Raw genomic sequence first — 60,948 nt, 5'->3', positions numbered from 1 at the left:
TATAACATGTTAGTATGGATGATCGATGCAAACATGTTTAATTGGGAACACTAGATTACTTTGTATATAATTCAGATCAGTTGATTGTTGTTCCCTTTTAGCTTTTCACTACTTTATGAGGGCCGAGGACCTTGTTTAGTAAGTTGAAACCTTATACCCATATAGAGGGGTTAATCAGTATTAAAGGAAAGGTTGGATTTAATTGGAATGAGTCTTGTTTGATCCCTTTATGATACTTACTTAATTCCAAGATAAAAACAGTTGTGAATACATGTGGTTTGTATGCCTTATGTGATTGTTGAGTCATAACAGGGTTTCAATTTGTAAATCATGTAAAGTGAAACTGAGTAGCAATAGCTTTAGACTGTGCACGTCTAAAGTGACGGACAAACAGGAGTTGGGGTTCATGGTGGTAGCCCATGGCCTTTAATTCGGACCGGATTGATCAACGTGTCCTATTTTTATTCAAACGTTCCTCGATATCGCAGGTCACTGAGGTTACGGATTCGCGCCCGTACCTCGTCTTCCTTAGTGAAGCCTCTAGCTAGAAAACTCGGTCCATTGTCTATTTCAACTAAAATAATATTATTGTTATAAGTCTAGCCTAGCCTAGTCAAGTATGGTCGTCAAATTATCATGTTTGTCTGCCCTTATTTATGTTCATTAGTATCATGTTAGGATGGTTCGTTTAATAGTATCATGTTAGGATTATTATTGTTTTAGTATGTAGTACTCAGCTTTGCTGATTACGTGCTTTGTTTGTGTGTGTTGATCATGGCTATGCCTTATTGATCCTGTGATGACCCAACTTTGGTGAGCAGTCTCTAAGGATCAATAAGCGTTGCCCATCTACAGGTTTGAAGATGATGCATCATTGGGATCGGGATTGGAGAGTTTGTAGTTCATTTGATTTTATAAGTTGGATTTGGTTTGTTTAAGTGGACTTTAAAACTTATTGAATTAGTAACATTAACTTTGTTTTTCGTTGATTGGTTTTTGGGATTTATTCTGTAATTGATTATTTATAAACCTAAAGTTAGTTTTATGTTTTCCGCTGCAAAATTCTGAATAAGCTGTTACGTTTTCACACGGGCGATAATGCCTTGATAATTCTCTACGTTTTATATTTAAAAGTTATTTTAGAAAAGGGAGAATTGTCGGGGTGTTACAAAGTGGTATCTAGAAGCTAAGGTTTTACTTTAATAAATTTTTAGGCGCCTAACTATCTAGTTATTTAAAATAAATTTCTTAAAAATCGAGCTTCTACGTATTATAGTGTTCAAAAAAATTGGTACTTTTTTTGGGGGGGTCGATTTCCTTTTATCTTGTTTGAAAGTATATAATATTTCTATTTAAGTTCGAAATCAAGTTATTTTTTTCAAGTTAAAGTGATACTTTCGACATTTTTATTTTCTTATTATTTATTATTCAAAAAAAATATATAATAATAATAATACGAATACATTTTTTAAAGGAGTTCAAAATTTTTTAAGTTGTTTCAAGAGTTAGAATTCGTTATTTAGGAAATATAAATCTTTTTCGAATTAATAACTTTATTTTCGAATTTATTCGCTACGCATTTCCTTAATTTATTTTACTTTATTTATTTTATATTTATATTTATGTTATTATTTTATGTTATAATTTTCTTATATTATCGTTCTTTTACTTTGTCATTTAAATTATTTCAATGCTTTAGTCTATGAGAGATGGGTAGTATAAGAAGGGCATATAAGATAGAATTATATGTGCATTAGTAGTTAGTCAATGCTAGCATAAGAAATGGATTGTTATGTACGTGCGTGTGCTAATTGTTTAACGTTACATTTAAATGTGCATAAAGAATTGTTTGATTCCACCAAACTTATTGCATTATTGAACTTTGTTTATGATTTGGTTGGAAAATCGTTAGTGAGACATGGAATTGTTTATTTCAGGAATAAAATGTTTCTTTCCAAGTATACCAACATAGGATCCTTCGAGAAACTTGATATAGAAACCCCTGACATTTACGTGAAGAAAATTATGTTTGGATGTGAATATCATGCTAAAGTTCAAGGGCAACCTATCTTAATGAGAAAGGATACCATAGCAGCCACTATCATAAATTGCTTACCTAACAAATTTCCATACCTAGAACTCAAGGAAAAGTTTAAAGACATGCATTCTGATAATGGAACTCCAAACTTGGCTAAGTATGGGACTTGGGATGGTAGATGGAAATATGACTCAGAAATTCTGACCACCATTATTGAGGCGGCAGAAAGTGGGTTTAGAGACGGTAAAATCGTAGGGAGTCATGTTGGAGATGTAGTTACAGAAGAACCTGTGGGAGTAAGTGTAAATAATGACCTAGAGGAAAATGATGTAGCTGTGGAGAATGAGAATGTAGGTGTTGAGGCAGAGAATCCTAACCCAGCGGCCCATGAGCCAACCATTGAGATTTCTAGTGATTCAGATGCAGAGCTCGAAAGTGAACAGGAGATTGCAAGTGAGCCTAATCAAGATGAAGACACGGAAGAAGATAAAGACCCTGAGGAAGAGTTTGATGATCTTGAGATCTAAATTTTACTCCGCAAGTCTCAGGAGCAATGGATAGGCAAGAGGCCACAAATACTTTGAAGTCATAATAGTTAATTAGCTCTTTTATGTTTTAAAGAATAAGTAGCAAAGCTACAACAGTTTAAGGTCAAAGTTTGTTGAAGTTTGAAATGTTCTTTATTATTTTGAAGGATGTAATAAACCTTTATGGAGTTAGCAATAAAATTTAAAGTTTTCAAGGAATTGTTCTTTATTCTATTTTGAGGATTCCATAATACCCCAACCTTTAGGTAACACGTCATGGATTAATTTTTCTATTGGTTGCATACTCAGTGTGAATTGTGGATCAATTTAATTGCCACAATAATATTAAATGATTTGAGTACATAAAGGAAGTGAGGGCCAATCTAAACCCTCATGACCAATATGATTCAAAATGTTATGCCTTATGTGCAGTGTGTGAATGTCTTTCGTGAATTATTGAGGGTGATTATTTTTCAATGATTATTGCATCTTGTAGACGTTCGTTGCACCTTCGTAAACGATTGTCGTGCCTTCATAAATGATGTGTATTAATGTGAACATTGTTGGTTGAGGCGATCTTTATGGTCAATTCAAGTATTAAATTGTATGGGATAACGTATAGGTGATGTTTCAAACCTAAAGTAGAGTATACTAATTGCAGGTCGCGTTCTAGAATGGCCAACAACAATGATCTAGCCGTTGCTATTCGCCTCTTGGCGGAAAAGCTGACTCAGGAAATAACTGAGCGCCCCAATTCTGCAGGGGAAATGTTTGAAAGACTTGCTAGGGTTAAACCACCATACTTCGAGGGGCGATCAGACCCTACCTTCTTAGAAAATTGGATTAGGGAGTTTGAGAAACTGTTTGAGGCTGTGAGTTGCCCTATGAGTATGAGAGTAGATCAAGCTATCCTTTACCTAAAAGATGAAGTCGATTTGTGGTGGAGAGAGAATGAAACTAGGCTAAGTACTGCCAAGGGATTTAATTGGGACTCATTTGTTGTTGCATTGAGGGAAAAGTTTTATCCTCCTTTTATAACAAAACGAAAAGCGCAGGAATTCATAAACCTTGGGATGGGGAGTATGACCATCGCTGAATATTATAGCAAATTTATAGCGCTGTCGAAGTTTGCACCTGAGGTTGTAGCCACAGAAGAGATAAAGGCTCAGAGTTTTGAGCAAGGGTTGACCGATGAAATCCAGTTAGGATTAGGTGGAGAAACCTTTACACCTTTAGATAATGTGTATGAGAGGACCGCTCATATTTATGGTTTGCAGTCCATAAGGGACGAGAAAAATGTTGTTGGGGAGAAAAGAAAAGAGTTTAATGCCCGGGAAAACCAAGGAAATTTCAAGAGGAATATGAATGAGAATAGGAATGGGAATGGAAATTTTCGAGGAGGAAATAGTCAGGGGCACAACAATAAGAGTAAATCCGAGAGAGTGTATCACTGCAAGAGGTGCAACAATAACCACCCTGGGAAGGACTGTAAAGGAAAATTGGTGAAATGCCACTATTGTCAGAAAAGGGGGCATAGAGAGTTTGAGTGCTTCACTAAGCACAGAAAGGAACAAAATAGTAATGGAGGTGGGAACCAAGTAAGGTTTAACCAGTCTGGAGGTCAAAATTCAAAGCCTGGAGGGGCACAAAACAATCAAGAGAACTATAATAAGCCTGCAAATGATAACAAGTTAAGCCAAAAGTTATACATCTATTAAAGGCGTAATGAGGTTCGGTAAAAAGGAAAAGTTGAGCAGAAGGAGTTTCTGTAGATCCTGCTAAGATTCAAGCTGTGAGTGAGTGACCTACTCCAAAGAATGTGTCTGATAACTGAAAGTTTCCTAAGTCTAGTTTGACTATAATAGGAGGTTTGTGAAAGACTTTTTGAAGAAAGAAAAACCAGTGACCAACTGTTTGAAAAAGGAATCGAAATTAAAGTGGAGTGAGAAATGGGAGTAAACTTTCCAAGTTTAAAAAGAGCATTTGAGCTCTGCACCTGTTGTCGCGTTAGTTGAAACCCTAAGAGACTAATTAACCTACTCATGACCTAAAGCTAGCTGCTATTGTGTGATCTGCGAATATTTGGAGACATTACCTTTATAGGCCACATGTAAGATCCTTACCGAGCACAAAAGTCTGAAATTTTGGCAATAAGGTCCAGTTGAATCTTTGGGACAACATTGAAAAAGAGTACTGCTTTCCACCCTGCAATTGATGGTCAGCCTGAGAGGACTAACTAAACCAGGGAAATATGTTGAGAGCCTGTACTATTGCCTTTAAAATAAAGTTGGGGACACCATCTAGATTTGATTGAATTTTCGTGCGACAATAGTTACCATGTGGGCATTAAGATGTCACCTGTTGAGGCATTGTATGAAAAGAAGTGCAGAAACCCCACTTTCTCGACGATTTAAGCAAAAATATAGTACTGAGACATAATTTGTTAAAGGAAAATATCCAAAGTTATTCCTTGAGATGAGTTACGAGGGCGTAACTCGTTTTCTTTAAGGGGGGTAGAATGCGATAGAAATTTGCGCTTTTTACCTATTTTATGGTGTTTTTATGCATTTTTATGCTCATTTTTAGCAACTTGTACATGTTGATACAAGTAAATAGATTTTCCGCATAAGAAAATGTGCTCTTGAGTATTACAAGTAACTTTTAGTTGGCAAAAGAGTGCACAAGAGTGGCACAAAGTATTTCTACAATAAGAATAAGTTGAAAAGTTTGGAAAGATATGTGAATTTTCGTGTCAAGTTTCGGGACGAAACTTCTTTTAAGAGGGGTAGATTGTAATCCCCGTAATTTTATACATTTTATTTATACATTTTAACGTATATTTAATATATTTAATATATATTTAAATAAAAATTTACGGATTTTAGAAATAAATATATAATTAACGTATATTTATTTATTACATTTTGAATATTTTAATGAATTATGAAATCAAAATCAGTTTTGAATTTTAGGTTAAAACGAATTCGAATTACGAAATCACGTTCGATTGAAATTAGAAAACAATCTTAACCATTTTGGATTCAACAACCCAAATTCTACTCCTAGCCCAATTGGGTAAAGCCCAAACCAATAAAACCCAAAACAATTACTCCCTCCCCTTTTCCAAATCACGTGAAACTAAAGAAAAAAAAGAGAGAAACCTAAGCTTTCCTGTTTCACGTAACTCAAGCCTCATCCCTCTCAGTCGTTTCCCTCTCTCCTTCCTTCACGTCCACTTCGTCCTGCCCAGCCGCCGGACCACCGTTGCTGCAGCCCTCGCCACCACCCATCGTCGCCGGTAACCTCTTCTCTCCCCTCGTATTTCTTTCTTCCTCTCTCTCTTGCGTTTTTCTCTCCTTACTTGCTTTTTCTTTTTCTTACGTGCGACAGCCACCAACAGCACCACCGCCACGTCGCAGCCCAACCTGCATCGCTACGTCGCCGCGTTCCTTGCCCACACCAACCAACGTCCTCCCTTGTTCTCCCTCTTGCTCGACGGAACTCCTTTTCGTTCTTCATATCCCGCAAACACGAGTCAGTCGCAGCCACCACCACTGCGCCACCATCTTGCCTTGCCTGTCAGCCGCCGATGGTTCTGCTGCCGCCGTCTCAGACCACCGGCCAGCCACCCTTTTGTCTCTCTTTTTGGTTAATTCTTAAACCCTAAACTAATTAATGAATTGAATTACGTTTTAATGATTTTAATTATGTTTCTTGAATTTAAATTATAAGTTTTATGATTTGACTATGAATTTCAAGAATTATATGTTTGCATAATTAAATTATTAATTTCAGATTATATAAATGCATTGAAATATTGATTTTTAATTATTTAAAGTATGAATTTTAAGGTTTTTAATGATTTAAATCATGGTAGGATGTTTAGGAATTATTACAGTTATTGTTATTATGATTTCAAACATGTTAATTATGTTTTGGAGTAGTTTGAAAGTAGTTATATTGCTGGAAATTTAAAGTATGATGCTTTGAAGAGTTTTCAACGAATTTCAATAATTAATATAATAATTATGATGCTAGGAAATCAAATATTCAAGTTTCGATATTGGGAAATGTTCTAATTATGTTTAGGAAGAGTTTGAAGCTCCCTAATGTTGCTGAAAATTCAATATGAATTGATATGAGTCTATATTGGTTGTTGTTAGGTGGAGAATTCTCCGTAGGCAACTTTTGAATTGTTAAAGTGGTCTTGCAGTTTGTTTACACAAGGTACGTACATACCTGTGTGCTTGGATTGTGTGCTAATTGTTGAAACCATGTGGAATTGTTAATGAACTTGGTTATGTTGATATTGTTGATGAACTTAGTCAGGTTGAAATTGCATGTTTAATACTGTTGGTAGACATATTGAACCTATATTGGATTTCGAGGATTATAACATGTTAGTATGGATGATCGATGCAAACATGTTTGATTGGGAACACTAGATTACTTTGTATATAATTCAGATCAGTTGATTGTTGTTCCCTTTTAGCTTTTCACTACTTTATGAGGGCCGAGGACCTTGTTTAGTAAGTTGAAACCTTATACCCATATAGAGGGGTTAATCAGTATTAAAGGAAAGGTTGGATTTAATTGGAATGAGTCTTGTTTGATCCCTTTATGATACTTACTTAATTCCAAGATAAAAACAGTTGTGAATACATGTGGTTTGTATGCCTTATGTGATTGTTGAGTCATAACAGGGTTTCAATTTGTAAATCATGTAAAGTGAAACTGAGTAGCAATAGCTTTAGACTGTGCACGTCTAAAGTGACGGACAAACAGGAGTTGGGGTTCATGGTGGTAGCCCATGGCCTTTAATTCGGACCGGATTGATCACCGTGTCCTATTTTTATTCAAACGTTCCTCGATATCGCAGGTCACTGAGGTTACGGATTCGCGCCCGTACCTCGTCTTCCTTAGTGAAGCCTCTAGCTAGAAAACTCGGTCCATTGTCTATTTCAACTAAAATAATATTATTGTTATAAGTCTAGCCTAGCCTAGTCAATTATGGTCGTCAAATTATCATGTTTGTCTGCCCTTATTTATGTTCATTAGTATCATGTTAGGATGGTTCGTTTAATAGTATCTTGTTAGGATTATTATTGTTTTAGTATGTAGTACTCAGCTTTGCTGATTACGTGCTTTGTTTCTGTGTGTTGATCATGGCTATGCCTTATTGATCCTGTGATGACCCAACTTTGGTGAGCAGTCTCTAAGGATCAATAAGCGTTGCCCATCTACAGGTTTGAAGATGATGCATCATTGGGATCGGGATTGGAGAGTTTGTAGTTCATTTGATTTTCTAAGTTGGATTTAGTTTGTTTAAGTGGACTTTAAAACTTATTGAATTAGTAACATTAACTTTGTTTTTCGTTGATTGGTTTTTGGGATTTATTCTATAATTGATTATTTATAAACCTAAAGTTAGTTTTATGTTTTCCGCTGCAAAATTCTGAATAAGCCGTTACGTTTTCACACGGGAGATAATGCCTTGATAATTCTCTACGTTTTATATTTAAAAGTTATTTTAGAAAAGAGAGAATTGTCGGGGTGTTACAATAAGGGTCAGTTAGTCAATACCAGACTTCTCCTTCATCTCGTGGAAGTTGGAACTACTCTCTCTTAAGTTAAAACACTGAAAATTAATCAACAATGGCAGGAGCATTATTCCATCAATATTTTGAGTTGAAATCGAGTCGTAAATCTGGATGTGAGCACATTCTTCCATCAACACATGCCATTGTTCCAGCAGCGAAATACACGAGGAACTAAAAAACATGATCGATCGACGGAATCCGGCGACATCGCTACCGATGCCGATTTGTTGAAGCTCTTAATAGACTGCCATTATCAACCGATTTAGATGAAAGGGAAAGAATCGGGAGGAAGGAATGATGGAATTGGGTTTGAGGATGAAATTGATTTTGGGGGAAAATGAGGAGTAAGAAATTAAGGTGAGAGATTTTAGATCGGTGGGAGGTGATAAAATGTTGGTGTTCATCATGGATTGTTAATTAGTTATTAGTGTCTCTCTTTCTTCTTAGAGTTTGCATTTTTTTTCTTTTGTTTGTGCAGGAGGTTTTTCATTACAGGAAGCCATGCAGCATTTTCATCAATATTACATCTTCGACTTCAACGTATTTACTTAAAATAAAATCCCGTTAATTACCCTATTTAATTTGGTCTTGACCATGACCCGACCCTGACCCTCTCAGCCTTGGCCCTGACCCTATCCATTAACACATTTAAGTGACCCGCTATTGACCCGCCCCGCTATTGACCCGCCCCGACCCACCCAATAACCAGGCCTACTTAATTGTAGCGTGCATCGTACTCTGCAAGTGAAATACTCTATTTATTTCAACGCACAGTACCCTATGGAAGTTGCAAATATAGGTTAGTTACAACGTTTTGTTTTGTACGCGCGTCGTAATTAGTTGTCGTTTTTCAGCGCCTAATCAACGTGCGCGTTGCCAATAGTTTTTTTTTTTTCTTTTTTAAAGTATATAAAAAATATAGCTCATATGCATATTATATAGTAGCATCTATGCAGAATCCTATACAACCAACAAATTATTATTAAAACATTATACAAATAGTTTATATGGTTATTGCAGAAATTTTGCCATAGTTTCCCTTGTAATTTGTGAAACCCGGACAAAACGGGAATTTATATAAAAACTTGTATATAAGACATAACATACATATATGTTCCAACATCCATATATATGCTCAAACTAGCATCCAACGTCATACCCAACACATAATACCAATGCACAATAGACAACATCAATTAAATACTGGAAACATAACATTACTAGACAATGAACTCATTCGACAACATCCATCAAATACTTGTCCTTAAAATACTTTGCGCACATTGTTCTCGAGTTTCTTCTAACTCCTCATTAGAGTATGGCATTTCTCTTTGTACATAACCCTTCAAAAACCAAAAACTTGGTATTAGTTACTCGAAAATTAATTTAAAAGTGGCTAGAAAAATTAAATCTTATAACTAATTAAATAAGCGTATAAGATTGAACTATTAGTAAACCTGTCAATGTGTCTCCAATTCAATTTCAGGTTGGGTGATCTCGGATTCATACAAATCAGTATTCGGGATTTCAGGTCATTTTTTGTTCTATTTTTGGATTATACTAGGGTTCAGCCCTTGATAATATGTTCAAGAATCAAGACCATGTTGTTTTGGATGCGTTATAATTAATCAAAACAGCATTTTTAGGTGCACCTGGGAGCACCATTTACTAATAGTATTCTGGTAGTGCCTACTTAATATTATCATTGCTTACTGTCTATGCATATGATATGCATAGATCACCAAAATCAATTCATCATTTTCTAATTTTTTTAGTAACTATTTTCCCCTGAAAACATAAATAAAGTCTAAAGATAGTAGATTCAAGCAAATAGTAGAAAAAGAAATAAGGGAGACAATTATACTCCAACAACTTAGCAAGTATATTAAAAATGTTATTAGCATGGTTCGGAGTTTGTTGTCGTGTTACTAGATTAAATTACATGGAAGATTAAAAATGACATTGTCATGCCTAAAACCAAAATAAAGATTGCCTTTACCGGCATACTTAAGAAATGACATTGTTTCACACTTTTACCAGACAAAAGAACTGAACAGGACAGCATAGGATATATGGATAAGTAGAAGAATGTTTGGTATCAATCTAAATACTCTGATCCAGTCCAATAAAACCATTACTATTGGGTTGTTTCATAGTATCACCAATTCACCATTTTGGTTTTCTCTCCAGCTTATATCATGTCAAGTCGCACGTGTCCTTTTTCGCCTAAATAAACCTTATCAGAACTTATTAGGATTAGTTAGGAAATCTCCAAACTTATTTTACTAATCTGCAAGACTGCAACTTACTAGCCCTTAAGCAGAAAAACACTACGAAGTATTCAACAAATATGAAAGGCAAGAATATCAATAATATCTGGATCCATAGGACTATCACAATTCACAAAATATTGATCATGTTTTCCAATATTTATCAGATAATTCACCAAACTAATAAAGATTCAGATCATGGCCTGCATAACAATTGGCAACTGCAACTTACCAAGATGAAATGTACTTCAGTTTTTTAGTATCAAATCAAAGACAAACCACATTATTAGCCTAATAATCATCATCAGTAGGAACAATGAGATGTACCTAAACAAATACAATGACATTGTACAGCCGAACAACAGTTTAGCAGAGATCTAGAAGCAGTTTATTTTCTCTTTATGACAATAGCTTCCCTAAAATAAAAGTCGCAGAATTTTAGTTTTAGTCATAAGAAGATCCAGAAAAAGTAGCAGAAGATTTAGTTTAAGTTTGTGAATGGTTTGGTCATTAAAACTTCAAACAACAAAATTAATCTAGAGCAATAATGTAGCACAAGCACTAAAAATATAGTGATACAAAAGAAAAAGGCTTACCCTTCCTTTTGTACAATGAGCATATGAGCGCAAGTAAGGTGAAGCTACATTATCAACATAAAGGACCTTATTTCCCATTAACCGATTCCACAAAAGAGAACTGAATGAATTAAATATTCAACAAGGATGAGCATAAGGCCATAAGCAAATTAAAGAGGATTATAGGAGTATGGAGAATCTCTTGCCTGTAGTTTTCTAGGTTAGGAAAATAGGTGGTTTTATCGAGGAGGCCATAATTTCCACCAATCAATGCGTGTTGGCAATACACTTTGGTGTTGTAAGTGGCAGCTAGTCCAAGTTGATCTAAGTACCAAAATTATCAAAAGTGAAACAGAACAAGTTAGTATTCCTTTGTTTCTCGTCATATGAGTGAAACTAATGGGGGTGAGAAAAATTAGCAAAAGTCATCAATAAAGGCATCAGAAGTAAGACGCTCTCCACTGTTAAAAGCACCACCAGCTTCACCAACTCAAACACGAGCCCAAGGACCGTGAACATGGATTGTTTTATTGAGAACACTGAGATGAAACTAGTTATTGAGAACCGTCGTTTATTTCTAACTTCACGAAACTACATATTTAGATCTTGCAGCATCCCAGATAATGGGTCCATTTCCAAAATGGTTTGCAAATCTAACCCAATTAAGGCAATTATATCTCGAGAATAATCAGTTAGAGGGTCCAATACCACATTGGTTTTCTCAGTTTACTAATCTTCAATCTCTATACTTGTCTTACAACAACTTGTTTGGCAAGTTTGACACCTTTTTCAGTTAAAAGATTTTCGTAATCTAGTTTTATCTTATGTGAACCTAACATTTTCGATTTCTGGGATCAATTCATCTCTTCCAAAGCTCAAACTCTTAGAACTTGCATTTTGCAACCTGACTTAGTTTCCACAGTTCCTGCAGTATCAAGATGAGCTACAATCGCTATCACTCAGTGGAAATAACCTAGCTTCCCTAAAACATGTGACTAAAGGACTTTCATAAATAACTTCCATTTTGGGATTTGAGAAAACTGGGCTATAGTGCAATGCAGCTTGCCTTTTTTGAGGATTCATCATCCTCTGAAGCAGTAACCTTTCTTTAATGTGCAAAATATTGCTATTAACATTTTCTAGTTTATAGGCCCGAAGGGACCGTCCTGGTGCTCCGGTGGTATTTTCTCACAATGACCAGCTTTCAGGGAACTTAATGCCGAATGAAAAGGAAGGTACAGTTTGTAATGTTTCAAATAAGATCACCCATATGGTGTTCCCTTTTTACTTGTCTTACTAGTTTTCTGAATGGTAAGGAAGCTTTACGTAATAGATTTTAAGTATGGATCGATCGTATAACTACAGAGGTTTTGATATTGGTAATAATTTCAATGAATATGATGGCTATGACTGCGATTACAGCATGTACGTAACATTTTCTTGTGAAGTACCTTTTGAGATATGTAGTAGACTAGTAGTTTAGTACCTAGAAGTGCGGACAAGTAATGTTGAATTTTGTGTTCCAGTTGATATCCTAGCAAGGCTGAACAGTACCACTTCTTCATGCACTACTTGTGCCATGTGGCTCCGCAAGAGGTATGTAAAAAGAAAGGGCTCTATAGCCTCTATTTTGAAACCAAATGTTCAATTGTGATATCCTGTGGACACTTCTCCCGTTCGGTTGTATGTCCTAGTGCAATAATGGTCCATTACCCTCATTTTCGGCCTCCTTTCTGGAACCCCGACTTCTCTCTTATTGTAACTTGCACACATACCCCCTTCTCAATTATCCTTGAAAACTTATCTTTTTGATGTTCATGGAAGACTATTTTTATGATTTAAAGGGTTTTGACTTTTGGGATTTTAGTGAAATTTCTTTTATGCATACTGCACTTCTAGACATGAAAATGTTGAAGCTAAATTTTTCATACACCATGTAGAAAAGGAAAATTTATGATGTTTTCTCTTAACTTTTGGGTTAAAATTACCAAAGGCGATATCAGCAAAATTCGGCCTTTCTTCTAAGAGTCCTGAAAATAAGATTTCCTGCTACAAGTAGTATGCGGGAGCAAACTAAAACCAATAGTGCAAATAATCATTATTTAGTCATTCCTTACCCGAATCTTTCTTTCAATCCAGTGTCTTATGTGGTGTGCTTTAGCAGCCCCGGAATTTTCACTGTAATAGTTTTTTCAAAAGTAAACTTTTTGATGATGGTTGTGGGAAATTCTTAGGGTCTTAAATGTTAAGAAATAAAAGGAAATTTTTTGAGGACCTAGAGCAACACTCTGCAGAAGGGAATATTTCGGAGATAGATGGGGGAGTAAAGAAGTTACTTAATGGCTGTGAAAATATTTTTCTCGATTGTAAGTCACATTATTTGGTGCTTGGTGTATCATGACAAGCTTGGGTTTGTTGATGAGTTTGTTGCGTAAAGTGTAGGTTGGTCATTATTTTCCAGAGTGCTCGTGTGCTCTTTGTTGTCAGGGATGTAGGTTCTCTTCATAAAATTGCTGAAAAGGTAGGAGAAATATATTTTATCCAGCTTAAAACAAGATAATGCAGTAAATATAATAGCCATTGAAGGCACATGATAGTTAAATTCCTATGATGAAGCTTCAGACCAAATGAGGAGCGATGGTCCAAAAGCCTTAGCTATAGGAGTGATGGCTCTAGTCGTTCATTAAAAGTTAAAGCTTCACTTCTTAAGTAATTGTTGTAATTGAGGTTACATTTGTGAAAATTAATAATTTTGGACCCTGCTTTTTCTTGCCTATCTTACCTTGAAAATTCCTGATGGTTTAGACTATTGATTGAGCTTCCATAATTTGCAAGGATTGTATTTTCAAATCCCCCCCCCCCCCCCCCCAACTTCCACCAAAAGTTGCTTTCTTTTATCACCCTTTTTTTTTCCAGACATACAAGAGAGTCTGAGATTAAAGAATAAATCATCCTCAGGTTAACAAACAAATATCAACAGAATAAGTATCAGCTCACACCAAACATATACATAGACACATCAAACAGCACAAATTACTAGTGTTAGCTTTAATCTATAGAATTAACCATATCCCAAAATTATGAACATCAATACTACTGATATTTCTAGTATGCGGGAAGCACTGTCATCATGTTTTGTTTTGTTGGAAACTTGAGTCATATGTAGATCTGAGTAAACAAACCTAAGCAAGTTCAAATGCTTAAGACACAAAAAATACTGAATTTATAACTTAATTTGAGTAAAATTCAGAACTTAATTTGAGAAAAAGTCAGTTTTTAATAAAATTCAGAACTTAAAACACAAAAAATAGCCCAAATTAAATTTAGGAAAGGGGAAATTTGAGTAAACAAACCTAAGCAAGTTCAAATGCTTCCCCTTTCTGCTTTATTTTTGAACCATTGCTGAATTAAAAAATACTAACTTTCAATTTGAGGGATTCACTGGGTACCGCAAATCCCTCCTTCTATCTCCACTTATCTGCAATGTGAGGAATTGAATTGGAAGCGTATGGTGTTGCCAGCGGTGGATGCTGAGAAGGAACAAGAAAACTCAACTGGTGGCTTGGAAATTCAAGGGCTATAGAGGAAGAGGAAATAGTGGCGAGTGATCGTTGCGCAAGAACTCCTCAAGGGTGAAGAGGGAGAAAAAATGGCGGTGATACCTTTGTGGTGGCCAGCAAAAGAGAAAATCAAAGATGAAGAGGGAGAGGGAGACTACCAGCGGTGAGATTTGCGAAGGACCGAGAAGAAATTTGCGATAGATATTGCGTTTGTTTACTGGAAGTGTGTAGATCTGATGGAGATTTATCGAAGACGATAGCAAACTACCTGGGAATTGAAGTGATGAAAATTAGGATGACCTAGCTAGCTGGTTGCAGCGATCAAATACGGGAGCAAGTTGCAAATTAGGAACCAATGTATTCTTGCAACAAACAGATTAAGGTGGAAGTTGCAATTAACCTAGCTAATTGCAACAAACATCACGGGCGCGCGCTGCAATTTTTTTTTACTGCACTTTTTGCAACGCTCGATGGACTAATACGTTGCGACAAGGTCATTTAAAGCTTGGCCCGCGTTGACCAGACCATTGTTACAACGCTTAGAACTAGCGTGAGTTGCCATTGATGAGTTGCAAATGATAATTTCTCTACTAGTTCTTATAGGACCTTATTTAACTTATAGAAACTTAGAGGACCTTATATGACCTTATAAGACCTTATAATACCTTATACGACCTTATTAAATCTTATAAGACCTTATAATACCTTATACGACCTTATTAAATCTTATAAGACCTTATACGAACTTATTAAATCTTATTAGACTTTATTTTAAATTTTATTAGATTATTACTAAATTTTTAACTATTAGGATTATTTTTATTTTGACAATTGTCATTAGAATATTGATAATAGTTGATTGTAAATATTAATAAATATAAATTAATAAAGAAATTATTATTTAGTTCTTATATTAATAATAATCTTTTTATGTTATTAACAATACAAGTTATCACTCTATAATATTATCAAAAATTTATAAAATCCAAGTACGAATTCGACCAATTTGTAAAAAATACTTGTAACTAGATCTTTAATAAACATTTTTATACTCTATAATGTAACTTTATCATGAATGAAATAACTCTTTGTACGAGAATTTCACTTGATGCATTGATGTAAAGAAGTAATATTATGATTAGGCGTCTCACCAAAAAAAATAGTCCATTGATTTTTGATGTACACATAATTTTAAAAGTGTTTATTAAGTTTTCTTTTTATAATATATTATATTGATAGTAATTAATAATAACATATTATTTCATATTTACGTGTCATTGATAATTAGTATCGTCAATTAGTAACCACAAATTATTATTTAATTTTTTTTGACATTAGCTTAATTTGCATAAACAAAAACACTGTACATATTACAACTTACAATGACTAAAACAACCTAATATAAATATTATTTATTTAATATAATAACGCAAATAATCATAATATTACACATTTTACTTAAGATCTTATTGGAACTCAAAGAACCTTATTAGAACTTATACCACCTTATTGGAACTTATAAGACCTTATTGGAACTTATAGGACCTTATAGGAGCTTATTGGAACTTATAGGACCTTATTGGAACTTATAGAAATTTATAGGACCTTATTAGAACTTATAAAAATTTATAGGGATTTATCTGAACTTATAGGAACTTATCTGAACTTATAGGAACTTATCTGAACTTAGGGTGTGTTCTCTTCAACTTATAGGACCTGGACTTATATGAACTTATTAGAACTTATCTGAACTTATAAGACCTTATTTGACTTATAGGACCTTATTTAACTTATAAGACCTTGTTTAACTTATAGAAATTTATAGGACCTTATATGACCTTATAAGACCTTATATGGCCTTATTAAATCTTATTAGACTTTATTTCAACTTTATTATATTAATACTAAATTTGTAACCATTAGAATATTGATAATAGTTAATTGTAAGTATTAATAAAACATAAATTAATAAAGCAATTATTATTTAGTTCTTATATTAATAATTATGTTTTTAAGTTATTTAATAATATACTACCTCCGTTTTAAAATGATCTTTACACTTTCCGTTTTAGTCTGTTTCATAATGTTCTTAACACTTTGGTTTATTCTATTTTTTGACATGAAAATTTAATACCTTACCCTTCTTACCCCACAATATTTACAATTTTCCGCTCACTTTCTCTTACTTTATTCATTTTTTTCTTACACCCACCCACTTTTTTACACATTTCTTTTACTTTATCCATATTTTATTATGTTTAACCAATTTTTCTACTTTTGTCTTAACATTTGTGCAAATAATAACTGATTTTTATGAAACAAAGGTAGTAAATCATTACTCTGTAATAATTATCCAAAATTTATAAAATTCAAGTACGAATTTGACCAATTTGTAAAAATGTAATTTTAACCAACTCTTTAATACACATCTTGATATTATGTAATGCAACTTTACCACGGACGAAAAAAAACTCTTTGATACTTCGTACGAGAATTTCACTTGATGCATTGATGTAAAGAAATAATATTGTGATTATTTGCATCTCACCAAAAAAATCAACCATTGATTTGTGATGTACACACAATTTTAAAAGTGTTTATTAAGTTTTTCCTTTATAATTATATTGATCGTAATTAATAATAACATATTAATTCATATTTACGTATCATTGATAATTATTATCGTCAATTAGTAACCATAAATTATTTTAATATAATAATATAAACATGATTTATTTAATATTACACATTTTTAAGACATTATTGGAATTTATACGATTTTATTAGAACTTATGAGAACTTATTGGAACTTATAAGGCCTTGTTCTCTTTAACTTATATGGCCTTATTTTCAGGTCTATAAGTTCAGATAAGTTCATATAAGTTTAGATAAGTTCCTATATGTTGAATAAGGTTCTATAAGTTCCAATAAGGCCATATAAGTTCCAATGAGGTCGTATAAGTTCCAATAAAGTCTTAAATAAAATGTGTAATATTATGATTATTTGCGTTGTTATATTAAATAAATCATATTTATATTATTATATTAAAATTATTTGTTGTTACTAATTGACGATAACAATTATCAATGATACGTAAATATGTTATTATTAATTACTATCAATTTAATTATAAGGGGAAAACTTAATAAACCCTTTAAAATTACGAGTAAATCACAAACTAATGGACGATTTTTTTTGGTGAGACGCAAATAATCATAATATTACTTCTTTTCATCAATGCATCAAGTGAAATTCTCTTACGGAGTATCAGAAAATTATTTTTCGTCCGTGATAAAGTTACATTACGGAGTATAAAGATGTTTGTTAAAGAGTTAGTTGCAACTATTTTTTTTTTACAAATTGGTCGAATTCGTACTTGGATGTTATAAATTTAATTTGGATAATTGTTACAGAGTAATATTTTATATTATTAAATAACATAAAAACATAATTATTAATATAAGAACTAAATAATAATTTCTCTATTAATTTACATTTATTAGTATTTACAATTTACTGTTATCAATATTGTAATGGTTAAAAATTTAGTAATAATCTAATAAAATTTAAATAAAGTCTAATAAGATTTAATAAGGTCTTATAAGGTCATATAAATTCCTATAAGTTAAATAAGGCATATAAGGTCCTATAATTCAAATAAGATCCAATAAGGTCTATATATAAGTTCAGATAAGTTCAGGTCCTATAAGTTGAAAAAAAACACACCCTAAGACCTTATTGGAACTTATATGGGACCTTATTGGAACTTATAAGACCTTATTCAATTTATAGAAACGTATAGGAACTTATCTGAACTTATAGGACCTGAAAATGATGTCCTATAAGTTGAAAAGAACAAGGCCTGTAGGGCCTGTAAATAAGGTTCTATAAGTTGAAGAGAACAAGGCCTTATAGGACCTGAAAATAAGATCCTATAATTGAAGAGGACAAGGCCTCATTTGATTTGAATGGTAAGAACCCACATGGTAAAATAGTTGTTAGGTAACGGCTAGTGATAGAGATAGCGTCTGTCAAACGTTAAATTAATTAATTTAGCGTTTATAAAAAGACATCGAGTTTTTTTTTTTTGTCAAATTGTATGTCGAACTTAATTTAAAGCAATATATTGTTTTTGTTGTATTTTTTCATTCTAACAGCTATTTTGCCAAACACTAATCTATGAACATCTACTTTAACCACATTCAAAAAAAAAAACATCTACTTTAACAATTCCCCTTTATTAGGTAGTAATTCACAAGTATACGTTGCTCAACGTTTTTTTTCGTATTTTGTACTTAAATTATTGTTTAGCTCTTGTATTGAAAAAGCAAAACAATAACCTCAAGTCTTATATGTGACCAGACACACCATCAACTTGATGGTGTTGCATGTTCACATTTATAAATAAGCCCAGCGTGTTTAAAGCCAGAAAATAAAGTAACATGCATCAGCATATAAAATAAAGTAACATCGGCATGAAAAATAAAATAACATCAGTATATACAAAGAACCTCTTACATGAAATTGAATAAAATGCAATAAAACAAGAAAAAGTAACCACGAATACAATGTATAAGTAACACCAGCATAGAAATTCAAGTAACACCAGTCTATACAAGGAACCTCTACCATGATATTGAAAAAACTGCAATAATTAAAAGTAACACCAGCATAAAAAGTCAAATAACATCAGTCTATACAAGGAACCTCGAACATGAAATTCAAGAAACTGTAGCAAAACAAGAAAATAATAGCGGATACAACGTATAAGTAACATCATCATAGAAAGTCAAGTAACACCGGTCTATACAAGGAACTTCTAACATGAAACTGCAATAAAATAAGAAAAGTAACAACGAATACAATGTATACACTACAAGAATTTGTATCTTTAACGACAACCTAATTACGACGGGTCAAAATTCCCGTCGCAAAAGCCTTTTGCGACGGGGCTAACAACCAAACAATGACGGGAATAACCGTCGCAAATGTCTTTTACGACGGGTTTACGACGGATTTACGACGGGATTTCTATTAACGACGACCCCCTTTTATGACAGGTTCGCGACAGGAAATCCCTTCGTTAATCAACGATTATTGGCCGTTCGCGACGGGACTTCCCGTCGTTAATATTACAATTTCTTGTAGTGATAAGTAATATCAATATAGAAAATCAAGTAACATCAGTCTATACAAGAAACCTCTAACATGAAATGCAAGAAACTGCAGTAAAACAAGAAAAGTAACAGCGAATACAATATATAAGTAACACCGGCATAAAAAGTCAAGTAACACTCGTCAATAACTTTCTCCATATTAGTTGCGCGCATCATACCATCAAGTTGATGGTGTGGCTGGTCACACATGAGACGGGAGCGGAATTTCGGCATGCTGTGATGTGTTTCAAAACACATCACAGGTCAATAACATGTACCATTCATTAAAAAGAAAGTACCATTTCGTTAAACAGGGTACCATTACGATAAAAACATGTACCATTACGATAAAAACATGTACCATTACGACAAAAGTATAATACCATTCCAATTAAAACATGTACCATTGAAATTCAATGTATTTACAAAATTGCCCTTGTGATGTGTTTCAAAACACATCACAGCATGCCGTACTTCCTCCACATGAGACCCATTGAAACAATAAACGGAACTTCCATCTAGCCAAAAGTATCTACATTTACAAAATTTTCTTTTGCTATTCTAATAAATAAAATAAGCTTTGGAAGAATTTTGTTTTTGGACCTATAGTAACACCTATTGATTGAGTTTTGAAAAGGATTGTGGTGATGACATAATCAACGTTCCTATTATTCTTGTTTTTTATTTTTTAAATGTATTTTTCTTAGTTTTATTCTAATTTTTGTTGGTGTTGACGTTTTGCATCTCCAAAATAGCACGGTCCAAGAATTTTATAATTTCAAAAGTGTTGTCTGAATATTCGAGGACCATCTAACAGCAAAAAACCTGAACATTATATCTTACTCGACGAGCGCTCCTATGTCCAAATTAATTATTAAGTAATCCGTCATAATAATAACAATGTTATTAATAATAATAATAATAATAATAATAATAATAATAATAATAATATAAATTTATTTTTTTGACATAAATATAAATTTATTTTAAAGCTATTAACAATGGGAATATTTCGTTGCTTGTGAATTTAATAAAATAGCCCCATTAGACCATTAGTACCAAAATAAAACGTAGGAGTATCACTCTATGATGCCTTGAATCCACAAAACTTACACTATAAACACCTCATTTTTTATTTTGTTTATGTTTAAATTGATGGTATGACGATGGTACATACTTCTTATGCAAGGAACTAAACTGTATTGTATATGATTTACATTACTATATATACTTCCTCCGTTCCGGAAATATCGCACCATTTGTTTTTTACACTATTCACACTACATCTTTGGCCATTTTTTGTGATTCGCATGTAAGGAAATTTTAGTCATGTGAGATCATGTTAGATTCGTATCGATATATATTTTCTAAATATTCATTTTTCATAATTTTTACTTGCACCCATTTTGAGATATTAAGAGTCAAAGTAGCGGTTAAATGAGTAAAAGTCAACCATGGTGCGATATTTCTGGAACGGAGGAAGTATTAGTACTTTGGGTCCGTGTAGCGAGTATGCACATCTACATTGCTCAAAAAATTTCAAAGTAATTAACTTTAGGCATGTATCAAAGGAAACAAAAGGGATAATCCTCGAGAGAACAATTCCTTCTGGATTTGTTCGGTTCACTTGAATTTTGCTTTAAATAAATTTTTAAGTTAAAGAAGACACTCAAACTTAATTTCTTCTCCTCCCTTGCTATACATTAAGTTAATAAAATAAGGTCAATAAGTTGACTTAAAATTTGATAAATAAATTCAATAAGGTAAGTTCGGAGAAAAAAAATTGACAAGATAATATGTCGATAAATTCTATAAGTAATAGGTTCTGATTGATTATGAAAATTAAGGTCATGTTATATTGGTTCCATTACCTCTAATTTACTAAAAAAAAATGACAAGATAATTTCAATAAAAATAAGAGTTACTCCGTAAGAGCCTATTCAATGGTTGTAGCTAGGAATTTATAAAAATTTTAAGCTTATAGCTAAACCATTGGAGTAAAAATAAAAAAATTAGTTTGGCCAAGAAAATTAGCTTAAACGAGCAAATTTACTTGACAACTAGCTCCCACAAGTAACAAATATTTAATTGACAAGTAAGACCAATTTAAACAACAAGCTAGTTGATATCCATTGGAGCACAAATTAGCTAGAAAATAAAATAGTTTAAAACCTTATGTGACGTAACAAGCTAATTGTCCAATTAACTTACTTTAGAGATGCTCTAATATAATTCAACATACAACTAACAAAAGTTATACGGAATAATAAGTTTTACTCAATAATAAGTTTCACATAACTGCATGTCTGCATTTAAGTTCTGTTCGGGCCCCCTGTGGGACCCACCTTTTTACATAAATTACCAAAATACCTTCCTAAAGGAAAATACTGAAAATACCCTCAAACACAAACCTCCTAATGGGCTCAAACCAGAAGTTAGGGGCCCATATCTCAGCCTCCTACAAGCCCAAGAGTCCATACCCCTACACTTGCCTATATTTACTAATAATGCCATCCTGCATTACTATAAATACATTTCACCTAATCATTACTCAGGTATGCAATTATTCTCAGACTGACTCTCTCACTACTTTCTCTCTCTACAAGGACTGACTTGAGCGTCGGAGAGGGTTTTCTCGGGAACCCCCCCGAGCCAGTTTACGTTTACCGTTTTTGTAGGACAAACCACGACCGATCGGAGGAAGACAACAGCCTGGTTGACGAGGCTTCCCCCATTTTTACACTTAAGCATTTTCTTCGCAGAAACAGTTGGCGCCGTCTGTGGGGAAGTCAACTACAAGCCATGGTTAACACTCGACGAACCAGGCAACACTCCTCCTCTCATCGATCAGAGTCTCATCCCAATTACGTGTTGATGCCTACTTCGAGGAACGGAGATGATCACGATGGTGATCAGGACCATGAGAATCAACAACCCCATATCGAGGGTCACCCTGAGAACTTGATCACCCGAAAGGATCTAGAGTATTTGGCTGCACAAGTCAATGAGGCTATCCACAACCTCCAAGGAATGGGAGAAGGACCTTCAAGGAAACATCCAAACCACCCTACCAGCTCAAAGGTGAGCACAACATCGCATACCATCCACAGGGCACAGCCCCGAAGTGTGAAGGACAGGCTAGGTGACAGGGGTGGGGCACAGCCTCGCCCTCGCCAATCAAGGGCCAGCCAAGATGCACGCCGGGTAATTGAAGATCGACAACTGCACAGAGGAGACCTTGATGCTCGAGACCTCTTGCACAGAAGGCGCCTCAAACAAGCCAGAGAAGCCATCAGGAATGATAGGATCACCCGAGGTCTATCCCCCTCTAGTGCTAAGACTACGACCTCCGCACGAGACCACCCCACTCCTTCAAGACAAGTCAGACCGATCGAGGTCAGCTCTCGAAGGACATCTCTCAGGAGGCACTCACCTTCTCCTATAAAGAGATGTCACTCACCCTCTAGCCGGGCTAGAGGCCGTTCCTCCAGGACAAGGGTTTCACCCCTCGATCAACAGCCAGGGGCTCATTCATCTTCTCATCGCCCAAGGCATCGCTCACCCTCAAGAATAGGAAGGATCCCTCCACGCCGTGAGAGAACATACTCACCTCTCCCAGAGAGTAGAGGTAGGCATACCTCCTCAAGAGGAAGATGGGACTCCCCTCCACCAAGAACTGATAGGCACAAACATACCTCGTCATTGCAAGAGGCTCTCACTCCCTTCTCCCAAGAAATAATGAACACCCCCCGCCGAGACAAAGTGAAGGTCCCTACCATCGAGCCTTTCGATGGAACTACGGATCCAGAAGAACACATGGCCGCATATGCGGCTCAAATGAACGTTCAGACTGGATGCGGAGCTACTTGGTGCAGATATTTTCCAACCACCTTGAAGGGTCTTGCCCTTATATGATTCAACAAGCACGTACCAAAGGGAAGCATCAAGAGCTACAGTGAGCTTGAAAAGGTTTTCATCAGCCAATTCGCGGCGGGTCGGAGGCACCAAAGGACAAGTGTCAACTTAATGGCAGTCAGACAGGGAGAGACGGAGACCCTTCGCAATTATATTAAGAGATTCAATGAAGAAGTCCTAAAGATACACAATCTCAAGGACGAAACCAAGTTCGCAGCCCTCTTGGCAGGTCTTCAGCCAGATGACTTCAAGTTTGAATTGGTCAAGTCCGGGGTGTCCAACCTCGAGGAAGCAATGGAGAAGGCCCAAATGCACATTCAAGCCACAGATATTTGTAAGATCAATTGGGGTGGTGAGAGTGGAACAAGGCAAAAACAAAAGCCAAGACCTAGCGGCACCCACGACCAAACTCAGCCCTCCCTCAAAAAGTCGGTTATGGTTGATGACCATGGTGAGGATCCGAGGTACAACCGCAATAGGCGGGAGATTTACCTTGATCTCAAAGGAAAAGACATCCTCCCTAAGCCACCTGCAATCCGTACGCCCGAAGCAAAGCGAGACAAGTCACTTTGGTGTGAGTTTCACCACGAGTGCGGGCACACCACAAAGAACTGTAAGGAGCTGAAAAAAGCACTGGATCACTTGGCTGACAAGGGCAAGCTGAATAATTACTTAAGGAAGAATCCTCCCCCAAAAGCAAAAGCCAAAGAAAATGAGTCCCTTAGTGATGATACGGGAGACTACATTGGAGTGATAGCCGGAGGCTTGGCAACAGGAGGGTCTGTGGGCAAGGCGAAGGATAGCTTATGGGCACTGGAACATCAAGTCCTAAAAGTGGCATCGGCTTCTCAAATAGCCCCGGTGATGACATTTGGTGGGAACAATAGCCATCCAATTCAAGAGTCCCATGACAATCCGCTGGTCATCGAGATGAAAGTCGCTAACTCAACGGTAGGGCGAGTGTTAGTGGATAGTGGATCATCCGCCGACATCATTACTCTAAAGTGTCTAGAAGGGCTCAAGTATTCCAAAGATGATCTGAAAACCATCTCCCATCCACTCACTGGATTTGGAGGTCAAGCCGTCCATCCTCAAGGCACCATCAAGCTACCTGTCAGGTTGGGTCCTAAAAACAAGGGAAGACGGTTGTTGGTAGACTTTCTTGTCGTGGACATCTCCCTACCATACAACATCATCTTAGGCCGACCTCTACTAAGCAAAATAAAAGCCGCAATCTCTGTGTACCAACTTCTCATGCAGTTTGAGTTGGAAGATGGCTCCGTTTGAAAAATCTTTGGGGATCAACAAGTGGGAAGGCGATGCTACGTTAACAGCCTCAAGAGAGGGACAAGTACCCCCCATCCACTGGCCAAGAAAGCCAAGCCAGAAGCCCCTCCCTCGCCCATGGAACGCCAACAACCTTAAAAGGTTTTATGTTCAATCTCCTAAGAATTTCTCCCTTCCTCAAAAGTACTTAGTTTTATAGCTCACAGCCATAGTTTTCAATGATGAAAGTGGGGGTAAGATACATGTAAGCCCGCCATAGGCTAAATAACATCCCATCATTGTAAACAAAGCTTTATATCTTCAAGGCAATAGTAAAGAGCTCGACCAGTAATATTACTTAGCAAATTTCGTTCCTAGAATGTTGCAAGTAGAAGGCAAACATTGGCCATGCAAGCGCAACACACGTCAAAAGGAAAAGACAAGCCAAGTTCAAGCACATGAACTCATACTTAGTGAAATAATCTAAGTCATTTTCTAGAATGGTGTTTCATCGTTCGCCCAAGCATGGGGCTCATTAGTCCCTTTGGAGAACAACAACCCATTCCCATACTTAGCAAAAATATCTAAGTCATTTTCAAGAATGGTGCATCATCGTTCGCCCAAGCATGGGGCTCATTAGCTCCTTTGGAGAACAACAACCCATTCACATACTTAGCAAAATAATCTAAGTCATTTTCAAGAATGGGGCATCATTGTTCGCCCAAGCATGGAGCTCATTAGCTCCTTTGGAGAACAACAACCCATTCCCATACTTAGCAAAATATCTAAGTCACTTTCAATAATGGTGCATCATCGTTCGCCCAAGCATGGGGCTCATTAGCTCCTTTGGAGAACAACAGCCCATTCCCATACTTAGCAAAATAATCTAAGTCATTTTCAAGAATGGCGCATCGTCGTTCGTCCAAGCATGGGGCTCATTAGCTCCTTTGGAGAACAACAGCCCATTCCCATACTTATCAAAATTTATCTAAGTCATGTGCGGAAAGTAGAAGCCACGACACCATAAGTAGAAGCCATGGCACCATCATGTGTATGACAAGTAGAAGCCATGGCACAATCATGTGCGGCGAGTAAAAGCCACGACACCATCATGCGCGGCAAGTAGAAGCCATGGCACCGTAAGTAGAAGCCATGGCACCATCATGTGTGGCAAGTAGAAGCCATGGAACAATCATGTGCGAAAAGTAGAAGCCATGGCACCATCACGTGTGGCAAGTAGAAGCCATGGCACAATCATGAGCGGAAAGTAGAAGTCATGGCACCATCATGTGCGACGAGTAAGAGCCACGACACCGTCATGTGCGGCGAGTAGAAGTCATCGCACCATCATGTGCGACTCTCTCTCACGCACCGCACCCGACATCGGGCGACAAAACAGCAGCCACGCCAAGAGAAAGCATCAGCCACCATCCTAAAAGCCAAGCCCATCCTTGTGCCCGCGCCCTTGGGGCGGAAAACAAAAGCCAAGCCCAGCTTTGTGCCCGCGCCCTTGGGGCGGAAAACAAAAGCCAAGTCGAGCCTTGTGCTGGCACCCTTGGGGCGGAAAACAAAAGCCAAGCCTAGCCTTGTGCCCGCGCCCTTGGGGCGGAAAACAAAAGTCAAGCCGAGCCTTGTGCCCACGCCCTTGGGGCGAAAACAAAAGACAAGCCTACCCTTGTGCGCCTTCCCCCTTACGGGCTCGGCCGGGAAGGAGCAGCCACGCCCGACTTCGGAAAAAAAAAAAAAAAAAAAAAAAAAGGAGCAGCCACGCCGAGGAAGGAGCAGCCACGCCCGGCATGCCTTCCCTCCGCCCGGCTTCGAGAGAAAAAAAAAAAAAAAAAAAAAAAAAAAAAAAAAAAAAAAAAAAAAAAAAAAGGGAGCAGCCACGCCGAGGAAGGAGCAGCCACGCCCGGCATGCCTTCCCTCCGCCCGGCTTCGAAAAAAAAAAAAAAAAAAAAAAAAAAGGAGCAGCCACGCCGAGGAAGGAGCAGCCACGCCCGGCATGCCTTCCCTCCGCCCGGCTTCGGGAAAAAAAAAAAAAAAAAAAAAAAAAAAAAAAAAAAAAAGAAAAAAAAAAGCAGCAGCCACGCCGAGAAAGGAACAGCCACGCCCGGCTTCGAAAAAAACAAAAAAAAACAAAAAAAACAAAAAAAAAAACAAAAAAAAAAAAAAAAAAAAAAAAGGAGCAGCCACGCCGAGAAAGGAACAGCCGCGGCACCACCGCCCGCCCTCGACCGAACAACGAACAGCCAATACCTTTGGCGTGCTCATGTAGGCGCGCATCACGCTGAAAACAACAGCCAAGCCTCGACTGCCCACTCAAGTGCGCATCTCGCGTAGCAGCAACCGCCTAACCCGACCGAGGGTCCCTCCCCCGTGGCACCTCCTACGCGCGACATACGCGGAAACATGAGGCATAACACATCAAATGCCCAACAAGACTTAGCAAAAATCTATAAAATCTTGAAACCGCGAAAAACAACCGCCAAGCCCAGCCTTGTACCCGAGTGATGAAACGTCGGCTCAATCGAGGCTCCGATCGCTCAAACGTCTCCCACATTATGTAACGAGACTCCTCGCACACCTTGTGCGCCAAGATGCAAGCAAGAGAGGGCACGACCCTCGCCCCGCATAGCCAACACGAAAAAGAGAAGCCACGCAAGGGAGCATCAAAATCACTCAGCCCCCCGCGTGCAAGATAACTGCCCAGGCTTGGCCGATCACGTCAGCCACGCCAAGTGGTGGGGCTTGGCACGTCACGACAACAACAGCCAATCCTACCCCAACCTTGTCCGCCTAGCATGGACCTTGCCCAGCTCATTCTGCAAGCACTAGCCGCCAGGTTGCACGTATCTATCGCCCAGCCACAAGCCTCGCCCAACATTGCCGACTTGGCACCATCCCACCTAATGCACTCTGCACCCCCCTGCACCCAAACAAAGCAAACGCCCAACTTGGGCCTATCAAGCAACGATTTGTCTTTAAGCCCAGCCACATCAGCCACGCCCACAATTGGGGCTTGGCACATCACGACAACAAATAGCCAAGCCATGGCGCATAATGCCCGTCCCAGCGACAGTTCCTTAAAAGCCAAGCATCGCCGTTCGCTCAAAACAACAAAGAGGTTTAGAGCTTGGATATTCCGCCAAACTCCCGAGTCCTTAGCCAAACTCGCAAATTTGGCGTGGGGCTAATGTTCGGGCCCCCTGTGGGACCCACCTTTTTACATAAATTACCAAAATACCTTCCTAAAGGAAAATACTGAAAATACCCTCAAACACAAACCTCCTAATGGGCTCAAACCAGAAGTTAGGGGCCCATATCTCAGCCTCCTACAAGCCCAAGAGTCCATACCCCTACACTTGCCTATATTTACTAATAATGTCATCCTGCATTACTATAAATACATTTCACCTAATCATTACTCAGGTATGCAATTATTCTCAGACTGACTCTCTCACTACTTTCTCTCTCTACAAGGACTGACTTGAGCGTCGGAGAGGGTTTTCTCGGGAACCCCCCCGAGCCAGTTTACGTTTACCGTTTTTGTAGGACAAACCACGACCGATCGGAGGAAGACAACAGCCTGGTTGACGAGGCTTCCCCTATTTTTACACTTAAGCATTTTCTTCGCAGAAACAAGTTCAAAATATACCAGATACATGAAAATCGGATTATTACACCTAAGCATAAGTGAAAAGTAAACATTTTTATTCTCTTTGTAGTTTGTACCCACCTAATAGTTTATTTATTTTATTTGTAATTTTAAATTAAAGGGCAAAAAATGTCTAAACTTAATTGGTGAATGTTCCCTCATAAAAACTTAAATGATTTTTAAGGGTAAAAGTGTCTTCAATTCGATACGGAGTACTAGTTTATGTTCTTATTTTAAAATTTATAATCGGATTAACTTTAATTCATCAAAGTATTCCTTTAATTGATTAAAACTCCGTATGAGTAGAAATCACGGCACCTTAAAACTTAATCTATATATTATACTAAAAGAGAGGAAATCAATGTGGTGATGACAAATGTCACTCATTGATTGGCCTCTCTTTTAATATAAATTAATTAATAGAAATTTATTTTGTCATATTTAACTTACTGTATTTATAAATAATGAATATGGAAAAATTGCACATTAATATTACTATTTCCATATTGTGCTGTGATATTCCTTTTACAAGAATGAATCAATTGAAAGATATTATATGAATAACTTATATGCAAAATTTGCACAATTATTAGATAAATGTTTTGGAAGATATTATTTGGAAGCTACGTAGTATATATTTGTCCACAAAATTATTGTTGCAATTTGCATAAAATCTTATTTGGAAGATATTTGATTATACTAAGTTTTTGTGTCGTTCGACTTATTTTGACTTATTTCAGATAAAATAAGTTCAGATAAGCTTATTTAGGTTCAGTAAGGTTCAAATAATATAAGTTAAGAAAAATAAGTTTTTTTTTTCACATACAAATAAGTTTATTTCAAAAAAGATAATCTGATAAGTTAAGATAAGTTCAGTTAAATACGGATAAGTTCAGATAATATAAGTTCAAACCACAAAAGTCGTATAGAACATAGCATAATAGAGAGGATCAATGTAGATCTGACAAATGGCGCTCTCTGATTTCCCTCTCTTTTAATATAAATAACTAGCTCTTAAGCCCGTTCCAAGAACGGGCAATTAGTGGTTGTTAAACTGTCTTTTAAAATTCAATTTTTTTGGAGGGCTAGCTTGTATTTGAGTAGGAATATATGATCTAAAAGAGGTGAGAAATTTGAAGGTTAAAATAATATACTTCACAAAATTAAATTAAATGATGAAATTAAAATTAAGTGTTAAAGAAAGAGATGAAATGGAAAACATTGAATAATTATATATGAATTAAAATGGTAAACCGATGTTGAATGGAGAATATGAAGTGGAAAAGGTGTTAAAGTCGTAAAATATAAGAAACAATTGGGAAAAAATGATGAATTAAAAAAAGGGGATGCCACATGTCAAAAAATGATGAATGAAAAAAGGAGATGCCACATGTCATCTATAGATTTATGGTTTTGCTTTTTCAAATACTAGGTATAGATTAAACTTGTAATATAAATAATTAATATATCACATATTTTTACTTATGGAAATTTATAATTGTTCATAAAATTATATTTATTGTGCCATGTAGGCTCTTTCATAAGAGACAAACTTACATAATTAGAATTCATTATAAACTATACCATTTCGACTAAATATGTTGAAGAATATATAAGTCATATATGTTAATATTTTAACATAATTAGAAACTCTAACAAAGCTATAAAAGAAAATAAAAATGCAGTACTCCGTAGATTACTCATATTAATAAATTTCTTAATTTTAAATCTATATACTCCGTACTATACTAAAAGAGAGGTAAATCGATGTAGAGATGACAAATGTCTCTCTCTGATTTGCCTTTCTTATAACATAAATGATGATTAATTGTAAGTACTATCAAGTTTCGTTTAGAAATTGTGTCATATATTGAGTACGAATATGTTCAGACGTTCCTTTGATCGGTTATTATTTGTAATCCAATGAAAAATCTTCGCATACAATTCCTGATAACCGTATAGAAAATCTTATAATAGTTTAACTTGGACTATCAATTATATTACTGTAATACTATCAACTTTTTATAAATTTGTGTCATATAATGAATACGAATTTCACAACAAAAGTTAACTATTAATTTAATGTATTTAGCAAGGTCGTCTAAAAAATTTTATAGGCCCTTTGTTAACTAACAAAATGAGCCCCTAGCCATATACTTTGTTTCGTACGAAACATATACTTAATCTTAAATATCAAAAATAACTTTGCCACATTCTTATTATCGTAATATTTTTATACGGAGCACGGGTAATAATTTATTCGCTTATATTATTGAAATGTTAAGAGCATATTGATTGAAATTTTGACTAATATATCGTAATCAACTATATCCAAAGTCATAAGATCTAGATGATTAAGTTTCCTTATTATTAATATGTTTGGAATAACAAAATATTTTTTATATATTAATGTAAATGATTTGAATATCACTTTAATATTTCGTGCAAAATATAATTTATATATGTAAATGGTGAATCACATTTGATGATGGGATGAGTTTGGGTTTTAGATTGATCTGAGGACAAAGTTAAACGTAGATGATTGACTAATGTTGACTAACAAAAAGAGATTTTTGGTGGATGGCTATAAGGATAACATGTACCCACCTTGGTGATGGGGAGAGTTTGAATTGATCGGATTTGAGAATACTCACGCAATCCTAATTATGTATGTCACTTTTAAATATTTTTTTCAATATTATAGCTAATACAATCAATTTTGATAGTTTGTAATAAACTTATGTCAATATATTTAAAATTTAGTTAAAAGGAAAATTGGATTTTTATTGAACATAGTGATGTTAGAGTGTCAGTGGGCGAGTTTTTTGGGAGATCCCCCTGTGCATCCGCCCCAAATGGGCGGCGATTGAGGAAAGTTTATTGGGTGATGGGGTTAAAAAATATAATTGTCGCGGGTGAAGGGGTGATTATGGATTTTATATTGGACCCGCGTGAGTCATTAATCCTTAATCTGATTGATTATGAATATGTAAAAAATGTACTTTTAACTTATAATGTTTTGTTTATTTACTCAGTAAAACTAATCAGACAAACGAATTTTCAGATGCTCTATAATAGAGTTTTAAAATTCAAAACTCTTTTACCAAAAAAAAAGTCGAGTCTAGAGGTGGGTGTGGATACACGGGAAGGGAGGTGATGAAAAGGGGATGAATTTTATTTTATACCTCTCGAGACGGAGGTTGGGAGGAGTGGGTATCGTTCCAATCGTAGATGGAGGGGATGAAGATGAGAATTATACGCGGTGCGGGTGTGCAGGCTCTGTTCCATCTCAAAGTTATCTCTAACTCATTAAAGGAAATGGTCTAGATAGGTGTTAAGTGATCGGGTAATGAGGTTGACGGGATGACTGTGCGAGTATTAAGTGGGTATTACTATCGAAGTGAATGATGGGTGAGATAACTTTATGTTAGACACAAGTACTGGTGAATGAGAATGAAAATAATTTTATCTATGTACCCTTATTTGTTTTAATTGCTTAAGACACCGAATGAGCAATAACAAATTTATCCATCATTAATTATTTTTTATTTGGAGAATATCTATAAACTCTATTTTGATAATAATTGTATACCAGATTTCATATAATTTATATTTAGATTATAAATCGTGCATCGCACGGGTACTATACTAGTTTAACTACTGATTTGTTTCTTTGTTCTAAATTTATGAGACGTAATCGGCTTCAAATCATTGAGCCATTTTCTTTTATTACACGGAATATAGTTGATTCCTTTCTAAGAAAGAAAACTATAGAGAATCTTATTATTTCATATTCATTGAAAAATTATTTTAAAATGTAGATAAGATTTATCATTGCGTAGACTTGTGACTTTTCTACAATTAATTAGTTTAATTAATTTAATTAATATAATTAGTACAGAGAAATAAGAAAAAGGAATAAGATCTGATATAATCGGCCGAATGAATTATTTTAATGAAATTTGGTCTTCATGTGATGTTAACAACTTGGATAAATAAATTGGAAAAATAATTATTTATAAAAATTAAAATTAAAAAAACAAGACAAAATTGAGTGGGGCCAAAGAAAACAGGCATACAAGTAACATTATTGAACAATTTATGCTTCTGTCTGGGTGTTTAAAATTGTTTGTGTCATCTTCTGCTTTGGACACAAGCTTCAGTTTTTCCAACGAATTTTGCTTATGTTTATTACGGAGTATTCCGTTTCAGATATACTCCGTACCTTCTTTTTTGGTTTCTTATCGAGTTATGGAAGGTAGATAATATGGAGTTGGCATTTCCTTAAAAAAAAAAAAATGGAGTTGGCAAAAGCTGATCAAATCCAAGCCCGACTCAATAATAAAGGATTTGGTCAAGATTTTGAACCCGTTTAATTAAATGGGTCAATCCAACTAAACTCGTTTAATTAAATGGGTTGGATTGGGTCGGTAAAATTTCAACCTAAAAGCAACCCGCCTAACCCATATAACTATTCAGGTCAGTTCTATCCAGTATCCACTCAGTTCATATAAAAAACTAATTTTGGTCTTTTAACTTCTACAAATTATAAAAATGAAAAACACGTAAACTAACAACTAGCGTCAGTCACTACCGAATCGTCTCTCTTAATATCTATTTTCTCTGCCTCGTCTCAAAGATTCTCAACCTAGATTTATTATCTATGTATTCTTTACTTTTTTTATAGTAAAGGTATTTCATTAATAAAAAGGCATACAACTACAAAAGAAATTTGAATTCTAACAAATATATAACAAATCGAATCAAATAAAACTTTCCTTCATCAAAACTACGATCGTTGAGTTGGTCTTGCACTGTGAGACATCTCTCCCACATATCGCTGAAACATACATCCTTCTCGGAGGGATGATCTAATGATTCATTGTAGATATGAGGGAGATTTTCATCAGAGTAATATGAGGGAGATTTTCATCAGAGTAATATGAGGGAGATTTTCATCAGATTCATTTGACTGCATTCGATAAACTGATAACTTTTATGATCCCGCATAATTCTCTACCAATTTTACGGTAGTCCATTAGATCTGCGGCCTTTGACAGTAAGGAAAAAAATCTTCCTCAAATGGAGGAGAATAAAAACTTGGTCTTTTGAGGAAGAAAAGATCCTCGCATAAAGAGGAAGCGGTATTGTAAACCTAAAACAAATAAAACAGAAGATAAAACAACAATAAAAACAAAGATTCGAGCTTTCCACCGTTAAAAATCGATGAAAGCCCCTTCAAAAATCAATAATGGAGGCTAGGGTTTGAGAGATACAGGGAGAAAGAAAAGAAACGGGTTTGGTTTAAACAGTTTAACTTAAATCTATGTATTCACTACATCAACAAACAAAATATTGGACATGGTTAATTGCTAAATAACGTTTACGCAATACGAGAAAAATTAATATGAGCTCCTTCTTAGCCTCGAGTGAATAATTCCGCCTCTTCTTAGACTTGGATGACCAATTAAACTCATTTTACTTTTCTTCATTCATTTATTAAACATTGTTATTTTTGAATTATTTCACCAATTACTCAAAATTCAAGCAACTATGTATTACAGATCTATAGATCAAGAATGTTATTTGAAAGATTTTATTTCTCATTTTTTCCATCAACATTGAATATTTATTTGAGGATTTCATATTGAAGTATTAGTTTATTCTACGAGATTTGCCTCGAAAAATTATACTTTAGTTTTGAAGTCAAATCAATTTACCCTTAAAGGGAAAAAATAACCTTAAACATGTCAACCTTCAAGTCATGTCGTTTATAATCGGGTTGGTTTGGGTTGAGAATCTCAACCCTTTTAAGTAAACATGTGGGCTGAGTTGGAAAAATCTCAACCCGTTTATAAATGGGCGCCCTGATTTCGACCCAACCAATTGTCAGTTCTAAAGGTAGATGAGAATAATTTGGTAAAATTACGTGGGTATTTGTTGTTAAAAATTAAAAAGGTTACAACTAAAAAAGTCTTAAAATAGAAACTTTGCAACTAAAAGAAAACAGAGGAAGTACATTCTTGTAACAAAACAAAAAAAAATATGTGAAAATGTTACTTTGTGGATAAAGGTTGTTCTGCTCACCTTATTTCTACTTATTTCAAGAAAAATAAGTTCAGATAACTTAAATTTAGATAAGATAAGTTATTGAAAACTAAGGGTCGACCAAGTACAATTTATAACTAAAATAAGTTTTGAGAGGTTTTAATTAGTTCAGATAAGTCCAGTTAGGTTCAGATAAAATAAGTTCAGAAAAAAAAATATGTGAAAATCAGGTAAATAAAACGCACCTTTAATTGATGACTTGTAAATAGGAAAATATTACAAATGACATTACCAGCATGTTGACAATGGTTTCAGTGCTTCAAAATACTAATATAAAATTTATTACAACAACAAACGAGTCTAGTAAATGGGGTGAAATGAAAAAGGATGCGCGATAAATGTTTTTAAGAGGAAATAATGTAAGGTGACATCTGACAAGGTTAGTAAGGATTGTAATTTTAGGTAGTATTAGGACAAACGAAGTATATTCATTTTCTCAAATGTCTAATTGCAAAAAACTTCAATTCTATGTTGAGCTTTTTTAAAATTAGATCCTTCTCGCCAAAACTCTCTCCCAAACATAATAACCAAACACTTCCAATTAGATTCTTCAAAAGCCAAACCTCTGATTCACCGCAAAAAGTTCTTTTCCCTCAAACCTCTCCCTAAAAAAACACCCCTAAGTGACTTTCCATAATTTGTCGTATTTTATTAACTGATGCACTTTTCATTTATAAAATCTCTCTCATGGACCCCACTAGTTATATTTTTACTTCCACTAGCACTAATTTCTTAAATGGACCTGGTCCACACTAAATTTAGTATGGACTGTGCTTTAAAAAAATGGCAACAACTTGATTCTAATTTATTTTGACGTGTTTATTAGAATTAGTTTGAAAAAACATCAGATTGGTATCGTTAGTACATGTTGTGCTTGAATAATGTGATTTTAAGTCACAATTCTCTTTTAAAAGCATAAGCTTATTTTGATTCAAAAATGTTTACTATATCTAAGAAAATTGGGGTTTAATTTATCATAGTCATTATATGAACAATAAAGGTCATTATGTATATAAAAGGGGTGCTAGAGTAAATCGTTGGCTTTGGGTCCACAATAATATTATCGTGGACCAGATTCACGCAAGAATAATCCACTAATCATATTTTTTACTCCCGTTGGTCATATTTAATACTAGTACTTCTATTACTTTTTGCTCCGGTTATTTAATCTATAATTATCCACTTGTTTCTTTATTTAATAAAATCAACTTACATTCTTTAAACTCCGTGTCGGTCAAAGTTCAACTTATAGGACTTGAACTTATCTTATCTGAACTTATCTGAACTTATAGGGCCTCATAGGACCTTATTTAACTTATAGGAACTTATATGACCTTATAAGACCGTATAAGACCTTATAGGACCTTATAAGACCTTATAAAACCTTACTAAATCTTATTAGACTTTATTTAAAGTTTGTTATATTATTACTAAATTTTTAACCACATTGATAATAGTTAACTGTAAATATTAATATATATATATATATATATATATATATATATATATATATATATATATATATATGTTAATGGGGAAATTATTATTTAGTTCTTATATTAATAATTATATTTTTATGTTATTAATAATATAAACCATTATTCTGTAATAATTATCCAAAATTTATAAATTCAAGTACGAATTCGACCAATTTGTAAAAATATATATTTGTAACTAACTCTTTAATAAACATCTTTATACTCTGCAAGGTAACTTTTTCACGGATGAAAAATAACTCTTTGATACTCCGTACGAGAATTTCACTTGATGCGTTGATGCAAAGATGTAATATTATGATTAATTGTGTCTCACCAAAAAATCGTCCATTAACTTGTGATGTACCCATATTTTTAAAAGTGTTTATTAAGTTTTTTTCCTTATAATTATATTGATAGTAATTAATAATAATAATATATTAACTCATATTTACGTATCATTGATAATTATTATCGTCAATTAGTAACCACAAATTATTTTAATATAACAATATAAATATGATTTATTTAACATAATAACGCAAATAATGATAATATTACACATTTATTTAAGAACTTATTAGAACTTAGACCTTATTGGAACTTATAGGTCCTTATTGGAATTTATAAGACCTTTTTGGAACTTGTGAGATATTATTAGAATTTATTAGACCTTATTAACTTATAAAAAAGAACTTATCTGAATTTATAAGACCTGAAAGTAAGATATTATAAGTTGAAGAGAACAAGACCTTAATAAAATAAGGAGAGAATATACTACTCCCTCCGTCCCTTAATACTCACGCCCCTTTCCTTTTCGGGCCGTCCCTTAATACTTGCACCGTTTCTATAACTAATTTTTTTTACCAACATTATATTATTTCTCACACTTACCTATTAACCCACCTACACCCCTACTCCCTACAAAAAACATTTAAAAATTCACACCCCTCACTCACCACCCACCAATCCTTGTACATTTCCCACTAACTATATTAAAAAAAATACTCCATTATTAACTAACGCCAATTAAATTAACTATATTAAAAAAATACTCCACTATTAACTAATACCAATTAAATTAATAAATCAATTCAAATATCTTAAATTACACACCGTTTAAACTGGGGTGAGTATTAAAGGATGGAGAGAGTATTAAATAATTGTACAATCTGAAATATCTATTTGTCCTACCAAAAAAAAATTGCAGTACACTCGTACAAAATGGTTTTACACACGAATGGGAGGCCCACAATCCAAAGGCCTGAATTCACTTGCTTAAATTTCGAGTCGTACGATAATTGAAATAGCCGTTGGATGGGTCATGGATTACTCACCTTAGGCTATGTTTGGCAATACTGACTGAAATAAAGCTGAACCTGATAAGTCACCTAAAACTGAAAAGGTGGTGACTGAAACTGATAAGATGCTGAAATTTATAAAATAGTTGAATATATTATTGTTTGGTAAACTGATTATTTAAGCTACCTTTTTAATTAGTTGGTAATCACTACAAGAAATTGTACTATTAACGACGGGAAATCCCGTCGCGAAAGGCCAATAATCATTGATTAACGACGGGATTTCCTGTCGCTAACCCGTCATAAAAGGGGGCCGTCATTAATAGAAATCTCGTCGTAAATCCATCGTAAACCCGTCGTAAAAGACATTTGCGACGGTTATTCCCGTCATTGTTTGGTTGTTTGCCCCGTCGCAAAAGGCTTTTGCGACGGGATTTTTGACCCGTCGTAATTAGGTTGTCGTTAAAGATACAAATTCTTGTAGTGAATGTATACATTCCACATTATATATTTATTTTCTTTTGATTACTAAGTAAAATAGCAGTATATGGCCTTCAAATGTTAAAATTGCTAATTACTCTTTATCAATATTATTTGTCTTATAGCTACAATTTTGTGTGAAATTTTTTCATTGACACAGTACATGTCATCCATCAACTAACACATACGAAGTATATCAAAACTATGTAACAAACCCCATTAAAATTTTATCAGCTTGCCCTCCTGCAACTAAGCTCAACAGAGTCAGCAATCAAGTATTTTGGAGTTGATGAGATTCACTTTTAAAGAACTAATGCGTGAAAAGAGCATAATTACATGAATTTCAGTTGCCTGAAATTGAGACGTTAAAATGTTTAACGTTTCAATTTCAGTCAACTAAGTCACCTTAAATATGATTTCAGCTACTTGTCAAACACTAATATTCTCTTAAGGTGACTTAAATTTTCAGCACCTAATTATTTAAGGTGATTGAAATGTGTTGCCAAACAGGACCTTAGTCTTAGTGTGCGGAATCTTGTAATTGAAGTCGTTGGATGATTTGAAGAATTATTGTACACGTGTCATCATTTCTAGCCTTGGTAAACAAGCAAAAGCCTGCGTCACGGACCGATAATAAAGGTAAAAATGGACGGAATGTAACTTACTACGCGGTAATGTATTTTTTAAGAGTCACACCTACTAATTTCTACTTCATCCGTCCCTTGATACTTACATCGTTTTTTTTTTGGGTCCTCCCTTAATACCTTCACCACTTTTATAAATTGTTTTTTTTATTAATATTATATTATTTCTCACACTTATCTACTAACCCACCTACACCCTACTTTCCACAACAAAATATTTAAAAATCACACCCCCCGCTCCCCACTCCCCAGTCCCCACCCCTTATACATTTTCCACTAACTATATTTTAAAAAATACCCCACTATCAACTACTCTCTTCGTCCCTTAATACTTGATCTGTTTGACCGGACACACTTGTCAATGCACAACTTTGAACACCAATTTCTTTAACTATATATGATAAAACTTATAAAAACATTAATATTTTGAAAATATATATTAAGATGAATCCAACAATATATTACTTCATCTGTTCTTATTTACATGACACAATTGGTTATATACACTATTTATACAAGCTCCATTGACTTCATTTTGTGATTTATACTTAAGAAAAAATATAGTCTTGTGGGGTCTTATTAGATTCATCTCAATAAATATTTTTTAAATAACAACTTTTTATAATTTTTTCTTATCCATAATTGAAGGTATTACTGTTTGAAATCGTGCATTGACAAACGTGCCTAAATAATTGTGTCATTAAAAAAAGAACGAAGGAAGTACAACATTTGTTTTCATATACTAGAAATAAAATAGGGTCAAAGTGAATTATGTGAAGTGCAAAAAGTCAAATCGGGTCGAGTATTAAGGGACGGAGGGAGTAACACCCATTAAATTAATAAGTCAATTTTAGTGTCATAAACTCTGCATCGTCAAAGCAGTGTTTTTATTAAGGGACGGAGGGTGTATCATAATTTTTTTTTAAGTCACAATTTCATTCTCGATAACTTTACACCAATTTCCTAGTTGTTTATTACTTTTTACTTTCCTATGATCGCACTTAAATTATAAATGAGATAAATCTCATTTGTTTCTTTTACATTTCACTTGTTTTTTTTTAGTATTTCTTTATTGTCAACTACCCCATTTTCATCGCAATTTGGATTATACACCCGGGTGCACAGTGTTCATTGTGCACCATGTTTAACATTTATTGAAAATCTAATGAACATGTAGAATGATTTCAATGTACATGTACTAGTGAAATATTTAAACTATATGTTCTATGGATTTGAGATATATGTTCATTGGCTATATGTTCTTTGGGTATGAACAATATGTTCTTTTAAAAACAGGGTGCACAGTGAACATTGTGCATCCGGGTGCATAAATCATCATATTTTGCATTTGCATCATTATTACATCAAATTCAACTAGTCTTTCTTAATGTTTGTGTCAGTTAACATTCGACTCCTAAAAAACTACGGAGGAAGTATTCATTTAAGTAAGTCTAATATAAAACTGTCATACGCGTAAAAATTATTGTTGTCATTATTAAAAATATAATTATATTATACAAAGTACAATTATAAAGGGTAACTGTTTAAATGATTATAAATTACTCCCTCCGTTCCTAAATACGTGTCCACTTTGGACATGTACACGGTAATTAATAAAATTAAATGGTGTGTAAGAGGTAATGATTATGAATGTTTTTTTTTTTGGGAAAGGAAAAAGTAGATAATTGTTTATTAATAAAATATAAATAAAAGTGGAGGTGGTGATTGAAAAGTGGGAAAAGTGTAGAAGAATGTGTAAGAAAATGTAATAATGATGTATAGAAAAGTGGGAAAAGTGTATGGAAAAGTGGGAAAAGTGTATAGAAAAGTGGAAAAGGTGTATGTCCAAAAACGGAAAGTGGACACATAAAAAAGAACGCCATAAATGGAAACTGGACACATATTTAGGAACGGAGGGAGTATTGAATATAACTACTCCGTATTTGATTAGATAATATTCCGTATAGCTACTCCGTATTTGACAGAGAGTAAAATGTTGGCTTTAATACATAGGACATGGCGTCAGATATAAGTTTTTGTGCACTCATTTTTACCAAGGTTAAAGGTAAATATTGACTGTGCGATGGTGAAAAGGGGTTCACAGATTCACAGTGACCGTCCTGACGAATGCATTAGTTGTTAGTTGAAAAGTGAACAAATTTTTAACATTTTTGGTAAATTTTTATGAATGTCCATTTTGTATTCTTATTGAAATGAAATGAAGAATGGTGATTGTTTCACTGTCAAATCGATTACTGATATCTGTCAAAAAAAAAAAAAAAAAACAGAAATCGATTACTGATATCTGTCAAAAAAATAAAATAAAATCGATTACTGATAGAGGCTATTTGCCGAGTACGGACTACTATTTTTCTTTACTACTTATAAACTCAAGTGTATACATTAGTTTAATTTAAGCATAAGACAAATACTACTCGGTATTACAAAGTACTGTACTAATTAATCTGCCCGACTGCCTAGCCCTTACTCTTTAGGTATACGAGGAGTGATATATGCGGGTTAACAATTGGTAGAAAGGGCAAATTTGTATTTTTGCGCAATATATTAAAAAGTCAAACAAATTACTAAAGTATGAATAACAATGACATATTTTAATGCAATAATGACTGTATTTATACAATAATGACAATATTTATACTTCCTCTGTCTTTTAATACTCGCAACGTTTGTTAGTTTCACGCATGCCAATGCACAACTTTGATCATTTATATCTTAAATTCTCTTTATGCAAAAATTATAAAAAGTTGACATTTTGAAAATACATATTGAGACGAATCTAACAAGATCCCACATGACTATGTTTTATCTTATATAAAAAGCACTAAGAATAGTCAAAGTAGATTATATGAATAGTGGCAAAAGTCCAAACGTTGCGAGTATTAAAAGACGGAGGAAGTATAACATTAACAATATATATGAAAACTGTTTTATCCATTCATTTAAGTGGACTCCTTACTTAGGCCCTGTTTAGTTCACCTTATTTCTGATCTGATCTGATCTGATCTGATCTGATCTGATCTGAACTTATTTTTCATGATCTGATCTGATCTGAACTTATTTTTTCTGATCTGATCTGGTCTGATCTGATCTGATCTGATTCTTTATAACTAATTTTAAACAAAAATCTACATTTATTAATATTAAGCGACTTACGTGTAAAATAAATGTTACACAAATTTATACTCCCTCCGTCCCAGATTGGTTGTTACACTTTCCTTTTTCGTCCCGTCCCAGATTAGTTGTTACACTTCTAAATTAGGAATGACCCTACAATTATTATATTGTCTCTCTCTTCCCACTAAATATACTTTTGTCCCCACACCCTCTCTTATTCAATTAAAAAAATACCCCACTTAATCCTATCACATCTACTTTTTCAATAAAATAACAATTGATAACCACACTACCACTTATCGCATTAAACTGTGTGCCCTGGAGAGTGTAACAACTATTTTGGGACAGAGGGAGTAATATTGTTATTATTTATTTGACTTTGCTCATGATTTAGTTGTTCCTTATATTAGATAGACCTAGACATGATCTAGATAGATTGGTTATTATCTAGACATATAAGTTCTGATCTAGAAATGATCTGTACAGATCGGTTCTGATCTGGACATGATTTGTACAGAAGTTCTGATCTGAACATGATTTGTACAGAGCAGTTCTGATCTAGACATGATCTGGACAGTTCAGTTCTGATCTGGACATGATTTGTACAGATCAGCTCTGATCTGATCTGGACATGATCTGCACAGATCAGTTCTGATCTGGATATGATCTGCACAGATCAGTTCTAAGATCTGCACAGATCAGTTCTGATCTGGACATGATCTGCACAGATCAGTTCTGATATGGACATGATTTGTATATGATGAATTTGAATAACAATTATTTGTAAATTATTTGACTTTGTTGGTATTTGATTTATAATAATAATAATAATAATAATAATAATAATAATACTTCCTCCGTTTCGGAAATATCGCACCATGGTTGACTTTTACTCCTCTAACCCCTACTTTGACTCTTAATATCTCAAATCGTGTGCAAGTGAAAATTATAAAAAATTAATATTTAGAAAATATATATCGATACAAATCTAACATGAACCCACATGACTAAATTTTCTTACGTACGAATCACAAAAAATGGCAAAAGTCGTAGTGTAAATAGTGTAAAAAATAAATGGTGCGATATTTCCGGAATGGAGGAAGTAATAATAATCTGGTCTGATCTGATCTGGTCTGGTCTGATCTGATCTGGTCTGATCTGAACTTATTTTTTCTGATCTGATCTGATCTGAACTTATTTTTTCTGATCTGATCTGATCTGGTCTGGTCTGGTCTGATCTGATCTGATCTGATCTGATTAGATCTGAAATAAGTAATAAGGTCTTGAAATAAGGTGAACTAAACAGGGCCTTATTCTGTTTCATTCTATTTCCTTTTTTTGGGTGGGTATAGGCGTTTTTGCCAACGGTTTCCCAATGAAGGCTATGATCTATCACCCTCTAGGTATACTCCATATCTAAGGTAAATTAAGTGGCCGAATGGAAACAACTTCACCTTCCTATTAATCCTAGCTCAAGGTTAAGACCATGTACATTGGAACTTTTTGGGTTTTTGGGTTCTTGAGGGACTTGGAACTTAATAGAGAGCTAATTCATGGTAACTCTTAGTCAAAACACCGCAAGAATTTAATCTTGCTGACAAGTGAGAAGCCGCTTTGTTTGTGAAACTCAATCAAGTATCGACATGTGACAAACATTTCTACATTTAATATTTGCAATTCAAGAAAAGATGTAAATAAAAATTAACATATACTTCGTATAAGGGAAAGAAAAAAAATCAGCAATAATGGTTACTATTTTTTATTTTTGTTTAAAATTTAATTACAATTAATAGTATTTTACAATTAATCAACTTCTTAATTATCATCAATAAATGTTAACGTTATTTGACAGATATAAAATGATCTTAAATAAATAAAGAGTATGATATGGGACCACGGAATAGTAATAAGGAGTTTGAAGAGCTCTTTTGAAGAAGCCTCCATTGTTTTGTTCTTGAGAGAATATTGTCGAGACATAGTGGTAGAGAGAGCGGAGATCTAGTTTGAGAGCTCTCACCAATGTACATGTTCAGTTCAGTTCCACTAATGTTATTTTAAGGGAAGTGATTTCCCTTATCCTCCCCTCCCCCACTTTTAAAAGTGTTTGTCCCTCTAGCCTAGCTAAGGTGGCTTAACTAGAGTGGGTTCAGACCTTATAAGATCTTTGAAAAAACTATTTTTTTTGGTATATCTAAAGTACTCCGTGAAGGAAATGTGTCCTTCACCCATGGTGCATTAGTCTAATACAAAGATTCAGATTAATTACGAATAATTAATTCAATAAGATCAAGTGACCGGAACAACTAGCTGGAGCAATGTTTTTTATCAGTGAGTTTTAATCCTTATTAGGCTCACATCTTACTCTTGACTGAACCTACAAGGTCACACATGACATAAAACAGATTGCCTGATTAAATGAATCAAAATTCAATGGCTATTCGAGAATTTAGTTCGAAAAACGCAAATATACGATAAGACGTTGGATTGTAATCGTATATCGTATTGCGTATATTCGTAGGCTGTTCCAGATGAATAATCGTATCATACGACATTGGATCGTACTATATGATAAATAATAGCCGTAAGGCATTATACGCAAGATGAAAAGGGAACGAGCGAGTTGCTGACCCTCGAGCCCAAGCGTGCAAGCGCCAAGCCCATGGGATCAGCAACAAGGAAGCAACGACAACACAACAAAGTACAGGCCCATGCTCTTGTGGCTGTGTTCTTGTGTATGTGCGCGGGTTGTGTGGCAAGCAGCAACGACAACCACAACGCTGCATGGGGCGAACCAAGGCCCAGCGCGCATGCGCGTTGTAGGCTGCGCACTTGCTGGCCGACCATTGCATTTGTGCTTTGGTCGATTAGTTTATTTAGTTCCCAAGTTATTCTAATAACCTAATGCAACTCCATTTTCCATACTACACTTGATCAAACCGTAGAGAAACATAAGAACCCTAATTCTCTGTGTGCCTCCAGAGTTGATAATTCCCAAAAGCCAAAATACCTCGTGGAAGTTATAAGCTAACGGAATCAAGGCGGATCTGAACGTGTCGGTGGACTATTGTAGAAAAACTACAAGTGGAGTTCTCTTTCGTGCTCGTGAGGCTAGTGGGATTACATGCGTCAGATGTATGTATTCGTTTAATCTATATATTTGCACGAGATTCTGGATCTGGGATCTTTTCGGCTTTGTTAATTAGATTAGCATTAAATCCCAACAGTGGTATCATGAGCTGCATGTTTTAAAATACTTTTTAACGTATTATTCATGATTTACATGCTCGAATTTTTCTGTCATTTTTTTCGAAAATTTCCGGATTATTGGATGAATGGGTGAAAAATTTTGTTTTTAAAAAGTGTCGGATTTTCAATTTTCTTGAGTGTTTTTTCGGTGGAAATGGAATTCTAAGCAAGGATCATGAATCCCCCCCAGAATTTCTAAAGTTTTTCTCTAAGTCAGACTTTTAGAGGGTTTTCCGTTTCGAATTAATTAAATCGTGCATAAGATCGGCTTTAAAAATTAATTATCATTGCTAATCAATGTATAATTAATTGTGGATTGTCTTACTAGTTGTTTATAATTAATATGAAGTTTTAAAATTAATTGCGTTGATTAATTATAATTATAAACCCTAATTTTGGAAACCCTTACTTAATACTACCGGAATATTATCAGAAATAGAAATATTGCCGGAATCTAAAATATTGTCGGAAACGGAAATATACCGGAATCGGAAATATTGTCGAAATCGAAAATATTGTCAGAATCGGAAATATTATCGGCAATGTAAATATTGTTCGAATCGGAAAACGAATCGGAAACACGAAACGAGCAACGACCCATTGTACAAACGATGGCCCATCGCTCGATGGGGCTTGGCAGTAGTGCCAAGCCGTTGGGCTTGCGCGTTAGCAAGTAAAGACCAGTGCTGCTGGACAGCGCAAGCAAGCTGGCCAGCATTGCTGGGCCGATGCTTAGGCCAATACGCATGGCAGCTTGCTTGCTACGCAAGCATCTTGGGCACCAAGCTACCGGTTGCCTTAAATGGTTTATTTTGGGTTTTGGTATTTTTGTGAAAATTTTCTAAAACTTAAAATAAAGATTTTGTCCATGTTTACTAAAATCTAATGTTTCCTAAACTTTATTATTAAAGTTGTGGAAACTAAGGGTTTTCCTATTTCCTATATATATGTTATCTATGATCATAATATACGTACGAGTTTTCATACTTTGCCTATCACATTAAAAGTGAGATCCGGAATTAATAATACCTTAGATTAAATCCTATTTGATTACCCTACAACATATAAGATAAAAAGGGGCGAGAAAAGTCGCCCTCTTAGATCTAAATATCGCCCTGCTAAGCTATAAGGGCGACATAGAATCGCCCTCAAGGTCGCCCTGTTATTGCCGTTGTATTAGCTTTTCAGGGCATAAGTTAAAAGTCGCCCTCTTTGGTTGAGATCTAACAGGGCAACTTTTTTCGCCCTCTTTGTTTTATACAAGAAAGGCATCCACATTCGCCCTCTTTGGTAGGAATCAAGGACGACATACTACACTTTGTCGCCCTCTTAAATCATGCAAAGAAGGGAAATTGTTTCGCCCTCTTTATTCAAAATCAAATACAACAAATAATGTCGCCCTCTTTGATAATTATTTTATTTTAAAAAAAAAATCTGATGGGTAGACAATAGACATAATTCATACCATAAACTATTACAAATCTTTGCAAATTGCTTTCGAAAGTTCTTTTACAGCCTCCAAAAAAATCACCCATATTCATATTTTTTGATGCAAGCCAACAACGACTATTACAAAACCAACTTCTCATGCAACAAAAGATGGACTCCGAAAGAAGATGTACCGATCAGAAGACTCCTCAAGGCAAAAATGATAGGTTATGATACATAGGACAAAACATAAATCATGCGGAAAAACCTTAATGCCAGGAAACATATTATTTTCACATAATCATTTATCAACATCTTAAAATTCAAACTTGTTAAACATATACAGTAGGTCAATCAAAAATTCAAGATTTATCAACAAGAATAGCAAATATTTAATTTAACATCTTAAATTTACAAACTTTTGCGTTTGAAAAACTAAAACCTCCAAAAAGTCATAGTTAGGATTCGAATTTGAGAATTCTGGGTTCGGAATTGACACAAAAATCACTCGATTTGGATGAGTAACGAAGAAACTGCCGAAAAACTGCGTACATATAATTAAATAAACGCAATTTGCAATTAATTAACAATTACGAAAATTAATCACCCCTTTAATTCTGGCAAATTTGTAATATTTAACCATGTTTATGCAATTTAGATTATGAAAATAATAAGAGGCTTGTGATACCACTGATAAGTTATGATACATATGACAAAACATAAATCATGCGGAAAAACCTTAATGCCAGGAAACATATTATTTTCACATAATCATTTAGCATAATTTAGGAGCATACACTTTGTAGCGTGCCCTCCCTAGCTGCGCCCGAACCGAACAGGAACAAGTCTTTAGGACTCCAAATGTCGTCCCTCCGTAGATAGTCCACAGTACGTCCGGATCCGCCTCAAGTTAGACCAACTAGAATCGCCCTTACGGTTACTAGGAAATTCGGTTAAGTGTTTGCAAGTGTTTGGCTTATTTTTCTTTCAAAACTTACCCTTAGAATACTTCAATCCCATGTATATAAATTATGACCCTAGGCCTTTATTTATAGAGGTTTGGAAAGGGAATTGGAATCCTAGTAGGATATGATTTAATTAAACTTATAATCCTACAAGGACTCTAATTAATTTAAATAATCCTTTTAGGAATAGGAATTTAACCATACACCAAATCCTAATAGATTTAGGAATTTTGCATGGACACAATCACACACACGCGCGGCAGCCACGAGGGCCGCCCATGCGCGTGCGCTTGGCCCACGCTACGCAGCCCACGCTACGCAGCCATGCCTTGGCGCGCTGGGCCTGCCTTGCGGTGGGCCTGGCGCTGCCATGGGCTGTGCGTGTTGGCGTGCGTCTTGCTTGCTGGGCGATGGCCCGGCTTCGTGCTGGGCCTTCGTCCGGCAGGCCTCGTCCGATGCTAATTCGTACGATACGCTTCCGATTAAATTCCCGGTTCCGGAATTCATTTCCGATACGAACAATATTTAATATTTTCGATTCAGGAATTAATTTCCGTTTCGAACAAATATTTAATATTTCCGTTTCCGGAATTATTTTTCGATTCTGATAATATTTCCGATTCTGACAATATTTCCGTTTCCGGCAATATTTCCGATTCCGGCAATATTTCCATTTCCGATAATATTTTCCGATACGTACCATGTTTCCGTTTCCGGCAACATCTACGACTTGGATAATATTTATATTTCCGATACGATCCATATTTCCGTTTCCGGCAATATCATTGTTTCCGGAGTATTCACTTGCTTGTGACGATCTCAGCTCCCACTGAAACCAAGATCCGTCGATTCCGAATATCCATAGATAGAGTATTTAATGCCATTAAATACTTGATCCGTTTACGTAATATTTGTGTGACCCTACGGGTTCAGTCAAGAGTAAGCTGTGGATTAATATCATTAATTCCACTTGAACTGAAGCGGCCTCTGGCTAGGCATTCAGCTCACTTGATCTCACTGAATTATTAACTTGTTAATTAATACTGAACCGCATTTATTAGATTTATCATTGAATGCATACTTGGACCAAGGGCATTATTTCCTTCAGTCTCCCACTTGTCCTTAGGGACAAGTGTGCATTACCTAATTCCTTTGTCGCTCGATGCTTGCTCTTGAACATAAGGTAAGAGTTGTCATCCTTATTATGTCCAGAGGTGTTTCTCGGTTTCAGAGTTCAACTGATCAAATAAACAGATAATCATAGCCTATGATTCATCCGAGCACGACCATGCATTTTACAGTTTCTAGCTCTCCGAGTGGCCTTGTACAACTTTTAAGCATCTCATCCCGATTTATGGGAGGAAAATCCCAATCTTGCGATCTTGAGATTAGACTTCGTTTGATAGGTGATTACCTGAGCGTTGCCTTTATAGCCTCCTTTTACGATGCGACGGTTGGTCAACGTCGTAACCAGTTCTCAAACAAGTAATCTCAAATCACTCAGGTATTGAGGATTTAGTGTCTAATAATTTTAATGAAAGTTACTTATGACAGATTTTCATCTCTTACAGTAAAGTTTCATAGGTCTGTCCGATACTAGTCTTCTCAAAGTAAGTATCTATGCAAATGATTATGACATTGCCATGTCCACATAGTTCAAGAAACATAACTACTAGTCATCTTGCATTCTAGTCGTCTAACGTTTTCTATGCGTCCAATTTTATAGAAAACTCCGACCAGGGACCATTTTCAACTTTTGACATTCAAGTTCACTTGATAGACATTTCTTAGTCACAGGACTAGTCCTGACAGTCTATCTTGAATATATCGTCAAATTGAAGGGACTCATCATTTAATAAACCACAAATTAAATGGAAAAATGAATTATATTCATTTATTGTGAATGATTAAACAATAATGTTTTACAAAGATTTAAACTCTAAAACTTTAAAACATTAAATAAGGACATCAAAGCCATTCTCCAATATGCTTGATTCCCATAGCTGCAGTGTGCGAGTTGTGCTTCGCCTGCGGCAGAGGTTTAGTCAATGGATCTGATATGTTGTCATCAGTTCCAATCTTGCTTATCTCGACTTCTTTTCTTTCAACGAACTCTCGTAGAAGGTGAAATCTACGAAGTACATGCTTGACTCTTTGGTGGTGTCTAGGCTCCTTTGCCGGTGCAATAGCTCCGTTATTATCGCAATACAGGGCTATTGGTCCTTTAATGGAAGGGACTACACCAAGTTCACCTATAAACTTCTTTAGCCATATAGCTTCCTTTGCTGCTTCATGTGCAGCAATGTACTCCGCTTCAGTTGTAGAATCCGCAATGGTGCTTTTCTTAGCACTTTTCCAGCTTACTGCACCTCCGTTGAGGCAAAAGACAAACCCAGGCTGTGATCTGAAATCATCTTTTTCGGTTTGGAAACTTGCGTCCGTATAGCCTTTAACAATTAATTCATCATCTCCACCATAGACCAGGAAGTCATCTTTGTGCCTTTTCAGGTACTTCAGAATGTTTTTGGCAGCAGTCCAATGCGCCTCTCCTGGGTCTGACTGGTATCTGCTCGTAGCACTGAGTGCGTACGCAACATCCGGGCGTGTACATATCATAGCATACATTATTGAACCAATCAATGATGCATACAGAATCCCATTCATTCGTCTACGCTCATCAAGTGTTTTTGGGCACTGAGTCTTGCTTAGAGTTATTCCATGAGACATGGGTAGGTAGCCTCGCTTGGAGTCTGCCATCTTGAACCTATCAAGCACCTTATTGATATAAGTGCTTTGACTAAGTCCAATCATCTTTTTAGATCTATCTCTGTAAATCTTGATGCCCAATATGTACTGTGCTTCTCCTAGATCCTTCATCGAAAAGCATTTCCCAAGCCAAATCTTGACAGAGTTCAACATAGGAATGTCATTTCCGATAAGTAATATGTCGTCGACATATAATACTAGGAAAGCAATTTTGCTCCCACTGACCTTCTTGTATACACAAGATTCGTCTGCGTTCTTGATGAAACCAAAGTCACTGACTGCTTCATCAAAACGTATATTCCAGCTCCTGGATGCCTGCTTCAACCCGTAGATTGATTTCTTTAGCTTGCATACCTTTTTAGCATTCTTTGGATCCTCAAAACCTTCAGGCTGTGTCATAAACACAGTTTCTGTTAAAACGCCGTTTAAGAAAGCGGTTTTGACATCCATCTGCCATATTTCGGAATCGTAATATGCAGCGATTGCTAACATTATCCGAATAGACTTTAGCATTGCAACTGGTGAAAAGGTTTCATCGTAATCCACACCGTGGACTTGCCTGTAACCTTTTGCAACCAATCTAGCTTTGAAAACTTCAAGTTTCCCATCCTTGTCCTTTTTCAGTTTGAAAACCCATTTGCTTCCAATGGCTTGGTAGCCATCTGGCAAATCGACCAAATCCCATACTTGGTTTTCAGACATGGAGTCTAATTCATATTGCATGGCTTCTTGCCATTGCTTGGAGCTAGGGCTCGTCATAGCTTGTTTGTAAGTCGCAGGTTCATCACTTTCAAGTAATAGAACGTCATAGCTCTCGTTCGTCAAAATACCTAAGTACCTTTCCGGTTGAGATCTATATCTCTGCGATCTACGCGGGGTTACATCTCTAGGTTGACCATGATTCTCACCAGATACTTCTAAAGATCCCTGAGTTTCATCCTGAATGTCATCTTGAGCATTCTCTAGAGTTTGTTGTTCGACTCGACTTTCTTCGAGGTCTATTTTTCTCCCACTTGTCATTTTGGAAATGTGATTCCTCCAAAAAGACACCATCTCGAGCAACAAACACCTTGTTCTCAGATGTATTATAGAAGTAATACCCCTTTGTTTCCTTTGGATATCCCACAAGGATACATTTGTCAGATTTTGGATGAAGTTTGTCTGAAATTAATCGTTTGACGTATACTTCACATCCCCAAATCTTTAGAAAAGACACTTTTGGAGGCTTTCCAAACCATAACTCATATGGAGTCTTTTCGACAGCTTTAGACGGAGCTCTATTTATAGTGAGTGTAGCGTATTTAGCGCATGTCCCCAAAATTCTAATGGAAGTTCGGCCTGACCCATCATTGACCTAACCATGTCTAGCAAGGTTCTGTTCCTCCGTTCCGACACACCGTTCCATTGTGGTGTTCTAGGAGGAGTCAATTCTGATAGAATTCCACATTCTTTCAGATGGTCATCAAATTCATAGCTCAGATATTCACCGCCTCTATCAGACCGCAGTGCCTTAATCTTCTTGCCTAATTGATTCTCTACTTCACTCTGAAATTCCTTTGAATTTGTCAAAGGATTCAGACTTATGCTACATTAGGTAGACAAAACCATATCTACTGAAGTCATCAGTGAAGGTGATAAAGTAGCTGAAACCACCTCTAGCATTTGTACTCATTGGTCCACATACATCTGTATGGATTAAACCCAATAGTTCAGTTGCTCTTTCTCCAACTTTTGAGAAAGGTTGCTTTGTCATTTTGCCAAGTAAACATGATTCGCACTTACCATAATCCTCTAAGTCAAATAGTTCTAGAATTCCTTCATTTTGAAGTCTTTCCATGCGTTTCAAGTTAATATGGCCTAATCGACAATGCCACAGATAGGTGAGATCTGAATCATCCTTTTTGGCGTTTTTGGTATTTATGTTATAAACTTGTTTGTCATGATCTAATAAATAAAGTCCATTGACTAATCTAGCAGATCCATAAAACATCTCTTTAAAATAAAACGAACAACTATTGTCTTTTATTAAAAAGGAAAATCCCTTAGCATCTAAGCAAGAAACTGAAATGATGTTTTTAGTAAGGCTTGGAACATGGAAACACTCTTCCAGTTCCAAAACTAGCCTAGAGGGCAACGACAAATAATAAGTTCCTACAGCTAATGCAGCAATCCGTGCTCCATTTCCCACTCGTAGGTCGACTTCACCCTTGCTTAACTTTCTACTTCTTCTTAGTCCATGTGAATTGGAACATAAGTGTGAGCCACAACCTGTATCTAATACCCAAGAAGTTGAATTAGCAAGTATACAGTCTATAACGAAAATACCTGAAGATGGAACGACTGTTCCGTTCTTCTGATCTTCCTTTAGCTTCAAGCAATCTCTCTTCCAATGCCCCTTCTTCTTGCAGTAGAAGCATTCGGATTCAGAAGTGGGTTGACTGACCTTCCTCTTTTCAGACTTGGCGCCAGTTTGCTTAGTTGGGCTGGCCTTGTTGCCACCTTTCTTAGCATTCCTCTTCTTTCCAGATTTCTTGAACTTGCCCCCACGCACCATAAGCACATCTTGCTTATCACTTTTGAGCGTCTTTTCAGCAGTCTTCAGCATACCGTGAAGCTCAGTGAGCGTTTTGTCCAGACTATTCATAATGTAGTTCAGTTTGAACTGATCATACCCGTTATGAAGAGAATGGAGGATGGTGCCTACAGCCATTTCCTGAGAGGATTGCTGATCCAGCCGACTCATATTCTAAATGAGTCCAATAATTTTGAGAACATGTGGACTTACGGGCTCGCCTTTCTTAAGCTTGGTCTCAAGAATTTGCCTGTGAGTCTCGAATCTTTCGACTCGAGCCAAATCTTGGAACATGTTATTCAACTCACTGATGATTGTGAAAGCATCTGAGTTGATGAACGTTTTCTGTAGATCTGCACTCATGGTGGCGAGCATTAGACATTTCACATCCTTGTTGGCATCAATCCAACGATTGAGGGCTGCCTGAGTGACCCCTTCGCCTGCGGCTTCGGGCATCGCCTCTTCCAGGACATACTCCTTTTCTTCCTGCATAAGAACTATTTGCAAGTTCCTTTGCCAGTCAAGGAAGTTTTTCCCGCTCAACTTCTCTTTTTCGAGAATTGATCGAATGTTGAATGAATTGTTGTTTGCCATAATTAAAACTACAATTGAAAAGAATAAACAAATAAATAACCATTCACAGTTTCTCTTAATAAACTTAAATTCTAGCATACATGCATAATTCAATGTTCATTAAGCATTTTATTCAAATTATGTGTTCCGGCAGGTGTGAATAAAATTATTCCAAGATCCTAAAATCCATTGAAGAATTAAGCACATTATGTATTTAGACTTAATTCTAAAATCTTTTAGGCAAGCAAAAGCCTTTTGCTAATAGTCTAGAAACTATTCTTGGTTGATAGGCACGTCTAAGAACTTATTAGGTAAACCTATCGATTTTGCCACGACATAAAAGGACTCCTTACTTATATCGTTGAGTTTCACCAAAACTAACATGTACTCACAATTATTTGTGTACCTTACCCCTTTAGTATCGACAAGTAACACCTCGCTATGACGGAAAAATATTACTAAGATCGATGTAAAGGATATCCAAGTAAGTGTTATTTTGGCATGGCACCTTTTAACTCAATTTTTACGTTTGGAACTTAAGGCTCTTACTATGTTGGTTAGATTTTAAGTGAACTAAAATCCTTAATCATGCAACATAATCAAGCTTTGATCTCATGCATATTTAAGACATATTTAAAGCAATAAATAACTTAAAGCATGCATAAGATAAATGTGATCTAGTATGACCCGACTTCATCTTGAAGCTTCAACTTCAAAGTCCGTCTCGAAAATGGAAACTTCGTCTTGAAATTCACCGTGGGAGGCGCCATTTTCTCCAAATAAGATAAGCTATAATTAAACTAATTACAACTATTTGATGGTATGGTACGCAGACCATATTTGAATTGAAAAATAATTTTGGTACTTTTGACCAATTACATTCAAATTAATGGTACGCAGACCATATTTTCTATCCTATTTGGGCCATACTAGTCACTTCATAACCTGCAAAACAGTATATATACAATATATACCATTCACCCATTCATTATCATGAATGGCCCACATAGCTGGTTAGTAAAACACGTTATGCATCACATAAATATTTGCAGCAATTAATCAAGGGCACCAATAATCTACCAATTATTCAGTCCTTATTAATTCTAATCAAGTTGTTTAACCTTAAGGGATTTGTAGACCTAATCAAGAGTTTATGACTAAAATTGCTCCCACTTAAACCAATAAATTCATATGCTTTACTAATTTTAAACATAAAAATGTATTTCTAGTCTAACCGGAAACATACAAATTTAATTAAAATTTAAAGCTCATATAAATTTATAATTGAATCCACATATTTAATTTATTTTCAGTCGTATTTAAATTAATTCATGATTTTAATGTTAGTAAAATAATTAGAATAAATGAAATTTATTATAATTATAATATTCAAAATTAAAATCCAAGAAAACAATTTAAATTATTAATTTTAAAATTAATTAAAATTACATAAACTGAAAATTTCAAATTAAAAGTTTAAAACGATCTAATCGTAACACAAGGTACGCAACATCACCACACAACCCATAGCCATAAGCCACACGCACGCAGCCATCGCTGGCCATGTGCGCGCAGCCTATGTGCTGCGTCGCATCCATCGCTGCACACCATCGCAAGGCATCATCGAAGCACGCTAGCCACTGCTCGCTGCGCGCGCCAACGCTCGTGCAGGCGTAGCGCTCGTCGCACGCGAGCCAGCGCTCGCTGCGCGCGAGGCTTCGATGCAGGCGTAGAACTCGTCGCACGCGAGCCAGCGCTCGTTGCGCGCGAGGCTTCGATCGCTGCGCGAGGCAGTGCGTGTTGCACGCGACTGCTCGCTGCCTTGCTCCTCGCCCTTGCCCATTCGCCCATCGCACATAGCACACGACACAAGGCAGGGCTGCTGCCTTGTGCTCGTGCACCATAGCCTTGCTCGCTGCATTCGTACCGCATGGGCGACGAGCTCCCTTGCTCGTCGTCGCATGCCCGCACTATACAACACCCCTTAAGGGTAACACGTAGCGTCCATTGCTTTGTGCGTGCAATTTATATGAGCGAATCGCATAAAAATTAAAAATTTTATTTTCAAAATTAATGACAAATTAATAAATCATATGAATTTCATAATTTTAGGGCGAAAAATCGAAAATTTATTAATTAATTGATTTCCGATTCCATGGATTCAAGTCTAGGTCATAAAAATTTAAAATTTAACATAAATTTACAACTTTTATGGTGGTTTTTAATCATAGGTATCTAATTAACTTATTAATTAATTATGAAAATCAAATTAATTCTAAATTATTCCAATTTTCAACAAATTAATCATAATTACAAATTAGATTGCATAATTAACAAGGCTAGGCATTCAAACTTGTTAAACATATACAGTAGGTCAATCAAAAATTCAAGATTTATCAACAAGAATAGCAAATATTTAATTTAACATCTTAAATTTACAAACTTTTGCGTTTGAAAAACTAAAACCTCCAAAAAGTCATAGTTAGGATTCGAATTTGAGAATTCTGGGTTCGGAATTGACACAAAAATCACTCGATTTGGATGAGTAACGAAGAAACTGCCGAAAAACTGCGTACCTATAATTAAATAAACGCAATTTGCAATTAATTAACAATTACGAAAATTAATCACCCCTTTAATTCTGGCAAATTTGTAATATTTAACCATGTTTATGCAATTTAGATTATGAAAATAATAAGAGGCTCGTGATACCACTGATAAGTTATGATACATATGACAAAACATAAATCATGCGGAAAAACCTTAATGCCAGGAAACATATTATTTTCACATAATCATTTAGCATAATTTAGGAGCATACACTTTGTAGCGTGCCCTCCATAGCTGCGCCCGAACCGAAAAGGAACAAGTCTTTAGGACTCCAAATGTCGTCCCTCCGTAGATAGTCCACAGTACGTCCGGATCCGCCTCAAGTTAGACCAACTAGAATCGCCCTTACGGTTACTAGGAAATTCGGTTAAGTGTTTGCAAGTGTTTGGCTTATTTTTCTTTCAAAACTTACCCTTAGAATACTTCAATCCCATGTATATAAATTATGACCCTAGGCCTTTATTTATAGAGGTTTGGAAAGGGAATTGGAATCCTAGTAGGATATGATTTAATTAAACTTATAATCCTACAAGGACTCTAATTAATTTAAATAATCCTTTTAGGAATAGGAATTTAACCATACACCAAATCCTAATAGATTTAGGAATTTTGCATGGACACAATCACACACACGCGCGGCAGCCACGAGGGCCGCCCATGCGCGTGCGCTTGCCCCACGCTACGCAGCCCACGCTACGCAGCCATGCCTTGCGGTGGGCCTGGCGCTGCCATGGGCTGTGCGTGTTGGCGTGCGTCTTGCTTGCTGGGCGATGGCCCGGCTTCGTGCTGGGCCTTCGTCCGGCAGGCCTCGTCCGATGCTAATTCGTACGATACGCTTCCGATTAAATTCCCGGTTCCGGAATTCATTTCCGATACGAACAATATTTAATATTTCCGATTCCGGAATTAATTTCCGTTTCGAACAAATATTTAATATTTCCGTTTCCAAAATTATTTTCCGATTCCGATAATATTTCCGATTCTGACAATATTTCCGTTTCCGCCAATATTTCCGATTCCTGCAATATTTCAATTTCCGATAATATTTTCCGATACGTACCATGTTTCCGTTTCCGGCAACATCTACGACTTGGATAATATTTATATTTCCGATACAATCCATATTTCCGTTTCCGGCAATATCATCGTTTCCGGAGTATTCACTTGCTTGTGACGATCTCAGCTCCCACTGAAACCAAGATCCGTCGATTCCGAATATCCATAGATAGAGTATTTAATGCCATTAAATACTTGATCCGTTTAAGTACTATTTGTGTGACCCTACGGGTTCAGTCAAGAGTAAGCTGTGGATTAATATCATTAATTCCACTTGAACTGAAGCGGCCTCTAGCTAAGCATTCAGCTCACTTGATCTCACTGAATTATTAACTTGTTAATTAATACTGAACCGCATTTATTAGACTTATCATTGAATGCATACTTGGACCAAGGGCATTATTTCTTTCAAAAAAAACCATATTTCCTGTAAGCGGAATATAGAACAATTAGATTAGTTTCAGGCAGTACAATAGAGTTGAAAGCGTTAGCAAAGTTTAAACACAAATATAGAACAATTAGTTTCAGGTATTCTCTCTCTGGTAAACACAAATAAGAAAGAAAGGCTAAAGTGCAAAAGCCACCCTAATTATCCACACCCATGCTAGGCTTGTGAACAAGGCTAAAGTGGAAAAGCCACCCTGACAGTAAGCCAACAATATTCTAAGGGGATTTTATTTGGGAGAGAATTCAGAAAAGTGATTGTTTATCTTTTTCCTTAGAGCATTGTACTAGTGACTACCAGGTAAGCATAAGCCATCATCTCTACCGGCCAACCAGTCACTTGCAAAGGAAAGCACTGAGACCTATACAACATATTTTTTGTTAGTATTTGACAATAGTTTTCAGTCATAATCCCAGTTTTCAGAAGCAGACGACATTTCAGAAGCACAATCAATTATAACACGGCTCATAACCCAGGGCAAAGGGAGGAAAGACATGAAAAACGTCATACATAGTATTAGAAAAATCAATCCGTATTCTATAAAACCTTATGGACCCATATAATTTTTTTCCTACTTAATATGGATTAGATATTATGTACATCATTACACTCGCATACTTAATTACACCATTCAGATCCCATGGATCTGATTGAATTACTTGCGGACCACCTGAATTATTAATTCACAAGATCAATTCCTAGACACAAAAGCAAACCCCAGAGAGAGAGTCAACTTATGTCAACTTGTGTGTGTGTCAATATTCTGCACACACACACACACACACACACACACACCAAACTGCACAACAAACCAACACTATTTTCAAGAAAATTATTACCACCATGAAATTTCATCAAATTCAAAATTCAGAAACATTTCGCCTTGTCTTGCATTTCCATAACTTAACATCAAATCCCAAAAATCTTAGAGCAAACGGCAAAAAATATCAACCATAAATTTTGGCAACATCTCTCCATAAAATGATTGCATTTACCCCCCTTTCCCCAAGTTTGTATTCAAAATAATTACGCTTTAATATTAAAACTTACCTTATTTATGTCAAGCCAATCTTGTCCATGATTAACCGAAGCTTTTGTTCTAATTCTTGTTGTTTCTTCTTAGCCTCCAGTTTATAAGACCCAAATTCGGCTCTGATCGTGCTATTTTCATTCTGCAGATGCTCCACATTAGCTTCTAGCCCAACTCTTCCTTTCTTACCATCCTTGGACAACACAGGGTGGCCTTTACCTAACCCACGTGCATAACCTGAACGATATCCAAGCACTTCTTTGCAGGCAATATCCAAAATAAGATTGTCAGCTCCTTTCTCCCCGACTTCTTTTTCATGCAACTCTTTAAATGCCTTGTACTTGATTTCAGCCTCATCGTCAAACTTCCCATTTTTATGCATATGATAATAAAAATAAGAAGATTAAAATTTGCAATAAGGAAAAAATGATGCACTGGACATAAATAATTCGATTACCTCTTTGATTTTTCCCATAGCTTCAAATATATAGAATCACCATTAGCTTCGTTGACCTCCTGCTCATTTTCATGTAGACCTCCGCCTTCTCCGGCTTCTGCCTTAAGTCCCTAGGAAAAGTAAAATAATATTATTTAAACTAGAAACTTAAAGTACACAAATGAGTAAAAAAACCAGAGAGGAATTTGAATTTGAATTAAGACTTCCAGAAGCTCACCGATTCATAAATTATCCTAGCTGTTGATTTGGCACCACATGCTGACTTGATCTTCTTTGAAAGAGCATTCGCCCGATTCTTTTCATTATTTTCCTTAAATTTACAACATTAATATATTGGATTAATAAAGTTATTATAAGACTAATAGTATAAGCTTATTCACTATACTTACCCCCTATTTAGGAAGGTTCCAGTAATTATATATAAGCCACCTCCATTGGTTAAGGTCTATAGTTGTTGGACAAGCACGTTCTGCTTCTTTCAAACTTTTGCACTTTGTAAAATGGTCAGCCTTCAACCTTTCTCTCCAATGCCTATAAAGGTTAGAGCACTGAATGTGTATCGCTTTTGGAATGTGTGCACCTTCACCGAAGTCAAACTTTTCCTAGAAAAAAGTAAGTAGTGTGATTGCATTAGTAACATAAAAAGAGAAAAATAGCAGGTGCTAACAAGACAATAACTTGAAGTTACTGAGAACCCCAACAAGCGAGAATCAACAAAAATATTGGGGGTTTTCATACCAGAATCCTACTATACAATCGATCTATTGCCTCTTTAGGCATATCATTCCAGCTTTGAACATTAAGAGGGCATATTTCCTTCACCCAATCAACACATTCACCCACAAGGTGATTTGCATTCTCACCCACAACAGCTCCCAATGAGGATGGAATATGAACCTTAACCTTTCCTGGTTGGGTACTTCTCAAGTTCTCAGTTTTTTATCTTTAAGTGCTCTACTTGGACCTCGAAAAGGACCTAAACAAAAAATAACACAAATAAAATAAGTCAGGGGCAGCCATATCAGAACCTGTGACTCTATTGTCTGCTTATGTGTGCTTATGTGTCATGAAAGTGGCCAAAATTTTAATATGTACAGGAGGAGCACGCGTTGATTTTGCAAAACCTCCCAAACAACTACTGCCCTGTCCCAAAACAAATTCATGAATATGTACAAGCACATACTAGTAGCATTTGAGATATCCAGATATTACACCAAAATACAAGACAAACCAACCAACATAATCATAGGCTAACAGGGTCTTTTCTTTATTTTGTTTGAGCTTAATCTTATTACTTTAAAGTCGATCTGAGTTGGGGAAACAAATAACAATAGCAGAGCGTCATCAAAGGTCCAAAATGTGCTAATCACTAATGCCAGATTATTGCTATAAACCAGAGAAATCGGAAAAAATCATTGTTACAAAATCATACCTTATAGAGTTCTTCACATAACCTATGTTAAACAGATTCTAAAACCACATGTCAGATATGGGTACATGTCCAAGTGCTAGACTGCTATTTTGTAAGGAAAATTCATGTTACTGGTCCAAATGAAGTGTCAAAGTCTTCATACACGTTAGAGTGTCAAGGATCCAAAACAAGTACTTTGAGAGGAATGATTAGTCCCAGAAACATAGATGAAAAATGAAACATAAACTAACAAAGTAACAATGTGAAATAATAACACCAGCAATCTAATCAATATTAAACCCACAAAAAGAACAACAAACAATGAAACATTTGGGTTCTTTGGATTATCCAATCTAATCAATATTAAACCCACAAAAAGAACACCAAACAATGAAACATGGATCGATTTTATAAATATGCATCTGCTATGCTGCCAAACACACAAAAGTAGTGTATCTTTGCTTGATTAACTGACTTCAGAATATTCAAACTTCTGAAGTCAACTAATCTGATAGACAGTTTGTGAGTACTGATGCGTTAAGTTTTTGGATATCGAAATGTATTATGTAGTTATATCACAGAGTAGATGTAGTTAAGTGGGGTATGACAACCAACAATAAATCTAAGTACCAAGCATACAGAAGACTGGTCCTGAAGATATTTCTATTTAAACTGAAAACAAC

General features: G+C 35.5%; 2 protein-coding genes across 2 annotated transcripts; both read left to right on the top strand.

The window, feature by feature from the left end:
• Positions 1-22,529: 22,529 nt before the first annotated feature.
• LOC130465485 (uncharacterized) lies at positions 22,530-23,642 on the top strand. The gene has a single exon (XM_056834259.1). It carries the CDS (start codon positions 22,530-22,532, stop codon positions 23,640-23,642), a length of 1,113 nt encoding a protein of 370 aa, XP_056690237.1.
• A 111-nt stretch (positions 23,643-23,753) lies between these two features.
• Positions 23,754-24,929, top strand: LOC110801662 (uncharacterized). The gene has a single exon (XM_022007047.2). It carries the CDS (start codon positions 23,754-23,756, stop codon positions 24,927-24,929), a length of 1,176 nt encoding a protein of 391 aa, XP_021862739.2.
• The last annotated feature ends 36,019 nt before the right edge of the window (positions 24,930-60,948 follow it).

The sequence above is a fragment of the Spinacia oleracea genome, chromosome 1, assembly GCF_020520425.1.
Source record: "Spinacia oleracea cultivar Varoflay chromosome 1, BTI_SOV_V1, whole genome shotgun sequence".
In the NCBI taxonomy this organism is placed as follows: Eukaryota; Viridiplantae; Streptophyta; class Magnoliopsida; order Caryophyllales; family Amaranthaceae; genus Spinacia; species Spinacia oleracea.
Note: the sequence above shows the minus strand (reverse complement) of the source record. Positions and strands in the feature narration are given on the sequence as shown.

What these genes read in the sequence shown, in the direction of transcription:
- LOC110801662 (XM_022007047.2), top strand. Translation starts at nt 23,754, where the DNA reads ATGGCAGTCAGACAGGGAGAGACGGAGACCCTTCGCAATTATATTAAG.
- LOC130465485 (XM_056834259.1), top strand. Translation starts at nt 22,530, where the DNA reads ATGGTTAACACTCGACGAACCAGGCAACACTCCTCCTCTCATCGATCA.